This window comes from Patella vulgata, chromosome 8 (assembly GCF_932274485.2).
Source record: "Patella vulgata chromosome 8, xgPatVulg1.2, whole genome shotgun sequence".
NCBI classification, from domain to species: domain Eukaryota; kingdom Metazoa; phylum Mollusca; class Gastropoda; family Patellidae; genus Patella; species Patella vulgata.
The window spans coordinates 13,313,101-13,385,189 of record NC_065886.2 but is presented as its reverse complement, the minus strand read 5'-3'; the positions used below and the strand labels follow the sequence as shown (position 1 = coordinate 13,385,189).

Here is a 72,089-nt window from a genome sequence, read left to right as displayed (position 1 = left end):
AAAGTAAAGTAAAAATCACAGTCCAACATATTAATCAGAGGCAATTGAAGCCACTGTCACATATAAAAGATTTGATCAATGAAAACTGACATCACGTTGATTAAATTGTTACCAGAGAATCAGACAAATTTACACTTCTTTTAAATCTCTTTCTCTCCGGGGAAATTTATCTTTCATATGCCTGGATCCAGTTTAAATTACCACCCATTTATCAACGTGTATAGTTCAGGGGGTTCACATCTATTTTTTTATATGGACGGTATACTACCATCTAGATTGACAATAACCACATCTTCAAATACATCGAAGAGACGTGCAGCTGAAAAATTGTTTTTATTTGTACAAAATGAGCTAACAAAATATATACCTGTATAATTTATTTTGATTATTCCATTTTAAAGGAGCTAAGTCTCTAACTCAATATTTTTCATAATATTCGAAATGAAGAACAGGAATGAGAATTCAATATTGATCAATTTCAATCAATATTGATGTTGTTATCTTGCCGTGAAACTATATAGGATCCTAATATCCAATATTTAAGACACAATTAACATTTTATAATCAGTACACGATTCGGGTGCCATTTTGTAATGAACAAATATTACATATCCCACAACACAATATGGAAGTAATTAATAAAGGCTGATTTACAAACGACAAAATAACAATTTAATAAAACGTGTAGAATGCGGGCGCTTGCGATGTGGCCTTCAGCTCATAAACGTTAAAGTTAGGCAGTACATTACAACTTTATTCAATACGAAATAATTACAAGTGACGTATAGACGGATTACAATAAGCACACCGTCTGGATGAGCAAGGCGTTAAATTAAAAAAAAGTTCATAAGATTACAATGCAGTGTTGAAGTCAAAAATAACCGAAACGAAATTCTAATAAATTTTGAATTAAGTTGGTGTAAAACAAACTGATGCTCTTGGCTTGTCGTGATCGGCGATGGGGGGGGGGGGGGCACTTGGATATGATTGCATCAGTAGGCTTAGTAATTTGTAAGGAGTGATTTTGTCGTTTATTAAATAATGCAATATATATGACAAACCAATTTTTTAATCGGTCTACTAGCCAACCGATCAATGTGCAATTTTCCTATTTCCTCTTTAATAAACGTGATTTTCGGTGATTCGTCTCTTTAAAATTATTAGATGACCTATGTCATAATTGTTACATGTTATACAGCAATTCAGACACAGCTTCACATAACAGTAAATCATGTTTCTTTCATACATATGACGATTACCATCTCAAGTCCACAAATCTATTTAAATTCTTAAATAAGCGTTTTGTATGGCACTAATAGCTGACCTGTGCGGAAAATTCGATTTTTTTTTACAGAAATGTTGAGCGGTTATTACGTAAAGTTGTACAACACTCTTCAAATCACCAATTAAAATCAGGAATCGTCATTATAAAAATAGATTTACTGCGGTTATTACGACACCATTTTAGAAATGTCCATCAACATTTATTGACAGGCTTCAAGAAATAATTACTACTTTCGATTTCCTTTTTTTTTTTCATTAAGAATTTTTTTCCCTTGATAATGTGGAATCGAAAACTTTTAAAAGCTGAGGTGGTAACAATGTAATGAAATGAAATAGGATTTAACGTTCTACTGTTCTGCACCGACTGGGCAAATGAAGACGGGCATACACCATACAGGGTGCTGCGAGGGGAAATTTTGCCCGGACAGCGGTGCTGTGGCCTACTCTTATATCGAATTCCAACTGCAAAGGGATCTTTCACGTGTAATGTGTACACGGGACCTCGTTTTTTTTGTCCCATCCGAACGACTAGACAGCTGTCCTTGTCGGGCCCCTCCCTGGACAAGGGAAAACTACGCCGACTGTGGTGGTAACAGAATTGTTAGATGTTCAAATAGAACTTACATTGGCAACGTTAGCAAATTTTATTAGTTTATTTATATAGAAATGAAATGGGGGTTTAAGGTTAAAGTTCTAATTTTCTGTACCAATTGGGTTAATGCAGTGGTGTGCTATAGGAATAATTCTGCCCGGGCAGCGGTGCTTTCGGCCTACTCCTGACAATTGTTTTGTTATAGACTAGGCATTAGAATCTGTCCAACACACCGATTAGCAGAAAATGTGAACTTTCGGGTAAAGTGTAAGAATAAGATAAAAGATCACAAGCAGGTTTTATCAGCCGCCTAACCAATGATAAGTTAATGAGGCTAACATATAAGCACGACGTGACTGCACCTACATATTCCATCATACCTCGATCCAAACAATTGATTGGAGAACGAGACTAAAATAACCCTAGATTTAACTCACGCATTTTGATCCCAATAAACCACGATGCGTCCCTGCCCACGATTATTAATATTATAGAAAGCTCTACAATTTATCGTGGAGTTATTGTCCCTAGTGTCGAAACCTAGTGTAGATTCTACAGGACAGACTGTTAAATCTTGTTGGGGTTGTTTAAATGACGTCCACTTATTAAATAGTGTTAACAGTGTTTATGTCACTAGTTTAGGGGCGTAAAACTCGATTTGGTATAGAAACCTAATGTACATCCTACAAAAGAAAATTCTAAATCTCGATGGATTGGCTAAACGAAGCAAAATTTATAAACAGGTTTAGAGAGGACTAAGAAGACAAAGATGTGGGCTAGATTTATTGTTAACTGGCAACCTAATCTTTTTTCATAAGAAATTGAAAGGAAATACTAAACCATTAAATAAACAACGATTACATGTTGAAATCGACCGATTGAAGAGAACAAAAAAACCTACTCGTTTTACGTCTCTAACACCACTTCTCGGTAAATTGTTTTCTCGACAAATCAAAAATGGAAGACAGATTGTTAGAAAAACTGTGTAAAACGTTTTAGAGATTACATTAAATGGAAAGCATTTGCGAACGATTATATCCTTCATACCTCTTGCTATATCGTATTTCACGGTAACTCTAAACCTTTTGCCTGAGTTTATTTTGTTAACTTAATCGACAGAAGAGGAAACGTCATTAGTGTGGAGTATCTTATTTAGTGGTTTTAGACACTTTTCTTTGAAATGAAATAACTTTTCTGCACCCAGCTGGCTAATGAAGATGGACGTGTCATGCAGTGCCATAGAAGGGACATTTTGCCCGGACAGCGGCGCATCCACCTACTCTTCATTTATCGAATTCCAACAACTAAGGGTTCTTTTACGTGCACACTAAGGAGTACTCGACTAGACCCGTCCGAACGACTATATGCTTTTCGATGCCAGACTCTCCGCCCTGCACCACTGACATTGATAACCGGGTTGGAACCTTCTTGGATAACACATCCCTTTTGTTATTAAGCCCGCGACATACACATTTCGTTTTTTAGAGAGAGAGAGAGAAATGGCGTTTAACGTCCACTCGACACAAATTAGTTTATTTCGGGACTAACATAATATGGTAAATTTTATTTCAATAAGTCACATGCGCATAGGGATAATTGGCAATGGGAGGACCCACGAGGTTGGCCAGGCGACCATACTCCTTGTCGCTTAGGATCGAAACAACCCACTTAACGCAATGTCAAACCACTTCTTCCTCCATCATTTTCTTTTTAACTCGTGGAGCCACGGTGCCTGAGTGAGTAAGACGCTGGCTCGCTAGCCATGATGTTGCGGGTTTGATCCGTGAATTTCCGGCGTGGTTGCCCTTGTCAGTGGTACAGGACGGAGGGGTTTACAAGGACTTGCACATAAAGAATTCGATATAAGAGTAGGCCGTTACTTCAGTGGGAAGTAACGCCATCATCTTTTCTAATGTCAATGAACTCCACTTCTACTTCAGACAGCAATTTTTACAATATCACCCAAAGAAATACATTTTTTTTATGTCCAGACCCAATCCTATTACTATTTATTGTCAGTCATTTTTAATATTTGATATAGTTGATGGCCAACTGAATTTCTGATTTCAAAGAGTTGATTGTTTTAAAGAAAGGTTTTAATTTACAAAAGAACGTGATAAACAATGGTTACAAAACGATGTAATAAAAGTACGACTGTTCTCGGTATTTAGAAAATAGTCGATTATTCTAATGTTGAGTTCTGTTAATGGATAAAAACGGGTGTTCTAATAAATATGGATTTGGTTTTAGGAAGGAACCACGGGGGCTCAAAGAGTAGCTATATACTCGTGCTCATTAACAAGTGGGTGTCTGAGGTTTGCTTTGACAGTCGTGCAGAACGTAGAACCTGGCAAGGAACAGCGTTTAGTCGTTCGGAAGGTACAGAAATACCTAGGTTAATAGGATGTCATTGAACAACTGATTTTTTTGCGGGGGGTTCTGTTGTATAAGTCACGCCCATGAAAATTGGCCAGGTACTTTCTCTACCTGATTGGTCACCTGAACAAAAACTACCCTAATATGGGAACTAAGGAGGGGGAAGGGTATCCAATTTCAAGCTTGGGAGGCCATATTTGGATTACCAGACCATGAGGTCATTGGCCGATTTTAATCTCCAAGGTACGTAATTAGCCCAAATCTAGCTATCTTCCCATTTGTAGGTAACGACCTCAATACATTAAGCAGAACACCATTCAGAGAACTTAAATATTATAAAGTCTATAGACATATAGTATTGCCATTGAATCTTTTGTACCCAGGCGATAGATTTACCAATCCAATGATTTCCAGGCATCAATTGGTCCGGCAGGTTATCGGTTACCTCATCCTTCGATATTAATGCAAACAAACACTCTTAAGACATAGTCGGTCGAATATGGAGGCTAAACCACAAGCTTCCCAAATCCGACACAATCTCTGTTACACATACATTGTTTTGACCACTGATCGTCTAGGATCGAGTTCCACTATAATATCACAGCACTCATATCTTGGACTTCACGTTTGGCAACCAAAATGTATCAGGAACACGAGGATTTCTTCAAATACTTTTATATCAAGCAGGATACAAAATATACAAGCATAAATCTACATAAAACTAAAAAAGATAAAAGGTCTTTCATTATGTCACCCCCACACAGCTTGCTATTAGCCAGAGCAGCTACTGCTGGAAAACGTTACATTGTGTTTCTCCTATGAATTGAAATGAACCTAAGATGCAAATGATCAAACCCGGTCTTTTATATCATCTGATACCTCATATTAATTAGTTGATTAGTTAATTATGCCCAGAGATGCAAAGATTAAGCCAAATATGCTTTATGTCAACAAGATTGACATGTTGTGGTTGAAATTCGGGATAGGCCCTACGTCTACGTAGCATACCAATCCTGATGTTTTCATAATTGGGAAAACAAATTAATTGCGTTTTAAGATATTTTATCTTATACCTGAATTGCAAACATTTTCACCCGTTTTAAGCCAGCCCGGACAGCAGTAATACGAACATCTAGAAATTATTCTTTGTAAATGTACTGACAAGTTAACATAAATAAAATGAAATGAAATGGGGTTTAACGTCCTACTGTTCTGCTCGGACTGGGCTAATGAAGACGGGCATACGCCATACAGTGTGCTATGAGGGAAATGGGAAATTTTGCCCGGGCAGCGGCACTATGGCCTACTCTTATATCGAATTCCAACTGCCAAGGGATCTTTTACATGCATGCCAATGTATATACGGGGCCTCGGTTTTTCGTCCCATCCGAACGACTAGACAAATGTCCTTGTCAGCCCTCCGGGCTAGCGAGCCAGCGCCTTACCCACTTAGCCACCGTGGCTCCCTCTTTCATACCGCACTCAATGATGTATGCCCGTCTTCATTAGTCCAGTGGGAGCAGAACAGTTGGACGTGAAAATAATAGAGGCATACATCCCTCATAGCACACTGAATGATGTATGCCTCTATTATTTTACCCGGCTGGTGCTGAAAAGCAGAAGGTTTAAACCTCATTTGATTTCATTTAAATCGTTTCCATTAAAACATCTAGTCTCTATTGCTTCATCCCAAATTGTATCCACATCGATGACAACGAATAATGGCCTGGACCAAATAGCGTGAATTGTGTTCGTGGCAGTTGACTGTCCTGTCTCGATCAATCAGTGATGGTTAGCTTTCTTCATAATCAATCATTATTTAATTCACTTTATATTGTCCAGACCAATATTCGTTTAGTCGAAGCGGAAAAGAAAAATTTGTTTGGTTGAATTCTATGCGTATACTCATTGAATGAACAACTGTCCGAATTTGAGATGTTTGAAACGAGAAAGCGGGCGATCTTCATAGGCATTTGTCAAACAATATCTAATTTTCACGTTTAAATCCACGCTAGAACGAACTTAAATTCACTATTTAACATTTAATGAAGAACATAATTATTTTTTCTAGTAATCATAAACGGACAATTCGTGTACCATGCTGTGCTGTTCTGACTAAAGAACGTGTACTATGTTTTGGCGAATTTATTAATTATCTATCCTGAGCCACTTCCTTTGCGGCTGACAAAGATACCGTTTGTTAAACAAGGCGAAATAACCTTTTATCTCAGATGTCCTGTAGGATGTAACACAGAATCAGATAAAGGGAAGCGAGTAACAAAGGATCGTGTTATGCCCACATTTTTTACATTTTAAAATGTTCAGTTGTCTACAATTTTGACCTAAGTGCGTTTTAAGGTATATTTCTTTTGGTGTATATTAAAATCTCTGAACCTCAATATGTTGTATGGCGAATCTCTAAACGAGAAGTCCAAAATGATGAGTTGAACATTTGTCAACATTTGTTTGTTTTTATTTGTTTTTATTTCTTAAAGTCATATTCCAAACATGTTAAAATGTTAGTTAATTAGTCACATTGGGAATTATGAAAGTGTAAATTCTTATCATAACAATCTATAACTCCATTGTTACATTTTTAATCCATTTTAATCCCTGAAAGCTGGATTCCCACGAAGGCGTCGAAAAAGACCTCCTTTAATCCGTTACGGTCAATAACTGCGCCTTCGTGGGAATAAACCGGATTATGCCGTGGACAATTTGATATTTTCTGAAACATGTAAATGACGCACAGATACTTTATGTAATATGCTTCAGATTTTTTTTTACCTTCTTGTTTCTTGTGTTTTCACAAAATTGGCTTCGTGTTTTATCGTCACTTGCTCCGTTGTTGCAGTGACATAAAAAGTGGTTTCTACTGATAAAAGGAAGTGTGTGAAAGAAGAAAAACGAAATTGTAAAAAAGTTCGAAAAACTTATCAAAGAATGCAACGTTCTCAAAGTAATTAACACAACGTGAGGAACGGGCTGTTTTCAGTTTGTATTCATTATCTTCAAATAGTCTTTTCGTCACTTATTTCCTTATGTCAGATCAGGACAGAATGATTCGTAACTTAGATTAATTCGGTTCCTTTGTACTTCAGAGTTCCGTATTTTGATGTTGGATTTAGGATCACCGGTATTGTTTTCTCTTATTTCCGGTAAACTGATCTACCATTCCAAATAATATATTGCAGCCATTTGGGAATTTATTTTAATCAATTGCTACACAAACATTATTCTAGAACCAATTGTGACAAAATAGATTTATTTGGTTTAGATAAAGACAAACCCCAATATATCTTAACAGAAGATATAATTCTGTCATTCTAGAGAAGAAGATAGTAATTTATTGTGGCTTCGGGCTTTGAATAAAATTAACCATAAAACGTATGGACCCAAATGACAAATATTACAATCTGTGCACGCTTCGATTCATACGTGATGCTCTGAAATTGGTTTAAGTTGTTGGTGTAAGACGTTGTATTGGTACTTCTAGGGATTTATCTAAACTATATTTAGCTGAACATCAATGTTAACACTATGTCTGTAATGTAATTAACTATTGATACAGACTGTAATAAAGCCGGTTTTAAAAACGCCAAAATGGCCGCTTATTGTAACCTTTAAATGTGTAATGGCGTCTTACTGACCACCACTGTATAATCGATAATCGATTACCTATATTAATTACAAGAGAAAACAGATGTTGTGTCAACTTATAGATTAACTGTTGATGAATGTCTGATGGTGAGATAAAACATCCTCCAATGGTCGTCTTTAGGCCAAAACAAATCGAATTTGATTTATTCGGGAATTGATATCAAGATGGGGGAGGGGGGACTAGTGGTTTAACGCGTGCGCCTGAAATCACAAGGTTTATCATTGAGTCAAGTGGCGTGGATTCGATTCCCCGCGTGAACGTGACAAGGAGTAGGGTCACCTATCCAACCTCGTAGGTTTATTCCGGGTCCTCCGGTTTCCTTCCACTGTTAAAGACCCGTACGCGCAAGAGGATTACTGAACTGAACCATATATTAGTCCCGAAATGACCTAATTTGTGTCGAGTGGACATTAACCTCCCTCTATCTATTACATAATTTAGCCTATCAAGTTTCATGAGAAAAGCAACCAACTACTTTTTGTTGTTAAAGATGCATTTTGTAAGAGCTAAATCTGCCTATTGCAGTTCTTTATGTTATCTTCAAATGTTATATAAATTATATTTTAGACATTTATCAACATGACAACATAACATGCTTTAAATGGATTTAAACATCCGCGATAATGAAAGATCTACGATATATCGTCAAACAGTCATCTCTTCGTTCTGAATAAAGTAATTTTAATGAAATTTTCATTATGTGCATTATCAATAATCTATTTTTTTTAACTATTATAGCTCTAAATCTTACATAATGCATCTTTAAGTTAAGTTAGTAATATTGACAAATTAATGAGGAAGTAAAATAATTAATAGGTTTTCCCGTAGAACAAAAATTAAAATAGATGTGGCCTTACTACTGGATCACAGCTACGAATCAATTCGGAATTAGCTTCAGAAATACAAGTCTTAGCTAAATATCATCATTTAAATGAAGCCGTTTATGAGACAGGACCAATTTACAATAGATGTTGACAAATGTTTGGTTGAATAAAAACAGATAATTTAATAAAGGCTAGGATAGGATGATTTCAAGCTTCTCATCAATCCTGTCTTCATAACCAACATCAATATTCACTAACTACTGATTGAGATCGATTGTGTTCGATTTTTATTAGACATGATCTGCTTAATTGAATTAATGGCTTATAGACATACCACTTTACAACATCAGTTATTCTAAAGTTACAGAAAAAATTTATCTTGTTTCGAATCATGTACCATCTTCATTAGCCCAGTCGGCGCAGAAAGGAAGGACGTTATGTCCCATTTCATTTCATTTTGAATTCTTTGATGGTTCGTTGAACATCTGCAACGGTTGCATTTTCTTTTTTTTAATTAATAGCCCTATTTTATTATATTTAATTAGGTACCATTCAGTGAAAATATATAATGGAATGGAGAAATAAATCAACATTGATCGTGTTTTAACATATTTTAGCTTATACTTGAATTGCAAACAATTTCACCCGTTTTAAACGAGCCCGGAGAGCAGTAATACGTGGATCTAGAAACTATTCTTTGTACATGTATACTGAAACGAAATGAAATGAAATGGGGTTTAGCATCCTACTGTTCTGCTCGGACTGGGCTAATGAAGACAGGCATACGGCATACAGAGTGCTATGAGGGCAATTTTGCCCGGACAACGGCGCTATGCCCTACTCTTATATCGAAATCCAACTGGCAAGGGATCTTTTATGTACACTCCAATGTGTACACCGGACGTCGGTTTTTCGTCACATCCGAACGACTAGACAGTTTTCCTTGTCAGGCCCTCCGTCCTGCACCACTGACAGGAGGAAACCACACCGGAAAATCCCGAGGAACTTTCTCGCCCAACATCGGGAGCGAGTCAGCGTCTTACTCACTCAGAGAAAAGCTAGCACTGGCCGTTTTATTTCAGATCTGTGTCAAGGAAGGTAATTGAGTGTAAGAATAACACGAAGCGTATCTTCCACGATAATTACATTCTTAGATGTGCACTTTATTCTGTACAAGATGACTCTTCTGACATCGTCATAATATTATCCCACATAAAGACAAGCATACTTCAATATAAATTTTATTTGATTATTCCAGGACTTTCTCAACTGAAGACCATTTTTACCATAATGAAATCTATTACACATCAAATTTGTAAGAGTAAAATAAATACAAAGTGCGACATGGAGGCGGCGAACGAATACGGGAAATCGTTGAGGTATCATATAAAGACTCTCTGATTTAATGAATACAAATTTAAAGAAGTCATTTTTAATTAATTTCAGATTAAATCACCCCCGTACTCGTGGTAACAATATTATTGATTTCCCACGTAGAAATACAGCCATTTAAAAGTGTTGTCGAAAAAAGACTCTTCTTAATCTGATACCGTAGGCGAGAGAGAGAGAGAGAGAGGGGGAGAGAGAGAGGGAGAGAGAGAGACTGGGAGGTTAATTTGAGGCAAACATATGGTTTAATTTTATTTCAACAAATCGCGTTGGCGTCGGGGAAATAGGGTGACCAGGAGAAAACCCACGAGGATTGAAAGGCGATACTATTCCTTGTCACGTACAAGCGGGGAATCGAAACCAAACCACATGACTCAATAACAAACACTGTGATCTAACGCGTACGTGTTGAACCATTCGGCAACCAGACCCCCATATGTAGAAATAACATTTATGTTTTACTCATGGATATAATATAAATGAAAGGTTGTTATTCATCATTGATCCTTGCCTGATAAAGTTACCTGTAAGAGTATTAAAACGTTGCATGTAATAAACTAAGAAGTAGTAAATCCATAAAATTGTGTTATTATGAATAGTATACCTCTACTTCTAAATGTCATTTAACATTTATGAAGTTGGACGTGTTCAGTGTAGGGGTGGATGGAAGTGACGAATATACGTATAAATGGATTCAAATGAAATACTTACATGAAGCTCTATACGGATTCAAATGAAATACTTACATGAAGCTCTATATTTGCTCAAATTTAAAGATATATTATAAAGTTAAATCTGCAGGGGTTTTTTGGCTTCGAATGTTATATAAATTATTAATTGAGGTAGCTATTCACACCAACGCTCTAGCACATTGGGGGCCGCGATATTGAATAGATTTAACAGTATCGCCATTTGTAGAATTCAAAAATAGCCAATCGAGGTTTTGTTAGTAATTGTAACAATGGTACTTGACAAACGAGACCATAATGTCAAAACTTTTCAAAAAATTCATTTTTCATTTACTATTGTATCGGGTTTTGTTTTATGGCGGGGGGGGGGGGTATATTTATTTATTTTTATTTACATAAGATTCCACGTTTATTTCCAAATCACATCCATTGCTTCAGAAATGATTCCTAAATGCATATGTAAACACTGCTAAGCCTCACAAATTTGACTTTCTGTTCCTTGGGGTCTTGGTAAAAAAATAGCCGCTTGAATCGCGTGAAAGATATTTTGTTTAAAATTCCAAAACTTAAAAATTTGGTCTTTAAAGTGTCCGAAAGGCACATCCAAGTACTTTGGGTTTTTTTTTTTTTAAATTAGTCACTTTCCGAAAGAAAGAATAAATAATTTTGTTACAGGTTTTCCTGATGTTCTGAAAATAAGTTTGGCATGTTTAGTCAGTTTTTTAAGGTTTGCTCGGGTTATTTTAAACTAAAAATACAATTTACTTTAGAATGATGTTTTCCTAAAATTCATCAAAATGTTATCTCTGACAGTTTTATATCAATTTAAAAACACATCAGTTTTCATCATTTCATCATAGTTTTAAAAAATGTTGAAGTTTGGTGATAGATATTATCGGAATTTCCCCACACTTCTTCCCAGAATGTCTTTTTTTCTATAAATCTTTCTGATCAATATGGCCTACTGTAACATCTTTTATTTGGTTCGAGAAAATAAACAGTACTTTTCCCCTAAGGTTTGACTTTGATAGAAAGTTTTCTATCCCCAAGACACCATTGTTATTCCAAGCTCTCTATCAACAGTATGGTGGCTAATCGATGAAATATCGATAAGTTTTAAGACCACATGTTCCTAATAAAATAGCCAACCTATAAACACTGTTTGTCATTTAGTATTAACCTGTCTACAACTCGTCTCAATAGATATTAGAATAAAGTCGAATTACAGTCTTCCAATCAACTAAATCACCCTTTTAACAACTACATATAGCCGCTAGACGGCTTTACAACATGATTTATCCCCCTTTAAGAACTCTTCTCTTTGTTTTCATCCTGTCTATCAAACAGCACCTTGGGTGATCCTTTCTTTACACAGAGTAAGATTGGAATTGTTGGTAACTGAAGAGATCTTAAGGCCATAGTTCGTTTTCCCTAAAGGAAGTCTGGACATTCAGCTATACAGAATATTGGTCTAATATTTTGTTGATAGATTGATGGGCAATGCCGAGATTTGGTAACAATTATGGTTGATCCGTCTGATCTTAAGCACTATGCCCGTGTTGCTTTATTTGCAATTGGTTTCCTTTTGATATAAGATAACAATTACAAGACATCGTTGTGTATGACTCAATCTTAAAATGTGCTTCACAAATTATCGTCTGAAATTATTAAACAAAAGGAAGAGATCGTTATTGTTGCTTCTAAAGATTCGAAACACTAATTGCGTTCGAATCTAATTGGGTTGCCTAGACCAAAGTGTCTAACTCTATTGCCTGTTTGTTGAAGGGGTTGTGGTGGCTCAGTGAGTAAGACGTGGGCTCGCTAACCTGGAGGTCCAGTATTCGATCCCGATGTTCCTCAAGATTTTCCGGTGTAGTTTCCCTCTTCTTGTCAGTGGTGCAGGAATAACGGACTGGCAAAGGAAACGTATAGTCATTCGGCTGAGACACACAAAGCGAGGTCTTGTGTAAACATTGATGTGCACGTAAAAGAACCCGTGACAGTTGGAATTCGGTATAAGAGTCGGCCGTAGTCCCGCTATCCGAGCAAAATTTTCCCCATAGAAATCTTTTTGGCGTGTGACCGTCTTCATTAGCACAGTCGTGCAGAACAGTAAGACGTTAAATCCCATTTAGATCATGTAATTCGTGATGGCTGTCACGCAAGGGGCGAGATATGCTTATTCTTTATAGAACATCTTATGATGAGAAAGTAGCTTAGCCTATGTTTTGCATGCACACTAAAATGTGGGATATGGATAATTAAACATTCATTATGCAAGAGCTAATCTGCCCATTGCAGGTCTTTCTTAAAACCCGACATGTTATATAAACTATTATAAACCCGTAACGGTAAATCTCTTTGATCTTTGGGGTATATTCTATGCCCGGAATAACTTACGGCCTGAAAGGCGGGGGCGGCTTTGGATATATACAGGGAAATTTGGGGTTATTCTTCTGAAAGTTTTCTTTAAACCTGTACCGGGTTATTCTTGCAGGGTAGGGTTTTTTCCCATAAGAAAACATGATATAAGGTTTTTCTTACGGGAATTCTGGGATATTCTCATCTTGCGTACATGTATGTAAACAGACGGTTTATAAGCAAGATAAAGTCCTCGACTTCGGTTATGCTGGGGAAGAAAGACTTCAGAAAAAAACCCTCGACAGAAAAACCTCGGCCTACCGGCTTCGGTTTTTCGTTTTCTCGGGTTATTTTCTTCAGTCTTTCTTTCCCCAGCATAACCTCAGTCTCGTGCTTTATCCTACACTTAATTAGACTTTTATTAACATGACAAGATCATAATTAACTCTAGATGCCATCGGGTATATCCGATATTAAGTAGATTAGAACGGTTCAGCCATATTTTGACTTAATCTAAAAATGGTGAAGCGAAGCTAAGCTTCGAACAACCAGTGCGGTGGTTGAAATTATTGCATGCATCTTGTAAAACCTTCAACAGCTAATAATAGAGCAATTTGAGAGAAATTGTCAATAAATTCGTTTTGCATTATCTATTTTTGAGCTATTAAATGGCAAGAATGGCCAGCTCCTTATCCAAATCTTACATAATGTATCGTTAAGTATGTACAGTATTATGATTTTATGTTTTATGGTTATTGATTAATTAAAATCAATCTCGCACAAGATAAACCTACTATTCATTGGCTAGACGATAGGTCAGATCAAAAGTCGTTAGATCTATCGTTTTATCGTAGGACCTATCGTCGTATACATGCGGGGTCTAAATTTTATTGAACTGGATATGGGAAGCAAGAGTTGTTCCCCATTAACCAAGGACTTTCAAAAGAGAGTGAGAGGGAGAGAGTTTAACGCCCACTTGACCAAAACTAGGTCATTTCCGGACTAACTCGTGTTTCAATTTTATTTTAATAATTCGCTTGCGCGTGGGAGGAAACCGCGGGACCCACGAGGTTGGACGGGCGATCCTACTCCTTGTCACGTACAACCGGGGAATCGAAAGCACGCCAGCTGACTAAATGACTGACCTTATGATACCCCCCCCCCTCCCTAACCAGGACTTTCAAAGTCGTATACTTTTCGAGTACAGTGATAATAGATTATCATTAGATTTAGCTTTTATTTACGGCATTCATCTTATTTACACTTTAAATATAGATTAACTAATTAGATTTCCCCAGATTATAAATTTGGTTCTTGTTTCAGCGGACTCATCAATGTGAAAGTCGGGTAGTGTGTTTATTGGTCTCCACGGTAATGGTTTGTTGTTCTGGTAATGATAAACATGGATTGGGTGGACTGTCTTCTTCTTTGTTGTAAGGTTCTATACCAAAGCTGGATTTAGCAGTCAAATAAATATCAGATTTATTCGAAACGTTGCTAACTGTAAATAAAAGTAAGCTTATTACAATCCTCTGTCAACGTCGGAAACCTCAGCAATACAACGTCCAAATTGAAAAAAAGAGATTTCAAATGTTAATGTAATAGCAGGGCCACTTTTGCGTATTCTACCGGCACTGTCAAAGGATAGATGTCAGAAAGCAATGCAATATCACGAGCAACAATAACTAGTAAACACATCCGAGGCATCAGTACAGACATTTTTAACTTTAGATTGAAGACTTCTTGATTTCGAACGACGACGCGTGGCATGCCGCGTTGTCTTGATTTTGCATCATCGGAAGAATGATGGTGATCTTCTATAGACCATACCTAATTTATATCACCAAACGAAGACCTGCAATGTATTCAACATTTGTGCAACACGTTGGGTACAAACATTGACTCATGTGTAACTAACGAACGGAAGCTTTCATTTTAAGTGTGATAGTTATTTACACAATAAATATCACAGGACATCCTGTTAATGTGCTCGGAGATTTTGAACTCTGTGTGCCCTAGTTTAGTTTCGTATAATGAGTTTTGTTTATTTACCTTTATTTTTGACGGAACTGTGAATGTTTATGACATCCATGTATTCGCATTCTCTCTGTATCATGTGACGTATTCTATAACACAGTATGACTATAACCAGAAAACACAGCAATAACAGACAGCCAAATCCTATTAACGTATAAACCATCCAGGTGGTTGATCCTGTAGCTTTTTCGTCCGGTTCTCTGAAAAAAAAACCCTCATAAATTTATCAAATTTACAACAAAATAAAAATGCTTCTAGGAGTTAGAAAAGAAATGGGGGTTGGTGTCCTACTGCTCTGGACCAATCGGGTTATGAAAACGGGCTTACAACATTAATTGTGTAATGAGGGAAATTTGTCCCGACATCCATGTTTCCGCCTATATTAAACAGTCGTTATTTTGCGCGTGAACCTCTGTGGTTTGTTCCAGCCGAACTACGAGGCGCTATTTTCAGACCTGGCCCCTCGTCCTGCACCACTGAGAAGCAGGATAGCAGGAAGACCTCGATCTTCCGTCCCAACCGAACGACTATTCGGTTAATTTTTGTTAAAAGCTTTGTCCTGTGCCACATACAAGGAGAAACAAGCTGGAGAAGCGGGGTACTCAATCAGCCACCATGGCTGCGCTTAGACCAACAACAAGATTTCCTTAAATGAACATAGCGTGTGTTGACCAGTGTCATGCACAAATAGTATATTCTTAACAATGCTACTGTATAGTATAAACTATATGAACTCAATAATAAATGTGTCACTGTCACCCACGTACATGTCACTCGCCAGACGAAAATGAGTAATTAATCATTTAGCTTCATGGTTTGGAAGCAATAGCCAATATGACGGTGGTTGTGAAAGATTTTTTACTTACTTTGATCTGATACATTTACTGCATTCATAATCCGTCAGACAAAGTGACTTATACTTCTTTAATGGAAAATGTAGATATCCTTTGTTGAATTCCATTCCTTGTATTTTGGACCATGATCCAATCTTTAAAAAAATATCCAACCAAACATAATAATGTGCACATACAAAAGGGGTTCTGATATGTATTCCATACAATTGTCACCCTTATATAGTTTTGATGTTTAGATAAATACACTGTTAAAATTATATTAATGTTTACAGTTATAAGTATAGTATTTGTCAGATCACATGGTTTGTTAAATGTGTTTGGAATATATGTTTTCTTGTGACTAGTACATTTAAAATATGGGGTAATTACTATAGACATCACAAGGACAGCTGTCTAGTCCTTCGGATGAGACGAAAACCGAGGTCCCGTGTATACATTGGAATGCACGTAAAAGATCCCTTGGCAGTTGGAATTCGATATAAGAGTAGGCGATAGTGCCGCTGCCCGGGCAAAATTTCCCTCATAGCACACTGTATGGCGTATGCCCGTCTTCATTAGCCCAGGTTAGGAGCAGAACAGTAGGACGTTAAACCCCATTTCATTTCATTTCATTTCACTATAGACATCTGACTGACCTGTGTATACTGTGTCCTTCCAGACGAACTATCGGTGGTTATATGTAATATCTGATATTCCACAACCCCATCACCAGTATCATCAAAAACACGAGTTTTTGTCCCGTTACCATATAAATCTAATTTCACCTCCTATAAAAACACACATTACAGGTTTGTCAATTTTGTTTAAATATTATGCCGCTTTAATAATATGGGGAAGACGACACGCCTAAACAGTTGTAAGCGTGGTGCTTTTTTTGCACCAGTAGCAAAGTATTTACAATAAAAGAACGTTACTTCGTGTGTCCTGGAACGAGTAAGCAGACTCTGTATGAATAGGTTAAAAAGTCATATATTGATATACTTGTCAGGGACCTTGGGTGGTCGAGATCTCTAACGCTTATTCTTTAGAAAAAATCCGTCCCTGTACTAGGTGAGATGCAAGAGACCTTCGGCTATCTATAGGACGCCAGAGTCCAGAACATGATTTCAGAAGGCGCAGCTACCTGGTAGGTAGAGAAAAAATATGGGGTCAAATGATCAAGAGAACAAACGCCAAAAAAGGACAAATGCTGATTATTCAATGTTATTCATATTTGAGGTGAAATACAAAGAAATGACACTAACCGTTTTCATGTTTTTAGCTAGGAGGTGGGGATTTCTTGCAGCACAAGTTGTCTTGGAACTATTACAAATCTTCGATAATATAACTTGTTTTACTCCACTGACCAGGGCCTTTGTAGCAGCAACAGCAAATGGTATCCATGGATCATGTGGAGGTTGTGCAAGAATCGTTAGGTTGCATTCCCTTGTTTTTTCATTATTATCAAAATTTCCGGATCTTTGGAAACTTCCCGGAAATATACAATTCCCTCTTTTCTCCCAAAAATAGCGATGCCAGGGATTTGAAAGATCATTAATATTTTGTTCTGATAAGTAAGAGGTAAACTGTCGTACAGGTGGTAAGTCTAGTGAAATAGTTAAAGATCCGTGGAGTTTGGCTCTGTTCCGTTCCAGAAACATGGATTCCCGACCTCCCCATGTTTCTGATCCTATAAATATGAACTCATTTGTTTTCATTTTCTGAATCACTGATGCTATAACGGGCTGAATTAGATGAGATCTCACAAATGTTACTACTAGCTTGGCTTGAGGGATTTGTCTTAGATTTGCTAATAGTCCATTAAAGACAGTGTAGTCCTCAGTGACAGCAATTTCGTTAGGTATAATACAAACACCTTTAGTTTTACCAAGTTTTTGCAATGCTGAAAGACCCCCTTCCCCATATGACCCGTTCGTATAAAGAACCTGAATTATGGTTGATCCAAGGGAGGTAACTATATCCATTATTACTTGAGCTTGTTGGTCGTCTGCTGTGGGTATTCGCAGGAAGTACGGATATAACGTTTTGTCGCTGAGAAATGGGCTGGTCGAGGCGTAGGAGACTTGAACGTAACCAAGTTTAGTTAGAACTTCAGCTATAGCTGTACTCATACTGCTGCTCAACCCTCCAACATAGCCTAGTATTCTGTTATTAATCTCTGAGCTAGGGAACCCTGGCCTTAGTTTGTAAGTTCCTTTGTGAAGGCTAAACATTTTATCTTTAATTACTAATTCGGATTCACACCCATTTATCACTATTAAACCAACTGAACTGTTTTTACCAGTCAAAGAACTCAGCTCAATATTAATCTTATCAATGGCGAACTTAATACTTTCAGCGATATCGTTTCCTAAAGAATCTCTTATTTCTTTGCTACACGTAAATTGATTATCGTCTTTTCTTTGATAGATCGGCACAACCGCTACAACATACCAGTCACCTTTTACAAACAGAACACGATCCGGTAGATTCGAGGGAACACAAACTGAACAGATTGGATCTTCAGGACATCGAGCAGCTGAAGCTACATCATAAGGATTTGCATTTCCATCTAAAGGATAGCTGTGTACAGCGCTTCTGTTTAATTGCAACTTTTGGTCTTTGAAGCTGCCAACCTAAAATGGAAATATTATAAGTTTAATCTGGGCCGGTAGTAGAAAATGCGACTCCCAATCTGGGATGCCCAAAGTTACAGTATATGAATACAGTGCTGGATATGAATAACCTTAACTAGGCCTATATTCATTCATATTTAAGGACTGCTATGGTTTACTTGACAATTAGCAATTAATTAATATCTGGAAATGATCACACCTGGCAGAGCTGCTGCCCGATTGCATGGAAAATATTTAAGTTAGTGAACAGCTGGTCCCCTTTCTATTGCGGGGCCCAATTTGCGGAAATTAGTCAAATTGCCAAAAACGGACCTTGCATAAATGAGTGCAAAGTGATCTTTTTTTTATACCCCTTAGGACCATCAAAAGGATAAGATGTAGTAGGCTTCCGTTTAATTTCAACTTTTCGTCTTTGAAACTAAAATAGGAACCAGTCAAATTAATATGTGCACAAAGTGATCTTGTTTTGTACCTATCAGGATCATCATCAATATTTATTGAAGCCAGTGTCCAATTTAACTATACATTCACATGCCATATAATGCATTTCATCAAAGATAGGAGATGTGGTGGAGGGGTGCATTGGGGTAAAGCACCAATTTCTAACGTCAAAAATGGGTGATGTGGTGGAGGAATGCATATGATGAGCTGCATTGGGGTAAAGCACCAAGTACTAACGTCAAAGATGGATTATGTGGAGGAGGGATGCATGCTGATGAGCTGAATTGGAAGATAAAGCACCAATTACTAATGTCAATGTTAGGATAGTTCTTACCTTTATGAATCGGCAGTCTGCCAGTCCGTTGCATTGTTGATAATTATATACTTCGTATATTGTATCACTGGGTTCAGAGTTGTAGTCAATTTCTCGGTTGGATGTGAAAGTTATCTTCTTTGATGAGATGTTTTGGAACATTTGGAGCGTAAAGGGAAACGTTTCGGTAAGATTCATGTCCAATTCATCCATTTCATCGATATATCTCTGTTTGGGTAATTCTCGAAGCTGGGAACAAATTGTGTCGTTTGTACAAATTTCTGTGTGCAGTTTCTTATATAAATTAGCTAAAACTAAAACGGCTTTAATGGCGTAGCTCACATATACAGATTGTTCAAGATTCTCAAAATCCGATTTTTGGGTAATATTAAGCCATGAATGTGCGAACCCCGACGCTTGAATACCTTTCCAATAGTCATCGAATTCTTGTATGTGTATTTTGGGGATACTGGTAACTAGCGCCCCTTTCGCAATGGGAAAAGACTGTTTTTTTAATCTATGAAAATAAGTTGGAAGTAATTTGTTGGACCCAGAGACAATGAATTCTATATCTTGAACTATATCTACATCGTCAGGTCTTGTGAATTCTTCAAATAATTTCTTTATAAATTTGCCACTCCCAATGTATACAATGCCACCTATTTTGAAATCCAGAATTTCTTTAATAAAACTTGTGAAATTTTTAGTATAATGAACTTGAGTGAAGGGGTGAGAAACCGGAATGCAGACGCCTTTCTCATTGGCCATAGTTCTAAGAATTCGTGCCGTATCTCCACCATAATCGCCATCTTCATAAATTATTCCTACATAATTCCATTTCAATTCCAACATCAATTGTAGCATTACCTAAAAAAACCCATATTATCAATATTTTTGAGGGAATTTATAAGACACAATCACCCAGATTTGATACACGTGTAGAGCATAATGAGCTTTTGAGATGGACTGTACACATTCGTAATGTCACTGTTATTGCTAGTTTTAAATATAAAGAGATATTTATTTCAGTCGGAGCAGAACAGTAGGCCGTTAAACCCCGTTTTATTTCATTTCATATACATGTATATTTAAAGGTCATAGGATTGTTTATTGACGGAAAGTTACGACTACTCACGGAGAACGGCAGACATTACTAACGTTGAAATTTACCTGTTGCAGGTAATATTGACATTCGGGTTCGTGTTATGCATATGGAAAGAATATGTTGACATAATTACTTGCATTATTTAATAAAAAATTGAAGCTTTTCCGGTGACCTATAAAAATACTTTTACCCAGTGATCCTTTCATAAAGATTATACAGAGCTATTTTAATTTCTAATTACATGCGATTTTATTTAAATAACAATTTTTTATTTATATATCCTATCAAGTATGCATGCTTTGTTATCTCGTTTCATTATATAAATGTAACATTGTCTTGCTCTATTTATCTGTTTGTAAAGCTGACATGCGCATAATTTTGTGGCAGTTTAGCTCTATAGAAACCTGTAATAATGATAATAGTCATGACTTTTGCATTTTATTATGTGTAAAATGTATGGGAAATAAATATTGAATGAGGCAGCTTAACATGCAGCTTGGCGTGCTATTTCATTGTGATAGCCATGATGGTATAGATAAGTTAATAATAAAACGTCCTTGAATCTCCATGTGGTATATTAAGATCTAACAATGTGTATTCAATTGAATGTTATTTCTGGAAAAGATCTTAATGCAGTTATGTATGTGTTTACTTAAGTAGGTCAATGCGTTACAGTTCAACACTCTATATAATATCTGAATAATCATAACGCTCACAGCTGTATACCTATCTATACAGATAGTCACTCAAAGCATGAAAATACACCCACATAACAGCTATATCTGAAAGAAAATAACTATAGACAGCAGCCTATCCTCTACAAACCCAAATGGTTCACACCAAATTTGAAAATCGATAGGGTTCCCCTAATGCTTCACACCAAATTTGAAAATCGATAGGGTTCCCCTAATGCTTCATAGTATATTTGAAGATCGATAGAACCCATTGTTTTACAAAAAATGTGAAAAACTCCGTTAAAAACAGTATTTTATATTGCATTCACAAGATTTTGATTTTCAGAAAGGGGTGGGGTGAAAATTGACAGGGTTCGTGCCCTTATGATATACGAGTATTAATTCAAACGTGACGGAAATTACCGGATTTAATCAATAAATGCCTGTTGTTGGGTAATGGGCTCCAGTTTTGAAGTCTGCATATAAACACATTTAAATTATTATGAATATCTATTAAACTTGCCTCATGAGCATGATAGTTTCAGATGATTTTTTTAAAAAAAGAATTACCTGAACTTGAATGTCATCAGGTGGGATAATTCTGTAGACGTTTTTATAAATGGACTGGTCGGCAAGTTTAGATGATGTAGCACCGTAGCTCAACATTAATAGACGATCTTTCTCAGGAATAGAACTGAATACACGGGATATAGCCTTAGTTTCCGAGGAGTCTGTCGGACTTAACATTGCTAAAAAAATAAAATCAGTTTTCCTTTGATTTCATAATTACGCGAAATAATTCGGAAAGGGCGAAAAACATAGATCATGTGTTTGCATTGGTGTGTACCTAAAATATCTCTTGGCCGATGGAATTCGATATAAGAGTAGGTCGTAGTGCGGGTGTGCAAACACAATTTCCCTCGTAGTATGGCGTATCCCTGTCACATGAAAACGATACCCGTTTTGTAAAGTTGGATACTGGGTATGTTGCAGGGACGTAAAGGTGGCTTGAAGAACAAGCTGGTGGGTTTGTTTTTAGAAAACGAAAAACCAATAGGCTGTCTGTTCAGTAAAGTTGGATACTGGGTATGTTGCAGGGACGTAAAAGTGGCTTGAAGAACAAGCTGGTGGATTTGTTTTTAGAAAACGAAAAACCAATAGGCTGTCTGTTCAAGTCATTTCAAACATTACCGTTCATAAAACCCGACATAAAACCCATATCGGAGAAAGTATTCCATAACATGAAAGACAACTCTAAGCGACCACCACCACTGCCAGAGGCGCGTTTGTCCCTGCATAACGCCACTGTCAAATGCAATAGATTGTATTCTAAATCTAACATCACTACATACCAAACACCAGTGGGATCTGTGAAGTGTGTGAGTATTTCTGGGATAACTCTAAAGCCTTGGAGACGGCTATTTCCGGTATTCCGCATGTTTTAAAGGCATGGATACCTAAAAATGAGAGAATGGTCAATTTAGTGTTACAATTAAGCTTTCTTATTTATCAAACGTAATTGATATGTAAACATATATTCGTTGTGTCATATAATTCGACTTACCTATTTTGTGACCGCCATTAAGAAATGAGTTGTTATTCAGTTTTTGAATAATCCATCTCACGGCTTCAAATTCCTGTACAGAATATGGATCAACAATAGTGGAACAGCCATTGGATCCAGGAGGATAAACACTAAAAAATCCACCAATATATACACTAGCATCATCAGGATATCGGATCTCATCCAAAGACGTTACTTCCAGACACTGTAGAACCACTGTCAAAATTAATGTTATTTTCGCCATCTTTGACTACCAGGCATGTAACGTGTTCAAGGCTAAATAATAATGACACAATATTATAAGTTTATTCTGTAATACAAAGTGTGCACAAGAATACCCACAGGCCCGAAAGGAAATGAAATGAAATGGGGTTTAACGTCCCATTGTTCTCCCCCGACTGGGAAATGAAGACGGGCATACACGATGTAGTGTGCTATAAGGGAAATTTTGCCCGGGCAGCGGCACTATGGCCTACTCTTATATCAAATTCCAATGCCAATGTGTACAAAGGACCTCGGGTTTTCGTACCATACTAACGACTAGACAGCTGATCTTGTCAGACCCGCCGTCTGGAACCACGTCGGAAAATCCCGATAAACTTTCTCGGCCAATGTAGGGATCGAACACGCGACCTCCAGGCAATTAGCCACCGTGCCCCCCCCCCCACAGACCGGTGGATTACACAATATGTGTGGGAATGAAATGGTGGCACTCATTTTAATTGGTAACAAAATTAAAACAATGGATTTTAATTGTCTTCTTGCATTTTGGTTTTGATTCCATTTCCACTGATCATTTTTTTTTCTTTGCCTATTTGATTCGATTTCCATTCCTACTTAAATTGATCCTATTTTGATTCCATTCCAATTTGATCACATTTATTCCATTACCATTGAATTTTTGTCCCATTTGAATCCATTCCTATTTAATCCTGTTCTGATGCCAATCCAGTTTGATTTTGTCATTATTTTGATTCCATTCCTATTTGATTCTATTTTGATTCCATTCCTATTTGATCCTATTTTGATTCCATTCCTATTTGATCCTATTTTGATGCCATTCCTATTTGATCCTATTTTGATGCCATTCCTATTTGATCCTATTTTGATGCCATTCCTATTTGATCCTATTTTGATGCCATTCCTATTTGATCCTATTTTGATGTCATTCCTATTTGATCCTATTTTGATTCCATTCCTATTTGATCCTATTTTGATTCCATTCCTATTTGATCCTATTTTGATTCCATTCCTATTTGATCCTATTTTGATTCCATTCCTATTTGATCCTATTTTGATTCCATTCCTATTTGATGTGATCCTATTTTGATGTCATTCCTATTTGATCCTATTTTGATTCCATTCCTATTTGATCCTATTTTGATTCCATTCCTATTTGATCCTATTTTAATTCCATTCCTATTTGATCCTATTTTAATTCTAATCCTATTTGATGCCATTCCTATTTGATCCTATTTTGATTCCATTCCATTCATATTTGATGGCCGAATGGTTAGCGTGCGTTGTATCATGAGGTCTATCATTGAGTCAACTGGCGAGGTTTCGATTCCTCGGTTACAAGTGACAAGGAGTAGGATCGCCTGTCCAACCTCGTGGGTTTTCTCCGCGTAAGTGAATTATTTAAATAAAATTGAACCATGTGTTAGTCCCAAAATGGCCTAGTTTTATCGAGTGAACATTAAATCCCACCCCTCTCTCTCTCTCTCTCTCTCTCTCTCTTATTCATATTTAGTTTCTTCAGTGGGAAAGTCACCTTATGCACACATCCGTTCTAAAGCAATGTCCTGTAGCATTACTGTTAAAATAGAAATTAGAAGAAAATTGTTCACCTTTCTTCATGTAGCCTACTGAGGTTGAGAGAAAGGAAACTGTTTTATTTAAAATATATATCATGCACGCAATCGATAGTATGTTTTTATCAAACGAGGAAAATGTTTGAACTTTCAAATAGAACAGGTTAATATGATATATAAATAGTTTAAAGATACATTATGGGAGATTAGTTAAAGAGCTGGCAGTTCGCACTATAATAGTTAAAAACTAGATAACGTAAAGGGAATTTGTTGAAAATTTCAGTTAAATTGATAAATTGACCCACTCTGTACCGAGATTTTAGCGATTGAATGTTCGGTCTATAGCCTCGATTATCATTACTAAAGTGGGTACAATAACAAAAACATAGTCTCGATTATCCAATTCATGAATGGAAGTCGAACAGAAAATCGCAACCTAAACCAATAAACATCCCAGGCTAGCGATGGCATCGAGAGTTTATTATGGTCTGGATAAGTTAATTAATGTCTAATTAATAGTTTATATAACATTTCAGGCCTAAAGAAAGACCTGCAATAGACATATTTAACCCTTGTATAATGTATGTTTAATAATTCTCAGGTGATTTAAGTTGATTTAACTATGATAAAGGGAGAAGAAGACACACCCTCTCTTCTCACGATATCGCATTTAACATCGTGTGTCAATGTGACATTAATGTGACCTATATTTTTTTTTTTTATTACCCCTTCATATATGTAAATAACTTAATTAAATCAACATGTCCATAATATAATGTATTATGTATTGGACGTTAAATTTGCAATAAAAAACAACAACATTTTGTGATTTACTGATGTGCGTTGCTTTTTGGCAGGTTTGGTCTAGTGCATTGAAAGAAAACAGTTGACAGGTTTCAGGTGAAAACTTATGCACCTACCTGGACTACGTAATGCTTGATTAACATATTATGTTAAATGTCACTTGAGAATAATAGATTATTCCCCCCTATCAATTCCAATACAAGGATTCTTCACTTGCATAGTAACACATATTACCTTCAACGACTGGGTGTTTCATGGGCTGGGTGTATGCTAGTTTCCTGAGACACTGTTTCTTTGGGGAAGGGGGGGCCGGGGGCCCGGGAATTAGAATTTTTGAAAAAATACATGGTCTCTATCGTCATTTTGGCGTATATCTGTGGTAACCAGAGGTCATTTTGCCAAAACAAAAAAACTGGGATTTACATAAAAAAAAACATACTAAATACACGTAGCTACTACGATACGTTAGTTTATTTGATATGCAATAAAACCAATTTTACACGATTTTAACAGGAAACTTTAAGGAACAAAAACCGACCGCGACTTATATCAAGAAACTTCATCACATAAACTATGCTATTGTTTTTTTGTCAATACGCCGGGGCACAGATAACTTGGTGACAGCCTAAAAAAGAGTTTTGCACAAATATAATGGGGAGAATAAGCGGCGTGGGTGTTTTTTGATGAATGCAAAGCATTATTATGTCTAAATCATTATATCTCGCGCTTTAATTACGCTCCCCGTCCCATCATCTGATGATAAAGGATAATGCACACAACCGTGACACATTTCTCATAAAAAGTGTTGTTTTATGTAGCTCACTTTAGCGATTTTAGAATATTTCCACCTAAAAGTTGGGTTATTTTATCGGATACATACATATGAAAAGCCCAAGGTAAGAACGATCTAAGTCACCTTTTAAATAAACCCCGGTTAATGTCGCCATCTGGTAGCAAATTGTATAAGTTTTTTGTTGAACAATCAATTTTAGGTCAAAAGCATTGGAGTCACATCGAACCAGGGCCCTTCTAAAATGGCCTCCCGTTCGAGAACGATCTAACTCCACAGCATCTGCTCCAGACCCTGCATTGGCTTAAAGGACAATATTGGTGTCAGTCATTATCACATATGTGATAGAACTGGTCAAACACTGTCAGATATCCTCTCACAGTCTCACACAACAACTTTTGGTCTTCGAAGGAATTATTAGTGAGCAGAAATTCGCCAATGTATCTGTTATCACTCGTCACTTCAGTCAGTTATATAGAGTGATAACTTCTGTTTTCCTTTTGCGTTCGTCACTTCCGATAGTAGAAACCTTCGTTTACGCGTCTGTCGTAGCAATGATCTCTATGTTATAAAATTATATTTGGAACATATTTAACCAGTTCTATCACATATGTGATAATGACTGACACCAATATTGTCCTTTAATCCGGTCCGGTTGATACTATTTCAAGTTCAGGAATAATTAATCCCGCATTAGAAGTCCATTTACTTTTTACTCGAATTTTCCATTCGTCCTTGCTGTTGATTGTCTATTACGTACAATGTTTGAGGCATTTAGTAATTGGATAGAGTCATACTTATGGAAGAACAATTACTGATTTATCTGGGCGACCTTTTCTCTCAACTTTTTCAAGACTATGTACAGTTTTCATTATCTCATAAATTTTAAGAACTTCCCATTTGTATTTCGAACTTACTAGTAGGTTTTTTGCCAACTATAACACCACAGTTAATTCTGGTCAAATGAGGTACACACACTCACTGTAAATATTTTTCCCTTCATGTACATAGTTTATCTATTAAATGCAGGGAGAGTGATTTAATATAGGCTATAATATATATTTGTTTTCGACAATGTTTTATTCAGATTTAGGCTACATCTGGATAAAATATTGTCGAAATCAAATATAATTCATTTAAATAAATAAAGGAACAAAATATGTACGCAAACAAAAAGCTGTTAATAAGACGCCATTACCTGTATCTACTTGTTCTTCATATTTTCCTTCTTTCAAGAAGAGATAGTGACGGGTGCCCACACTTAATACATATGGTACAAGGAAAGAGATTTAAATCAAGTATTTTAGCATAGACGTTATTGTTATAAGTGGGGGCTATATTGTACAAAACTGTGGCTAAATCAACAAACGCCAACGTCTAATTTCAATGGATCTGTTGGCACACTGATCAGCAGTGAATATTCGCTAGGCCGCGACAATTACTGATAAGGATGACATCGATGCGACTTAATGAGCCACAAATATTAACTTTCTCCCCCGAAAAATTAAATTCTAAAAGATTTTTTTTATGTATTAGAAAAATAAATAAAAACGTTTGACGTATTTGTAGGTAAAAATTATTTCCTATTTAGTGTAAATGGGTATTAAAATGAGTAAAAGGCTCCATTCCGCCCGAACCAGTCAGGTTTTATGTAAACAATGCACCGGCCATTAAGCCAATGATTGACGTCGCGTGATGAGACGTCACGTGTTGAAGGTAGTCATCTTTTACAGAGATATTAGAAGACTTTCGTAATCCTCTGTGAAACAGATTGATCTGTTGGTTGTGAGGAACGTGATTATAATAATCGGCGGTTATTTTGAAATGATTTTATTTATTGTATTCATCTTAAATCGATAATTGGAAAGTTAAATCTATCTTAAAATGACTTTTGTTTGTATTATCATCAAAACAACTGACCCGATGGCTAGTCTGGAAGTCATTTGAACACATGACCTCAAAGCTATTTAACGTTGTAATTTGCTTACTCCTACTTTTATATGACAAGGAGTAGGGTCGCCCGTCCAACCTCGTGGGTTTCCCCCGGGTCCTCCGGTTTCCTCCCACTGCTAAAGACCCCTACGCGCAAGCGAATTATTGAAATGAAATTAAACCATATGTTAGTCCCGAAATGACCTAGTTTGTGACGAGTGGACGTTAAACCCATTTTTCTCTCTCTCTCTCTCTCTCTCTCTCTCTCTCTCTCTCTCTCTCTCCTACTGTTATATGGCAAGCCGGTATGTCAGCTAACACGGGACAGTGATATTTTCGTTTATCTGTTTTAAATCCTCACTAAACTTACAACTGACTCCGCCTGAGAGCAAACACTAAACTAGTTGACCAACATTTTAATTCCTAAATCAGCTGCCACGGGAAAGTGATATTCTGGCACCTTAAATCCATAACTAAACATTTTAATTCCAAAATCGACGACTTTAGTCGAAAACACTCGGTATATTTTGATAATTTTGAGAAGTAATTATTCCGCTTTCATTTAATAAAATAGAAGAGTTTTTTTTAAGTCTTTGAGTCTATGCAAGATTTGAAATAGAGTAGAAACGCGTTATAGAAGAGTATTTTGGATATGGCGGCCAATCAGGCCAGGGAGCTATTCGCGAAGCAGATAGTCCTCTGCATGCAAAATGTTTTAATTCTTCGACTCGTAATGCTAGGTTCCTGCAATCACGATTTGTGCTGCGATTGAAATCGTAATTTTAATCGTGGTGATTCTATATATCAGGTCATATATTGGGGCCGGTCGTAGCATTCGTGTTGATCGTATCGAAACGTATCGTCGACTCAATAGGGAAAAATTATATATGTAGTAACGCATCGCACGACAATGAGAACCTAGCATTAGATAAGACAGAACATGACATCAATACGTCCTAAAGATAACGAGAATAAAATGCTGATGCAGTATTTACAAAAGACGTGTAAATAATATCTATTTAAATTATTATGTCTGCTTATATTTCAACATATTTGACGTTTAGCCGTCTATTTACACAATCATCGCTGGAAGACCAAACCCTATAACTACGATGGAAAACTACACGTCATAATATATTGCTGGGGGGTGGCTTAACGCGTGTGCGTTGAATCACAAGGCCTGCCTTTGAGTCCAGTGGCGTAATTTCGATTCACCGATTATTCGTGACAAGAAGCAGGATCGCCTGTCCAACCTCGTGGGTTTCCTCTCGCAGCTAAGGATCCTATGTACAAGTGAATATATTAGATAAAATTCAACCATGTGTTAGTCTTGAAATTAAAGAGTGTGTGTCAAGTGGACATTAAACCCCATTTCTCTCTCTTATAAAATGTTAGGGGCCTCGGTGGCTAAGTGGGTAGGACTCTGGCTCACATGATTATTTACACATGTTATAATGCTAATTTATATTACTGAATAAATATATATATATTTTTGAAAATTGTATTTTAAGTTTGATTTTCAGCAGTGAAATCAATGCCAGGATGTTTGATTTGCAAATCACGACCATTTAAAAAAAAAAAACTTTTGTATGGCAGATCCTTACAATTATAGACGTAAATGAAATAGGGTTTAACGTCCTACTGTTCTGCTCCTATACTGGGCTAATGAAGACGGGCATACGCCATACAGTGTGCTATGAGGGAAATTTTGCCCGGGCAGCGACACTACCGCCCAATCTTATCGAATTCCAACTGACAAGGGATCTTTTACGTGCACGCCAATGTGTACACGGGACCTCGGTTTTTCGTCCCATCCGAACGACTAGACAGCTGTTCTTGTCAGGCCCTCCGTACTGCATCATTGACAAGTGGAAACCACGATGGAAAATCTGGATGAACTTTCTCGGCCAATGCAGGTGTCGAACACCCGACCTCCAGGCTAGTGAGCCAGCGTCTTACCCACTTAGTCACGTGATCCCCAATTATAAACGTAGGTCATAAATTTAGTGGTTAGATTCGGTATGGGACTCACAGGAAATCGTCTCATTTCATACGGAACCTAATTTATAACCGCAGATCATCGATTTATCATGTTGTTTCGCTTTTGCTTCATTGTCTGTATAGAGCCACGGTTGCTATGTGAGTAAGACATTGGCTAGCCTACCCGGCCGGAGGTCCCTTATTAGGATCCGATTTGCTGCTTAACTTTCATTCATGATTAAATCATGAAATTGATGATCGGGACTATGTTTTTTTTATCGTACCGACTTTAGTAATGATGACCGAGGCTAGGCCGAAAATTCAATCGCTAAATTCTCGGTTCAGAGAGGATCAATTTGACTGAAATTTTCAGCGAATTTCCTTTACATTATCTAGGTTTTAACTATTATAGCGAGAACCGCCAGCACTTTATCTAATCTTCCATAATGCCTCTTTAAGTTAAACAAAAATACAATTTACAAATCTGATATGACAAATGACTGATTTGTAAAACATTGATTTTAGGATACACGTATTAATTTTAGTGTACAAATGACGGAATACGACAAAAAATGAAGAAATAAGATTTAAGGACTATGAATTAAGAACTAAGAATTAAGAACACTGATTAAAGAACTGTTTGGTCTTCCATAGTAATATGTATACCTATCCAACCTACGTAACTAACGTACGAAAATTAATTGGTGGCTAGCTTTTTTTTTCGCACGTATACAGTGAATGGCCATTTTGCACAGTAATCCCAGCCAGAATTTGTCTATTTTCTAAATTTGCGTTACAGTTTAAAATATTTGTTTTAGAACTGAATTAAATTAACTATTAGTCAATCCCAACGCTAAAAACATCAACAGAATTGATTGTGTATATCTGAAATAGACACGACCGACGCACAAAATAGTGCCACGATGGAAGCCTCTATGAACAACCATTCGCAGACGTTGTCAATTCTATGAGTTGTAGATGTTATTTTTGTGAAAAATCATTGGAAGTAGAGAGAACATGTTGGGACTGGACGAATTATATAGTCTTTATGGGTGCAAAGGAAACAATGCTGAAGATAAACCTATTGTTTACAATGTAACGTGTTGTTGACCTCATGACCCATTGACGTCAATGTCATGACCTGTGATGTGTAGATCACGTGATATGGATATCATGGCTATTGACTGTGTATGAGATACTTCTCCGCAGGTAGCGTGTCTCAGATGTTCAGAATGCCCATCCAATTGCTTGCAGTATTGTTACGGCTACGGTCTCATTATTATGAAGGTTACACATGTCATTGGATCAAATTAACAGTTAACCTATATTTATAGCATGTTATGCGGTGAAAGGTTGTGGCTAAATGGAAGCGCCCTAGATGGAGGCGGACGTTAAACTTAAACCATTCACCAACCCACACAGCAAAGTCTGCTACTTCACCCTAGATGGAAGCGGACGTTAAACTTTACCCAGTTTGCCACCCATACAGCCCAGTCGTCTACGTCATCCTAGATGGAAGGGATGTTATATAAACTTGACCCATTTATAGGGTGACCCATGTACTCACAGAAATACAGTCCACCGCTGATAGTTCGAGACTACCACTGAAGCGTGCACATTCGCCGTGCCGAGACCAACTTTCTGGCAGTATGATACTATAAATAGCCATGGCACGTGCAATTCTCTACAAATCTATCAACTATTACAGCCGTAAAAAATTTATTGTTGACTATTTTGAATAGCAGTAAAATTAAGCTTCTTGGTTATTACAGCAGATTTAGAAATTACGTTCGTTTCATTTTTTAAATCGCTTTATCATTAACTGTACCGTTAAGAGCGGCATGTTTTGGTTTGGTACAAATGATATCTCTGAATCACTCGGGTTAGGGGGGATTGGATGGCTGAATGGTTAGCGTGCACGCGCTGTATCATAAAGTCTGTCATTGAGTCGACTGGCGTGCTTTCGAATCCCCGGTTGTACGTGACAAGGAGTAGGGTCGCCTGTCCAACCTCGTGGGTTTTCTCCGGGTCCTCCGGTTTCCCCCCACTGCTAAAGACCCCTATGCGCAAGCGAATTACTGAAATAAAATTAAACCATATGTTAGTCCCGAAATGACCTAGTTGTGTCGAGTGGACGTTAAACCCCATTTCTCTCTCTCTCTCTCACTCGGGTTAGACAGGAACATGATACTAGCAGTAGTTTCATTTTACTTTTACAAGCTTCTTAAAACGATTGTTGAGCTACCTAACGTGCTTATTTCTAAATTCAATTTCTTGTTTTAGCTTTCTGTTATGTTTCGTAAAAAAGTAGTCTTGATTATCCCGACCTGTCAATCAGACAGACTGGTCGATAGACTGGTTAAGCCAAACTAATTTCAAAACAAGGGCACGTAACCTATCTTTTACTCAAAAGTGTCTGGATGTTATGGACGACTCTTGGAACCAGTTTTCAGTCTATTATTTATAGATGATTAATGGTCATAGCTTATTAACTACAACATGATCGTTTATTTAGTGACGATAATTGTGTGAAACTGATTTGAGGCTTGGCATATATATAAATATTGTGGCGTTATTGTCGAGATATATGGAGATATTTATTTATGGTGGGTCACCCTACGGCATTTAGCCAATTATACTACACAAATTACCTCATCGCCCCAGATGGGTGTAGGTGGATGCCAGGATATTGGTGTACTAGTATACTAGTGTACAGCAGTTTTCTTTAGTTAAAAGGCTATGTTAAAAATGTTTACATGCCCCATATCGTTCAAGTGGGAGAGATCTACATTCTTTGTCGCTTTATAATACTGTGCAATCATGCACATCGTCTAAATATAACCCAGTAAACAACCAAGCTACACGAGATCAGACGTCGTGAAAGAATTCACGGAATATGTTTTATTTATCTTATATCTACAATGATCATGAAGAACCCGATAAGTGGTCTGTAATAGGATTAAAAGAAATTTAAAACCCTGTTGAGATTTTGTTTTGGAAAATCCTATATCTGCAAATCAAACACCTTTAAAAAGCCAATATTTAGTTGGATGTTTATTGTAGCTGAGTACACATGTAAGGTAAGGACTTCCTATTTCAACGTCACGGCCGAAAGCTAGATCGTTAAACCTATTTCATTTCAATCAATGTTTGATGCATTTTGTACAAATCTAGATACGACTTTATTGAATGGTTTAGCTCTAATCCTACAAACAGAAACAATTTGGAATAAATCTCAAAGTCGTGACCAAATCATCTGTAAGATACCTATAATATCAAGCTATGGAATAAATATCATAGTTTTTAATGAATTCTTAACCAAATCATAAGTAAGATACTCATAACATCAAGCCTTGACTCAGACCAGGCTTGAAATTTCAAAAACATTGATCCAGAGAGTCTGTACATAGATGAAAAGAGGAGGAATTGGCATCTACTCCTTCAATTGACTTAAAATAATAAAGAAAACAAACTAAATCTTTTACTTTGTTTATGTTTTTTCCATTCTGTTTTGAAATTTTTAAACAAAATCAGTCGGAGAATTCTATTGCAAATTTTCTCTATTATATGATATATAACTAAGACTATAAAAATTAATATTTCTGTACACGCGAACCGCGCATCATGAAAAGCCCCGTCAACATCACAGTCCACGCATGGCGTCTGACATCCGGGTGTGATACACGAAGCAGGATATTTTCTAAATCATAAAACATTTTTGTTGTATCTTTTGTTCTTTATTTGGGCAAAAAATGCGATCGATGATTAATATAAATGCTTACTGAATAAATCATCTGATCTTGGGATAATCCAATAATTAATGTCAGTACATAATTAAATATATACATAGAAAAATAAAGTAACTTCCAGTTAAAAAAAACCAATCACTTTTACTTCTTCATTGTGATACATACATCAAATAGTCTGCTCTTTAATTGAGCGTCTTCTGATGTTATAATTTATATAAATAATTAAACATTAACCATACAGCAAACGTAGAAATATAGATTAACTTGACAATAGATTATATATAAAAATATCAGATTTATTAGAGCCTTCGTAACATTGCCCTCGACCATAAGTTGAGTATTATGTATATAAAAATAAGTTGTATCGAGGTATTATTATGGGTCAACGATCAACACTCATAATATAGTTATACTGTGTAAAATTATATTGTATTATTATTATTATTATTATATATATATATATATATATATATATATATATATAGACAACACGGTACACTATAGATCCTTAAGCCTAATACATAAGGGATTTTTAATTGCCCCCATATTGCTGGAAACGATCGCCCGTGAGCTCGGCAATGTCACGGGAACGGATATCGACTTAGGGTGCGCTTGCGGGGGTGGGGATTGGGGTGCGTTACTGTTAATTGAATTAATGTAATTATTTCTTTCTTTGATTCGTCTCTATATTAAATACTATAAAAGAAATGGATCCGGTTCTGATTGCTTGATCGACCTTGAACCTGGGATATACTAAGAATACTGCACCCATTTCAAATGGCCTATAAAATCAATGAAGCGGTGAAATTGTCTATTCATACTCAATTCGGTTTTCCCGAATATATATCCGTGTGCCGTGTGTCAATATATGGGGTGTTCCCACTTAGCCGGCAGACTTTGATGTCAAATTTTGCCGCTAATCCAGAGTTAATCCTAGAACAATGGTGTTATAAACTATAGTCCATATCTTTTTTAAGATCAAAACTGTATTGATTTTAACAAATTTAACTTTTATTAAATAACATTAAATAGCTTACACATATAAAAATATATTGATTTTAACAAATTTAATATTTGTTAAATAACATTAAATGATTTACACATATAAAAATGCATTACAATTTACACATTTAACTTTTATTAAATAGCATTATATGATTTATAAATAAATGCCTTACAACATAACAATCATTTTACAGCCCCACTAAATAGGAAATGTTTGTTCCATACCGATTTACACTTAAAGAGCCATTTAATAACTGTGTTTTCAAATGTTCAATTCTTGTATCAAGTTGTCGATATTTCTTAACTCGAGGCCTTTTGGTACCACCAAATAATATCTGTGAAATGGTGATTTCGACATAGGATTGTTCTTGTTTTATTAAGTTAATGAACTTGTAAATATTAGGATGGCATGCTGTCATTTTATTCAACTTATATTAACCTGAACGTTTGCCATTTTAAAATAAATATAATTTCGACACAGATCGACCATCTATTTATATTAATATAGTGAATTTAATTCATGTTTGAAATCATAACGCCGGCATGAACTGTGTTCAAAATGTCATTAATTAGTTGGTTAATAAATTTTATTAAGAGGGATTAAGAGCTCATTAACGCTGAACACTAGTGAACAGCTCTTGAGTGACTACTTTTAAACAGACTATAGTTTTAAGATCAATCAAAGGATTAACAGTCTGCCGGCTAAGTGGGAACACACCGTTTTACTGGACCTTAGGCTTTAATTCAGTATTGGCTATGCATGACATGATTTAATCCGGTCGAAATATTAATTTTAGTTTCGTGCAAAAAAAAAAAAAAAAAAAAAATAATGTTTGAAAATCTTTCTGTGTTAAAAGAACATCGGTGAATCAGTTGGTATGGCACTGGTTCATTGACCAGGTGTCGATGTTACTAGGGAAAATTTCTCCTTGTCAGTGGCGCAGGACGGGTGGCCTGGCTAAGACGTTGGCCTGGAACGGTACTCTTCGGGCTAAATTTTCCCCATAGCGCATTACATGAAGTGTCTACTCCCTCAATGTTCCAACCCTACAATATTTCAACTATTAGTGATGGGTGTCTTGCAAGAAGCAGGGATTGCTTACTTGTTCTGTATTCGTTCACATAACTAAAAACATAATAATGTATATACATTTTTGTATTCCCAATAGTCTTATAAAGTATAGGCTACTTTTAGACCCAGGACGTCTACACAACAAGCACAAAATCAACTCTGCAGACCCACGGATGGCTTGGATTTAGCTTGGATTTAAACGGGATTTCGTTGACTGATTTAATTTTAAATGGCGTCGTGAGCGGAGATTAACCGTTACGTTGACGTCATACTCCCGGATCGAGGCTAAATGATAGAGTGTGCGAAGCGAGGCCGCGGTTGAGCGATGCCTTAACAAATGACATCTAAACTATTTAAAGTGCAATAAACTAAACACAGATAATGACAAATTATACAAATCCTGAGAGACCGTGTGATGACTACTACAGACGGACAGGTCTTCTGTCTTAATAATATCAATAAAAATATTTTTATTTCCCCAATACTGCAATAGGCACGACGCCACTGGTGTATACCTATATATTTATCATAATTGTATTATAATATTATGTCCTACATTCAATTGATTTAATGCATGCCCAAATCAAGTAAGAATGAAAATTTACCCTCTCACTCATTTTGTCCAATTGTTATAAAAATCCCAAAAGGTAAAACAAAAATTCGGATATGATGACAGCAGACAAAAGACAGCAGAGATTATGTAGGTGGAGTTAACGCCTGTCAATCAAACGATCGGTCATACTAAGAATCGGTGAAGATGGAATTCAATCCCATTTCTAGTCAAAAATTACACTGGTGATAACTATGTTCAGAATAAAGTAATTTGACTGAAATTTTCAATATATTCTTCTCCTTATAAAAATCTCCCATATTGTATCTTTAAGCATTACTGTACGCTCTGATAGTATATTTCCAAGTATTTAAAGAAAAATTTTAAAATAGAATTCTTTTTTTTTTTTGGCACTTACGTTTACTCAGATTACAGCATACACATTATTTTTTCGCTGCACCCCTGCTTTATCTTAAATAAAATTCATTTTCACGTTTATCCGTTTTTCAAAATAAAGAAAATTAGTATTTTAAATCGAATTCTTTTTTGTCAGGCATAATACGTTTTGAATATTAATTGTGTGTTAAGCGCCGCGAACATGCATACGCTGGCCATGACATTATAATCTTGACCAATCAGATTGCAGGGAAGTAAGTACATGTATACTGATACTGTTTAATTGCTGGGGCTAAGGTGCGTTCTCATATATCTTCAGCTCTATCTTTCGTAAATCTCTGTACCCCTTTTGAAAATCTTTGCCCTTAAAACTCAAGTCTGCTGATGTATTAAGCTAATTTAATTAAAGATACTTTCTCACAATAGTATTTATCGGGTGGTTATTTCCAATAAAAGTATGACAATGTTAGTATATATGGAAAGCAGAGACATCCAACCTTACTAGAAAGGTACTGGGTTCCTTGAAAAACACCCATGGAGAGGCGTCACTAATAGGCAGCCAGGGCGACCTTCGGATGTAGACTTTATTGAATGGTTTAGCTCTAATCCTACAAACAGAAACAATTTGGAATAAATCTCAAAGTCGTGACCAAATCATCTTTAAGATACCTATAATATCAAGCTATGGAATAAATATCATAGTTTTTAATGAATTCTTAACCAAATCATAAGTAAGATACTCATAACAACAAGCCTTGACTCAGACCAGGCTTGAAATTTCAAAAACATTGATCCAGAGAGTCTGTACATAGATGAAAAGAGGAGGAATTGGCATCTACTCCTTCAATTGACTTAAAATAATAAAGAAAACAAACTAAATCTTTTACTTTGTTTATGTTTATTCCATTCTGTTTTGAAATTTTAAAACAAAATCAGTCGGAGAATTTTATTGCAAATTTTCTCTATTATATGATATATAACTAAGACTATAAAAATTAATATTTCTGTACACGCGAACGGCGCATCATGAAAAGCCCCGTCAACATCACAGTCCACGCATGGCGTCTGACATCCGTGTGTGATACACGAAGCAGGATATTTTCTAAATCATAAAACATTTTTGTTGTATCTTTTGTTTTTTATTTGAGCAAAAAATGCGTTGGATGATTAATATAAATGCTTACTGAATAAATCATCTGATCCTGGGATAATCCAATAATTAATGTCAGTTCATAATTAAATATATACATAGAAAAATAAAGTAACTTCCAGTTAAAAAAAACCAATCACTTTTACTTCTTCATTGTGATACATCCATCAAATAGTCTGCTCTTTAATTGAGCGTCTTCTGATGTTATAATTTATATAAATAATTAAACATTAACCATACAGCAAACGTAGAATTATAGATTAACTTGACAATAGATTATATATAAAAATATCAGATTTATTAGAGCCTTCGTAACATTGCCGTCGACCACAAGTTGAGTATTATGTATATAAAAATAAGTTGTATCGAGGTATTATTATGGATCAACGATCAACACTCAAAATATAGTTAGTTATACTGTGTAAAATTATATTGTATTATTATTATTATTATTATTATATATAGACAACACGGTACACTATAGATCCTTAAGCCTAATACATAAGCGATTTTTAATTGCCCCCATATTGCTGGAAACGATCGCCCGTGAGCTCGGCAATGTGACGGGAACGGATATCGACTTAGGGTGCGCTTGCGGGTGTGGGGATTGGGGTGCGTTACTGTTAATTGAATTAATGTAATTATTTCTTTCTTTGATTCGTCTCTATATTAAATACTATAAAAGAAATGGATCCGGTTCTGATTGCTTGATCGACCTTGAACCTGGCATATACTAAGAATACTGCACCCATTTCAAATGGCCTATAAAATCAATGAAGCGGTGAAATTGTCTATTCATACTCAATTCGGTTTTCCCGAATATATAACCGTGTGTCGTGTGTCGTGTGTCAATATATACATACAGCACCAAGTACAAATTGTCCCGCCATTAATAAACAAATCAACACATCCCATATCATCAGAACTGTGAATAAAAAACCCTGCAGAACCTATCCACTCCCATCTCCCTTCCGCCGTCTCGTTTGTTCGTCCCCACAAGCTTTACCCTAGAACAAGTGAACTTTCCAGTTTTTTTTTTGCTTTTTTTTAATCAAATACGTTCCAAAAAAAAAATAATTCATTATTTAAAGGAACTATTTGGCTATGATTATTATAAAACTTGTATCTTGTATCGACTTTACGGCTGCTTATCTTGTATAGTATTTACGATTGCATATCTTGTATATTCTTTAAGACTGCATATCTTGTATATTCGTTAAAACTCTATATCTTGTGTAGGCTTTAAACTCTATATCTTGTATAGACTTAAAACTGCGTATTTTGTATAGTCTTTAAAACTCTATATCTTGTATAGTCTTTAAAACTCTATATCTTGTATAGACTTTTAAAACTGCGTATTTTGTATAGTCTTTAAAACTGCATGTCGTGTATAGGTTTTACAACTCTATATCTTGTATAGATTTTACAACTCTATATCTTGTCAAGAGTTGAAATAAGAAAAAACAACAAAAATAATCGAAACATAAAGGCCGAAGCGTACTTCATAATTAATTATGAAATAAGTATTCAATAAATGAGATTTTAATTTGGAAAAATCCGGTCCCGGAAGGATGGTGGGGTGTTCCCACTTAGCCGGCAGGCTTTGATGTCAAATTTTGCCGCTAATCCAGAGTTAATCCTAGAACAGTGGTGTTATAAACTATAGTCCATATCTTTTTTAAGACTAAAGCTGTATTGATTTTAACAAATTTAACTTTTATTAAATAACATTAAATAGCTTACACATATAAAAATATATTGATTTTAACAAATTTAATATTTGTTAAATAACATTAAATGATTTACACATATAAAAATGCATTACAATTTACACATTTAACTTTTATTAAATAGCATTATATGATTTATAAATAAATGCCTTACAACATAACAATCATTTTACAGCCCCACTAAATAGGAAATATTTGTTCTATACCGATTTACACTTAAAGAGCCATTTAATAACTGTGTTTTCAAATGTTCAATTCTTGTATCAAATTGTCGATATTTCTTAACTCGAGGCCTTTTGGTACCACCAAATAATATCTGTGAAATGGTGATTTCGACATAGGATTGTTCTTGTTTTATTAAGTTAATGAACTTGTAAATATTAGGATGGCATGCTGTCATTTTATTCAATTTATATTAACCTGAACGTTTGCCATTTTAAAATAAATATAATTTCGACACAGATCGACCATCTATTTATATTAATATAGTGAATTTAATTCATGTTTGAAATCATAACGCCGGCATGAACTGTGTTCAAAATGTCATTAATTAGTTGGTTAATAAATTTTATTAAGAGGGATTAAGAGCTCAGTATTTATCGGGTGGTTATTTCCAATAAAAGTACGGTAATGTTAGTATATATGGAAAGCAGAGACATCCAACCTTACTAGAAAGGTACTGGGTTCCTTGAAAAACACCCATGGAGAGGCGTCACTAATAGGCAGCCAGGGTGACCTTCGGATGTAGACTATGGTCGCGACTACAGTCTGAACCAGCACCCAAACGCAAATGGCCCTAGCCATTGACTATTCAATATGGTGGCGACCATGTCAGTTGTTTCGCCTGCTATATTTTCTTCTATTTACTCATGTATTTTTAAAAACTGATTAATTTTCCATACTGCGTTGTGAAAGCAAGCTTAAAATAGGTTACAAATAGGATTAGTCAATATCAGAATATTTTTCATTGGATTTATGTCACCCAACCAAGATCATTTCACACGTACAGTTTTTTGTCGTGTGCCTATATATATTCGAATAAGAAGATCCTAATCTGTCAAATTCATCAAAAAAAGACGAAAAAAAAAATCAAATTTAACATCTTACTACAATGCCCATTCACTAACTTTCGGGTGTTACCATGGGCCCTATAATACCGACCAAGGTGTAAATAACGCAACGGCAATCGGCAATTTTATTATATTTTTCAGAAAATCTTCTCAAGTGTCAGTTTTGTCAGCCATCTTTGAACTATCCCGACCGTGCTTTATCGCATGGTACGGCTGATCACGACCACTGGTTAAACTAAATGCCATTCGCATGCAGATGGTTCGACTATAGTACGAAAATCTGTGCAACCGAAGGTCGCCCTGGCGATTAAGGACTGTCTGCTCTAGTGACGCAAAAGGTTGTACGCAGAGATTGTCCGACCACTTGGCGCAAGTAAGCGCCTGGTGTATATGTTGATAAACTTGATAGTGAGAGCACGTGGAAAAAGTGAGAGATTGAAACGTACAACAGTTCCTGAGATAAAACTCAGGGAAAAAGAGATGGATAGAGGATAATCCGAGAATTTACTTAGGCTTCGATATTTATATGAAATTAATTCTCCTCCGTCTTTGCACCCGTTGCTAAGTACCGCGGCAACGAAATCACGTGACAAAAACATGACTTCTTTAATAGATTTTTGTATAGCTTTGGGTATTTCCTGGTGAATACAATGTTTTGAGAGGGATTTGAAGCAAACTTTTGATAGATTAATTAGTTTGAATATGTGTTTAGTCCAAATATATCACCAAATCACACAGTTTGTACACGGGAAGGTATCTTTAAATTTAACAGCAAGCACCTGTTTTTTCGAGGGATGGTGTTTAACGTCCACTCGACACAAACTAAGGCATTTCGGGACTAACATAAATATTGTGTAATTTTATTTCATTAATTCACTTGCGCGTAGGGGTCTTTAGCACTGTGAGGAAACCATATCGTATATATATATATCATAAATTGAACCCATATACTACATATTAACACACATGTGTACATGTTTTCTATTAGTTAACGATATACTATGTAACCATAGACAATGGTAACTATAACCAATTAAAACCACAGTGTTACTATGTAAATATGTATAATTATACTATATACTGTCCATCTTTATACAATGACATTATTTATGAATAGTCCCAAGACGGACGAAAAGTACTTTAAAATGTTAAAATGTTATTAAACCAGTGTTGAAATCAGTTTGTCTCGGCATACCTTTTATCTTTTCATCGTTTACCGAGAAACAAAGTAGTGCAGCTTTACGGTTGTGCTAATATTTCTGGATATATATATATATTATCTGAAGACGCCCATAGAAGGCAGAGTATACATTATTAATATCTGAAGACGCCCATAGAAGGCAGACAGCTAGCTTATAGGATTTAATGTATGTCAGAATGAAGTTAAGTGGAGAATTTTTTATCTGGACGGATTTTTTTATTTATTTATGCATTTATCTACTTTATTTACTTTAATATATATATTATATATATATATTGTGTGGGTTCAGTGCATAGAGAATTGTTGTATATTTCTTGCAATGTCTAGGTAACTTGTCTTGTCCGCAGGTTTGTCCTGTCGGGTTTATTTTGCGTGTAGTGCGGCCCTGCTGCACTTAATATTGGGATCCTTATTATTCACTGTAAAATATCTATTGTTATACAATTTTATACAAATCATGACCATGAAAAGTAAAAATAAATTATTCATAGATTTCGTATCCGGTTTATATATATATGCCATATGATCATCTTCACTGACCAATTAACATATTCACGTGAAGATCATATTGATATAATTTCACAAATGTTCACTTTAAAAGTCCATTAAAAGCAATTTTGTTTTATTCATGAGTAGGGACTTTTTAATTTTGAAACTCCCTTTCAAATTTACATCCTGTAATGTTTGAAAAGAATGTGAAGCAAAGTAATAACAGATTTTTTATATAGCGCAAGATTACACTAAAGTTTCTAAATTAACTAACACTATGAAGGAACTAATTGTTGAATAGGTGTGTTTTCAACTCGTGTTTAAATTGGTCAACAGATTTAACCCTTCGAAATTCTTTGGGAAGATTATTCCACAGGTAGGGGAATGAGAATGAGAAAGCTCGTTTTCCTAGTTCTAATTTCACAGTTTTAGTTATATCTTTTAAAGTCTACGCACGGATAGTGTACTGTTATTTTTATTGAATGATTTTATTATTTATATCATGGACCGTGTATAGATGGACAGGTAACGACCACGAAGCCTTTAGAATTCTGTGCCGCGGCAAAAAGTACACCTGACAACCGTGACTAAAATACAATGACCTCCCTTCGCGCAGTTACCAGTATTAAGTTTAAAAGCAAAGAAGAAGAAATCAATTCATAATAGTTTTATTACTCTTGTTACTCTTTTTTTCAAAACATACAGAGATAGACTACTGATGATTGGGGTGTAAATGTATCAAACCATCGTCTTTGTTTACTTCGGATGCGCCCATGTGAATCCGAAAAAAAAACATGTCGAGTTTTCGTTAAAAATTAAACCTACTAAAACACTCTTTTAATTTTTAATTCTGCACAATTAATCATCATTCCGGATATTATGGTACCTGAACTTTATTTTCATAATTTTAAAATCCTTCACACATACGGGAATTTGTATTATTAAGAAAAACTAAAGTGCTTACAAAAACTACGAAAATATTGAAATCGATCATTTCAAAATTATCATCTGCTGCATTTGGAAATTTCAAAGTACTAAACTGGATAAATTCGTCCTTACTGGATAGAAATATTTATCGGGTTGAACAATTACCGTGTAATTATAAGAATCCAACCAAAGGAACTCGTTGCCCGCCCATCTATATACGGTCCATAATGGTTGTATCATTAAAGGCCTGCGCATGGATAATATATTATCATGCTGTCTTTATTCAACTCCGTACATCTTATCAAGACCTTCATGTAATACCCTACATACAGCCAAAAATATTTCTTTCACTATTTCATGGATTTCACTTCCATGCAACATGAGACATCATTCTATATATTTAAACCAAGATATTTCACCAGAATGATACTTGATGTGACCCTTGACTAACGCTGACAAAATTTAAATAAAGCTGAAGTCGTCTAAATTATAAAAGCAATAGAACTATATTTCCCATATTTCAGGTAATTTACATCCGGACAATATGAGAACAATATTACTAGTACTCTGTTTCTATGGATGTCTACCTGGAACATACTCACAGGACCAGATCCGATATCCTGAAGATGCCAGTGTATATATTGGTGGATTCTTTAATGTTTATGTCTCAGGAGGACCCAGTGGTTGTTCCAATACTGTTGATCCATATTCTATACAGGAATTTGAAGCTGTGAGATGGATCATAGATAAACTGAATAACAACGCATTTTTACCCGGAGGGCATAAAATAGGTAATTAGTGTTATTTTCTATTTATTAATATATGTCCAGCTTAATACAAATTGACTCTAATATTGTTTATTGAAGTTAGGGGAGTGGGTGGTGTAGGGTGGTGTGGGGTGGGGGGTTTCACCGGCTACAGTTTGACGGAGTAACGTATTATTTATATGTTTACTAGCAGGATACCCGGCTTCGCTCGGGGGTCATAACTCCGAAACCGGAAGTGGTAGACTAACGCCACCTGGCCTATGTTACTCCCCGGTCCGAGCTACCCCTATACCCCAAATTTCAGACTCGGGGCAGACCTAGTGTAGCCGCCAACCCCGAACAGACCGGCTTCGCTCGGGGGTCATAACTCCGGAAGTGGTAGACTAACGCCACCTGGCCTATGTTACTCCCCGGTCCGAGCTACCCCTATACCCAAAATTTCAACTTGGGGCAGACCTAGTTAAGCCGCCAACCCCGAACAGACCGGCTTCGCTCGGGGGTCATAACTCCGAAACCGGAAATGGTAGACTAACGTCACCTGGCCTATGTTACTCCCCGGTCCGAGCTACCCCTATACCCCAAATTTCGGACTCGGGGCAGACCTAGTGTAGTCGCCAACCCCGAACAGATAGACAGGCAGACAGACAAACGACAGTCACAAATATATATATATAATATACTAGCAGGATACCCGGCTTCGCTCGGGGTCATAACTCCAAAACCGGAAGTGGTAGACTAACGCCACCTGGCCTATGTTACTCCATACTAAACCATGTACATTGTCCCCTAAACTCAGATTTTTTCATTTACTAGCAGGATACCCGGCTTCGATCGGGGGTCATAACTCCGAAACCGGAAGTGGTAGACTAACGCCACCTGGCCTATGTTACTCCCCGGTCCGAGCTACCCCTATACCCCAAATTTCAGAATCGGGGCAGACCTTGTGTAGCCGCCAACCCCGAACAGACCGGCTTCGCTCGGGGGTCACAACTCCGAAACCGGAAGTGGTAGACTAACGCCACATGGCCTATGTTACTCCTCGGTCCGAGCTACCCCTATACCCCAAATTTCAGACTCGGGGCAGACCTAGTGTAGCCACCAACCCCGAACAGACCGGCTTCGCTCGGGGGTCATAACTCTGAAACCGGAAGTGGTAGACTAACGCCACCTGGCCTATGTTACTCCCTGGTCCGAGCTACCCCTATACCCCAGATTTCAGACTCGGGACAGACCTAGTGTAGCCGCCAACCACGAACAGACAGACAGACAGACAGACAAACGACAGTCGCAAATACATGTATATATATATATATAGATAATATAGAAGATAGATATTTGTTAACACTTATATTCGAGAGTTTATCATTCCTTAATTAGACACACCGCTACCCGTAGAATTGAAGGGTTCTGTGTCTTTTATAATCTCATTATGAAAAGCTGATGCATGAAATAATATGAAAAGTGATACTGTATTATTAAAACAGTTTGACATGCGATTAATAAATTACAAGCTGATATTTGGTCTAATTCACAATATTTTACTAAGATATATTCGTGTAAACTTTAGCCTTTCATATTTTCTGGACCGTTCCAATTTAGTGAATCCTTTTTATTAGAATGATTCATTTACTTTATGAATATTTATCTATTTTTATAAATTTGAATTTATCGTTATGTTTTCTTCCTTTCAATATCCTAATACAAATAGCAAGCCAATCCAAACTATATATTTTATTACACAATCCTGTGGCAACATCGATTATGTATTCTGTTTTTGTATAATCACCACTGGCTGGGGGTCGACACGATTATGTATTCTTATTGTATTTTTATCATTGTACTATATATTTACAGGTATACACGCTTTTGAAACATGTGGAATGCCAGAAAGAGCTGTGTCTAGTGCAATTCAGTTATCACAGACTTATAATAATGATAACCAATCCGCTGTTCTGTTTTGTAAGTAATTTGTTTATTTTGGCGGTTTGCATTTAGGTGTTAACATTTTATCACCTGTCCTTGTTGGCAAACCAATACACCAAGATATATCAGTAGTCTGACAAACCAAAACTTCGATAGCTTCTAATCTTTCAGCCCAAACAGATTTTAGTTTCCTAAATTCACTATATATATATATATATATATATATATATATATTGTAATGGGTGTTAAAGATGCATTATGTAATATTTGGACAGAGATCAGTTCCTTCTTGCTATAATAATTCAAGTTCTAAACTGGATAAATTCGTCACTACTGGATAGAAATATTTATCGGGTTGAGAAATTAATCTGTATAAAATCCCGCAGTGCATTGAGATGTCGTCGTGTGGCGCGCGAGCGGCAGAGAATCCAACCAAAGGAACTCGTTGCCCGTCCATCTATATACGGTCCATAATGGCTGTATCATTAAAGGCCTGCGCATGGATAATATATTATCATGCTGTCTTTATTCAACTCCGTACATCTTATCAAGACCTTCATGTAATACCCTACATACAGCCAAAAATATTTCTTTCACTATTTCATGGATTTCACTTCCATGCAACATGAGACATCATTATATTTAAACCAAGATATTTCACCAGAATGATAATTGATGTGACCCTTGACTAACGCTGACAAAATTTAAATAAAGCTGAAGTCGTCTAAATTATAAAAGCAAGAGAACTATATTTCCCATATTTCAGGTAATTTACATCCGGACAATAATAAAAATGAACATATTGAGAATGTCATTCAAATTAATTTATTCTGAACGAAGTTATGGAAGATGTTGCACAGATTGTTTATTATTGCTAGGTACTGGAAACTGAAGACTTAGCCTCCTTTGTCCATTTTATCGTTAAATCGCGGGGGAGGGAGGGTATAATCCATTTAAATCTCTGCCAAAATAAAGACATGCAATTGGCTCTTACATAATGTATCGTTAATTCATTGTTTTATTTCATTCCAGCTATACTTGGTCCAACATTTAGTTCCGAAACTAAAGATATGTCACGTCTGTTTAGTACTTTACCAGAGGCCGATCGCCTGTTGATGTTGAGTTACGGAGCTACTTCATCCAAGCTCGCGGACCAGTCCATTTATAAAAACCTTTATAGAGTTATCCCCCCTGATTCTGTTCAAGTTCAAGTAGGTATTCAGGAACCTACAAACATATATTCATAAGAATCACTATTTAGTTGAAATAGCATATTTCATATTGATTATTATTATTTATTCATAAATTATCGTTTTACAAACATACTATCATAAACAAGCCTGGAAATACGGCACCTGTCACTGACAATGTCAGGCACAGATTCAGGCTTTCTCAGGCACAAAACCTCTGGTGCCTGTCATTTTATCCGGCACTGATATGTCGTTTTTGCTGATATTATTAACACATGTCCGGCACTAAGTTGAAAATGCCAGGTACTATTTCATTAGTGCCTGACATTTTGTCAGGTACATCTAAAAGCGTTATTTCCAGGCCTGATCGTAAGAAACCCTATCTTTGAAATTCACGGTTATAAAAAGTTTATCTTGATTCTATATTCATTAGATCAGATCCTAGCGTTACATGGGAACTGCCATCAGCTGTATATAAAAAGCAGCAGCCGTACTATCATCATAGTATTCGGTCCAACGACTATCTTGGTGTGTGCACATAGTTTTTAATCAAGTGGCTTGGTTTATAAATATATCCTACCAGTTAACTCCATAATGTCACAGTCGGAATCCCAGTTTGTTAATTATAGGCGAACTACTTTGTACAGCGGTTGTTCATTTTGTAAACTGTTATAATACTAGATAATAACAAAAAAATCAAGAATCTGAAACAAGCCAACTTCTCTGTTAATTTACCAGACTCTCCATTTTGTTTTCTATAGGTGATGTTACAGCTTATGTTAGAATTAAAATGGAATTATGTTGGAATAATTTATGAAGACATTGCTTATGGTCATGATGCAGCGCAAGAACTCAGAGTACTGGCAACAGCTAACGGCATCTGTATTCCAGTTTACCATTCTTTCAATAGCGCCAACAGTGAGGAAAGCTTTAAAGCTTTCCTTAAGGATGTTCTGGATCTGAAACTAGGTGGAATAATCTATATCGGGGATGATGGTCTTGTAAAATCATTTCTGGAGCTGTCCACGTCGATAAGTCATGATACTGAAATAATTATGTCCGAATCAAATCGACTAAGCTCATATTACCTCAAAAGAATAGCCAATGACTATTTTCCTATAGCGCGAGGCATGCTTGTAACAAGTACCCCTAAAATTGACATTCATGAATTTGATGACTATTGGAGGAACATCCTTACCAGGAAGTTTAGTCACACTTGGCTAAATGTTATGCCAAATATAGCACAACAGATTCCCCAGCAATCTGTTTATATAAATTATGCGGTAAAAGGAATTTTGATATTAGCCAATCTATTTAAGCAACTTCAACAAGAGACCTGCACGGACGTCAACGATATAATCTGTTCCCAGCTGAGGCGTTTACCCAAGCAGACCTACATCGATGAACTGGGTCGATCCAGAACGAATCTTTCCGAAGCATTTCCCTTTACCGATCAGATGTTCTTGAACACAGTATCACAGGATATAACCTTTGGGGAAAATCGAGAAATCATCTACGGTCCCGAGTATCAAACGTATGAAGTTTATAATTTCCAACAATGTAATAGACTGAATGACTGTGAATTTGTTAAGGTGAGTACCGGTTCTTTCCTCTAAATCATTCACACCAATGTAATTTAAAAGCAGGCTTAATAAGTACGGTATCGACTAACCAACCAGTAGTCCTCGGCTTCGGTAGAGGTACTGGCCGAGAACAGTTAGAATTCCAGGACGAGGAGAAAAACGACTCTGTCTGGAAAAACATTCCACTCTTCGCACGCTGCACAGTGATAGCCCCGCTTTATTAACAAGGTTTGTGCAGGGCTGAAACCCCATTTCATTTCATTTCATTTGTGATTTCAGAGAGTAAAACTGTCATCTTGCATTCACTCTCAATCAATTTATTTTCAATACAGGTCGGTAATTACAAAGACGATATTCTGAAAATAAACAAAAGTGTTATACAAAGTTATCCACTTGGAGAAAACCAAGGACCTTACAATCAGCAACCAACTGCCCAATGTCCTAACGGAACCGACTGTATCAAATGTATTCCGTCTGATATATCTGACCATGTGATATTTGTGGAAGGGGATTGGTACGTTGTGGCGGTTGTCCCTGTGTTTATACCCGATGAAACAAATACATTTCTCTGTACCAGCACCATAAGAGATTCTTTAGGTACTGACCTTGCTGAAAGCATCAAATTTTCTATTGAGGAGATTAACCATCCAAACAACACATTGATATCTTCTAAAAAGAAAGTAGGGTTGATTGTGATAAATGGGTGTGCATCAGAACTTGTAATTAAAGACAAAATTTTACGTTTACACAAAGGAACTTATGAACTCAGACCCGGAATGAAAAGTTCAGAGATTAATCACAGAATTCTTGGTTATGTTGGAGGGATGAGCGGTAGTATGAGTGGGGCCATGGCTGAAGTTCTGGCTAAACTTGGTTACGTCCAAGTATCCTATGCCTCGACTAGCCCACTTCTAAGCGATAGAACTCTGTATCCCTACTTTCTGAGAATACCTACTGCAGACGACCAGCAAGCAAAAGTCGTTATTGATATAGTTACCTCCCTTGGTTCAAACATCATCCAGGTTATTTACACCGAGGGTGCCTATGGAGAAGGTGCTTATTCCACATTGGAGAAACTTGGCAAGGACGCAGAAGTATGCGTTATAGGTCATAAAGTCCCTGTTACCACCGACTATACGTTGTATAATGGTTTGCTGGCTAAGTTAAGAGAAATCCCACAAGCTAAGTTAGTGGTGACTTTTGTAAGGTCTCATGTTATTAAACAAGTAGTAGAATCAATTACTGAAAGAATGGCGGAAAGTGAATTCTTATTTATTGGATCTGAAACATGGGGAAGCAGAGAAAGTGTCATTCCTGAACAGCAACGCAAAGTTTATGGTTCACTGAGTATTGCTTTAGAGTTGCCTCCTATTCCAGCATTCATCTCTTATCTCACCAAGCAAAATATCAATGACCCATCTGATCCATGGCTCCGTCACTTCTTAGAAAAAAGGGGGAAGTGCATATTCACCGGAAGTTTCCAAAGGGCTGGGAAAGACGAAGACATTGGTAAAACCAAAGAGTGTGACATAGAAAGTTTAGTGAAGTCACTTTATGACCAATGGATACCATTTACTGTGGCCTCGACAAGAGCTTTGGTTAAAGGCTTAGAAAATGTTCTCAGTTCAACAGAATGTGGCAAGCCTGGAACGTCGTGCCCTGAACAAAATCCCATGACGCTGGCAGATTATATGAAGAAGGTATTTATCCATTTCTTTGTTACGAAAGTGTATGTGCGTAGCGTTCCATAATTTCGATAGATAATTAGGTCAGGACATATAGCAAAGCCTAACCCTGACGACAAAGCCAACCAAAGTTAAACAGAAAGACATTAAAATGAAACTGAGTAGTAATCATAGAGAGACTGGAGTCGAAACGTAGGACCTTAAACACCATTTCATGCAATCATTCATTCTTAATATCTTTCGTAGAATCGATCAACTTCAGTAAATATTTGGCATCTCTTTATCAAAATACCTAAATTCTCTAAATGTTAGACTGGTAAGTGTAAAAACGTAGTACCTTAAACTCGATTCATCTATTCATTCGTAGAATGGATCATCTTTCATAAATGTTTGGACAAAATAGTTCCCCGGAATATTGGTATACTGATCTTAACGAATGAGCAAATTCATGGCTTGGAGTAAAGACAGTAGTGATATTTGATTGGACTTTAGTATGTTTTTTTTATATTTACAGAACGTAAGGTTAGATTTATATGGCAAAGGTAGCCAGGAAAGAGTTTTTGATGATAATGGCGATGGTGTTGTCAAATACAAAATAATGCATATGACTCCTGACGAGAAACCATATATACAAGTAGGCAATGCTTTATCTTTTTCGGGGGGGGGGGGATGGCTGAATGGTTAGCACGTGCGCGCTGTATCATAAAGTCTGTCATTGAGTCAACTGGCGTGGTTTCGAATTCCCGGTTATACATGACAAGGAGTAGGGTCGCCTGTCCAACTTCGTGGGTTTTCTCCGGGTCCTCCGGTTTCCTCTCACTGCTAAAGACCCCTACGTGCAAGCGAATTATGGAAATAAAATTGAACCATATGTTAGTCCCGAAATGACCTAGTTTGTGTCGAGTGGACGTTAAACCATCCGGTTACAATTTTCCCCTTCATCATTAACCCGGTTATTGCTTAAATGTAGGACGCCCAATCCCATTCCATTCTTTTTCATACCCATTTTATTCTATTTCATATCCATTTAATGCAGTCATACATATTTTAATACTTTTCATGTTACTGTCTTTGATAGATTGGGTCGTGGTCAAAGTCACAAGGTATCATCTTCAACAAAGGAATGTTGACTTATCCGGAAACAGAATATAAATCAGATTGCTTAACACAATATGAATGTAGCAAGTGTTTCCCACCAACATCAGTGTAAGTATATGACAAAATATCAACTCGTGGATATATCCCCAATTCGAGATATCTATATACTGTAAATAAATTCTGGACAATTTTCAGCCAGTTAGAGACTGACTGGGGTCAGTCGGAGACCAATGAACAGCCATTTTTGTAAGTGGTGTTTTCTAGTGTATATCCTCAGTACCAAACCTTAGAGTGTGGCAATGTTACAAATTCATTAAAGACAACGTAAATTCAAGACCAAAATAGGCCAGATGGGAGTGCTTTTTGGACCCCCCGAGCCTAGCACACCCGCAAGTTCCTTCTCAATTCTTCCCTGCAGCCAGATTGAACTAATTCGTTGTCTGTGAATTAGCTAAGCATTTATATGCGGTCAATTAACAGAGGAGTATCTTGGTTCAAAATGTTTGCCATATGTTTCATGTCAATCAAGAGGCTCTCGTGGGTTAGAGTAGTCCGCTTGGTTTTTGATTGCCATGTCAGGAATGACGTATGGACAATTAACAAAGGTATCTGCTTACTGTCGAAATCGCCAGGTCCACGCCATGAATGTACACATGTGCGTTATAGAACCCTTTTAATTGAAAACCAAAGAAAAAGTGTCGAAAACGCCACTACCATGGCAAAATAACCTCTCCGCCTTCTTATCGCACATCACAAGTAATGGTTTTTATTTGCAGGCAACAACAAACATCATCTACAGACTGGTCGATTTATGTAATGGTGATATTAGGTTTGCTGTTATTAGTGACGTTAGTAATTATGGCTGTTTTGATTTATCAAGTAAGAAAATTGAAACGGCACAAACACAACGAAATCTACAACTACCCAGACACCCCTCTTACTGCGAGGAATTTAAAAACTAAAGGTAACTATCGATGCCTGCTAATTTTATCATTAAGGCTGTGTTAAGAAATTTGAGCAAGGGGGTGGCGGGGGGTGGGGGTATACCTCGACACCCTTCTTACTGAATGGAATTTAAAGAGTAAAGATAAACATCGACACCTCTCTTACTGAGACAAAAAAATAATTATCTATACCCCTCTTACTGAATTAAAGAGTAAAAGTAACTATCGACACCCTTCTCACTGAGAGAAATTTAAATAGTGAAAGTAACTATCGACACCCTTCTCACTGAGAGTAATATAAAGAGTAAAAGTAGCTATCGAAACCACTATTACTGATGGAAATTTAAAGAGTCAAAGTAACTATCGACACCCCTCTTACCATAGGCGTACGAGCTGGGGGGGGGGGGGGGCTGGGGGCGGCCGCCCCCCCCCCCCATTTTGGGCACCAAATGCTGGGAAAATTTGGGCACACAATTGTACTTTGTAAAATTTGTATAAAAAAAAATTGTATTCTTGAATGTGTCCAATTTAACAGCGAATTTATTACTATTATGTAACATACTAAGAACCTAACTACATTTTTTGGGCACCAACCCCCCCCCCCCCCCAGTCAAAAATTTCCCCGTACGCCTATGCCTCTTACTGAGAGTAATATAAAGAGTAAAAATAACTATCGACACCACTATTACTGAAAGGAAATTAAAGACTAAAGGTAACTATCGACACGCCTCTTACTAAGAGGACTTTTATAGACCAACGACCGGTTTCAAAAAATGTATATCAGGGTGTCAGTGTAGCAAAATATCCAAAATATTCAAAGAGATATTTCTCATGAAACAGTGTTCCTTTTCAGGACGAGGAACCGCGACGGCTAAGCGGTGACAGTTGTAATTCAAATTAAGAGTAGAATGCAGCGCCGCTATCCGAGCAAATTTTTCCTCATAGCACACTGTATGGCGTACGCCCGTCTTCATTGTCCCAGTCAGTGCAGAGCAGTTGGACGTTTAACCCCATTTCTAGTCGTTCGGATGGGACGAAAAACCAAGGTCCCGTGTACACATTGGCGTGCACGTAAAAGATCCCTTGGCAGTTGGAATTCGATATAAGAGTAGGCCGTAGCGCCACTGCCCGGGCAAAATTTCCCTCATAGCACACTGTATGGCGTATGCCCGTCTTCATTAGCCCAGGTTAGGAGCAGAACAGTAGGACGTTAAACCCCATTTCATTTCATTTCATTTTAGGAAGTAATACATCAAAGGATTATGATAGCTATTTGACCCCAAGTTCTGAAGATGGCACTACATGTGGTTATGAGAACGAGAAACCCCCACTGCCAAAACGGCCAAGATCAACAATATCAACGGATTCGGATATTATTGATCACAGAATATCTTTCTTAAACATGGAAGAGAAGGAGGCGTCTGTTGGAGGACAGAACAATTTAGGATTCGAGAGAAACGTTCATTGTTCGGATCATATTCAACCCGTGTTCGTTCGTGATCGAAACGATTATGTGAGAGAACTCACTCAGTCGCAGTATGGACGTGGAGTTGAAGACAGTTTTTATTTTGAATTCAGCAACATTTAAGTATGGGCATATTATGTCCCCTCTTCTTTTGAGGATTCGGGGTTTTTTTTCAGATTCGGTGTGAAGCATTGGGGTCATACAGGATAGAGCCCTATTGACTTAGCCGATACCGTGGTTAGCATATATATGTTATGTGTCCGGAAAAGCTAGATTTGATTTCTTGAAGGATCCTACAGATCCTTATCAATTTTAATCAACATCTAAGTTTAGACATAGGCACCGTTCGGAGGTAATTCCGCGCTTTGTGCGCTATCCTATTTTGTGCTTCATGTTTAGATACATGAATCCACTGGATACACCGATAGGTGATTAATACAGGGAACGATCGCTATCTTAAACAAGTCTAATTACTTTTTATAGAAGAGTATCACACGATATATTGGCTATATTATATTTATATGTATCTATATGTAAATAGATGGGTAGCTACGTCGTTGGCACCTGAGAATTAACTGAACGTATCTTCTCTGTTGGTCAAACAAGTCTTTCGATGTTGACAGGTTATATGTCCTGCAATGTAACTTTTCGCTATTATAGAGGGTTAACTGGGAGAAATATCCAATAAACACCTAGCAGGTCTGTCATTGAGTCAAGTGGTGTAGTTTCGATTCCCCGCCTGTAATTTGGGTTTTCTCCCTCAGCTAAAACCCCGTACCCGAAAGCGAATTGTTGAAATAAAATTAAAACGCGCGTTAATCCCGCCTACTTTCTGTCGAGTGGACGTTAACCGCAACTTTTTCCTTTCTTCCTTTGTAGAGATTTTCTCATTTCACCTAAATAATTTACCAGATGCACCTTGCGTTTTTTATATTTCTTAACAATAATTCATGACATTTTGAAAACTCTAAATGTTCCCAGATCCTCGACATAAAATCAATGTACCATGGATAATATTGTATAGTATGTTAGCCTTCAATGATAAAACCTTGCTCAAATAAAAATATGTGAAAAAATGTTTGGAAAAGTGAACTATGATGAGAGAAAATTTGATAGCCCGTGTTCTCTTATTGTGTAAAATATGGAGAAAGGCGCAATTAATCCTCAGTCCACGGGAATTTCATGTACCTTTTATAGTTATACAAACAATTAATGTTTAAAGAGAAAGTCGGTTATATTTTTATACTCATAATATGGTTGTGTATACACTATTAATGTTTGAAGAGAAACCCAATTATATTTTTATATTCATAATATGGTTGTATACAATAATATTAATTTTTGAAGAGAAAGCCGAATACATATATATTTTTATACTTATAATATGGTTGTATATAGAATATTAATGTTTAATGTTTGAAGATAGAGCCAGTGACTTTTTATATTCATAACGTGGTTGTACATACAATATTAATGCTTGAAGGGACAGTCGCAAAATTTCAACACGTGTGTCCAGACAAATAATCCGCGGATAGATCTCGACCCAGCCCAGTTTATGATTCAACATTTAATTTGTCATTTTCTATCCGTGTGTCCTTCACCTCACCCACCAAGTACAGCGAGTTATACTTCTGGACGTAAGTGTTGAAATTTTGCAAACAGTAGGACGTTAAACCCCATTTCATTTGAAATTTTGTGATGTTTCCAAATACAGTGACAGTAGAATAATTTGCTTTGATAATTGTTTATTTGTTTTGTTAAAAATAATATATTGTTAATTTTTGTGCACCCTTTTTGTTCATATTCCTGTTGTGCCAATATTAAATATTTCGTAAATATTTTAAATAAATACAATCTTCATCTTTGTTGATTTTTTTACATTTTTATTCGTCAACATTTCGGTATGGTCGAATTACATGTATGTCAACATTTTTTATTTTTTTATTAATGCGATTTCATTTTTTCTTTTCAAATTAGGTGTTTCGTAAAGTACCTTTTTCCCCAAACGTGATGGATACCACAATCTTTAAAGCGAGAATTTCAAATTTTCTAAGAAAGTCAAAACATAATTATTTCTATGTCTTTTGCTCAATAGGTTATCAAATCACTATTTTACGATCATGGGCATTATTTCCCACCCTTAAAAATCTATGACATAGGAAATAACAACACAATTAACTCCCCTGTTTTGCTATTGACAACATGGGGCAGCCATTTTCCAACGATGGAATTTGAAGTTAAAAATGATATTTTTGCCTATTTCTTAGATGGCAATAGCGAATTAAAGGATTAATAGGATTATTCTTTAACAAGGTAGGACTGTTTATGGATACCATCTTTTTTAAGGCTTTATTTTAATACATTTTAAAAATATAACTTGAAAATTTGCAATTGCAACTTTAAGGGATATTTATCACATGTGTTGAGAACCATTGGGGCAGCTAAGCCCCCTTATATGAACCTTGTGAACGTCGCAGAGGTTACAGTTTTTTAGAAGATGTGATTTTCAGAGGGAATTCGAGTGTGTCTGCCACTGACGTTAATTCTTGTATCGTTGCACGGCTCCAACTTTCCTCAAATTTTCGTGAGCTGAAGGCTCTCAACCACAGACAGCGCTACCACTGAACACACACATTATTAATGAGAAAAATAAAATAATCTACCAAAAATGAAACTACATGCTAAATTGATGGTCATCTGTTATAAAAAAAAGGTTCATTCAATCTATGCGAAACCGGGTACCGAGTCAACCCGCACCACCAGGGCTCTCTAAACTTTGTCTTTTCTTGTACGCCCGTAAATATATGTTTTTAGACATAATTAGCAGTTTTACATGATAAAATGAATAAATATAAAACAATTTCTCATAAGGCAGATTACTTTGAATGGAGATAGAATTCGCTAAAAGGGATACAACTCTTATAAATATATGTTTATTTAGATATAATTAGTATTTTTCATGATAAAATTATTAAACATGAAAAACAAAATTATTAAAAAGCAGATAACTTTGAATGGAGATAACATTGGCTGAAAAGGTTTTCCACGAAATAATAAAATCGATAACTATAATGAGAAGGCATACTGCCTTACTTTGGTATTGTCATTAAATAAGATATACATTAATGAATATATGAAAATATCGGGTAAAAATAATAAATTATTATAAGGATAGATTCATAAAATTTATATTCAGGATGTCCTTCTTCATAAAAACAAAAAAAAAGAGACTTCCTTGGAATTCCGTTTTTAAACGAAGTAAACATGGTGTCATCACCGCTATAATACAAGGACAGCTGTCTAGTCATTCGGATGAGACGAAAAAACCGAGGTCCCGTGTACACATTGGCGTGCACGTAAAAGATCCCTTGACAGTTGGAATTCGATATAAGAGTAAGCCGTAGTGCCACTATCCGGGCAAAATTTCCCTCATAGCACACTGTAAGGCGTATGCCTGTCTTCATTAGCCCAGTTCGGAGCAAAATAGTAGGACGTTAAATCCCATTTCATTTCATCACCGCTATCTTGGAATGGTGGCATTATATCAAAAATCGATGCGCAATTTCAAGGGATGTGCATTTGTCTAAGAAACAATCATGCCAAGTTTCAGGTAGATTGTACTTCAATTGACGGTGCCGTTGGGCGTCTTTCAACGAGCCTCGCCCCTAACACAAGAACAGTAAGGAGATCAGCAACGCTCGGGGACAAGTTTCGTTCTTGGTAAAAGAAGCTCAATATTTAATATTCACAGACAGCGTGTTCGTGCAACTGATACTTATAATCAAGTCGTTTTATGGCAGCAACCACGAGTGATTTTGAAATGCAGATGTCCGTGTACCAAAACAATAATAATAATGTCCGTGTGATTGATACTTGGGGTATACCACATTCTATATAGTGAATGTTAGCATGGCTTGTAGCGGGAGCTGATCAAAGACATATTCTTTTGCTTCTTTCCTTGATCATTCCGCCCTAAAATCATGGTTATCGAATCTCTGTCCAACAAATATTACTTAGATCAGAAGGATCAGCCACACTTCTTTTGTTAGACTGGTTAGTGAAATGCCATCTTGACAAATCGCGAAAAACTTTCTCAGCAAACATCTAGTCTACAAAGGCTTCACCAACACAATAAGGCACTACAGATAGGAAAAGTAAACCCCCACAGAAGGTTTTCACATGATTGTTGATCTACTCCATCTTGTTTTTGATTATTAAATACTAGATAACTGTGCTGATGTTGATCGACATGCTTGAGGTGTTAAATAGGTATCATCTGGTTGAGGTGGTTGGGGTGTTAAATACATATCCTCTGCAGAACCAGCGTGCGATCCTGTACCGCTATTGGATGGGGCTGCTAAGTACATACCTGAAGTAATCTGATTGGACGAATTTCTGCCTGTAATAATAACCATAATGAAAGTAAGTAAATTAGATTCATCACCAGAACAGAACAGTGGCGTTCACAGGTTCGCTGATGTTGGGGGTCAACTCCTTGATTGTATGTTAGGGGATCACGTGGCTAAGTGGGTAAGACGCTGGCTCGCTAGCCTGGAGGTCGGGTGTTCGATCCCTGCATTGGCCGAGAAAGTTCATCCAGATTTTCCGGCGTGATTTCTCCCTGTCAGTGATGCAGGACGGAGGGCCTGACAAGGACAGCTGTCTAGTCCTTCGGATGATACGAAAAACCGAGGTCCCGTGTATACATTGGAATGCACGTAAAAGATCCCTTGGCAGTTGGAATTCGATGTAAGAGTAGGCGATAGTGCCGCTGCCCGGGCAAAATTTCCCTCATAGCACACTGTATGGCTTATGCCCGTCTTCATTAGCCCAGTATAGGAGCAGAACAGTAGGACGTTAAACCCCATTTCATTTCATTTTTGTTTGTATGTTAATCATGAGGTCTAGTATTCAGAAATGTGAGACAGGGGCACATTTTAAATATGTAAAAACAGATGAAGTAAACGTTTAATTCAAATTAAGAACATCAGCTTGTGAAACAAATTCGCCCTTTGGTTGGGTACCATCTGCCACCTTTCTGCACGCCAATGAAACATGATATGGCCTGATTGGTCTAACTGTAACTGAAGTATTTTTGCATTTACTATATTCCGTAAATGATATCATAGAATCAATACATATATTTGTTTTAAAATATAAGTAGCTATATAGTTATACCTTTATCATTTCTGTTGTTGAACTCCTTTATGTTTTCCGGTTCAGCATAATGTGGTTCCTGTAATAGTCTATCACGACGTGATCGATGACAATGAATGGCTAGGATGACTACAGAAATACCCAAAAGACACGTTAGCACAGCCAACACAACTATAGCAGGAATCATCCCATCTGTTGACTGCTTAGGACTTTCTTCCCTGGAAATTTTAAATAATATATATGAAATAAAATTGGGGTTTAACGTCCACTAAATATATGAAACGGCCAGATGTAAGGTTTTACTGGCTAAGCACGGTTTCCGGTGTTTGGGGGTTCCGTAAAAATTCCTGAGTTTGACTTCCCATAACATGATATCACGCTGACACTTTTATATCCAAAATGTAACAGAATTAAATTGACAGTGTTCTGCTATGTAATTTTCGTGCTTTGGGAGATGGCGGGAATACGTCAACAATACAAAACTTTTGAAACAGACATCGAAAGTAGTCGATGATTATATAATGATTGCAAACTTTCCCTATACAATTTTGCCAGAATCACAAGGCTACATAGAATTTGTTCAAAACTCGGATTATTTATTCAGAGGCACGCTAAAATAGGCCCTCCACCGAACACTAATCATGTCTTTTCGTTCAGTATAATATTCCAGAGTCACCCTAAATAACTACCATTACTGGTAACTTATGCAGACCGGTAAACCGTCCTGAAACCACCAGTTCAATTCGGGGCACATTCAATAAAAGTGTTAATTTTGTTTAACCGTAAAGTTGATGATGTCCATAGAAAATGATAAAACTTTTATTTTATGCATACTTACTCCATCTTGTCAGGGAAACATTTGTTGCATGTATAATCTGTTAGACATACAGAATTATAATCTTTAACAGGGTAATATAACGAATCTTTATTGAAGATGATGCCTTGTGATTTGGACCATGACCCAACCTGATAAAATATCAAAATATATTCACTATGTTGATTTATAAAAGCAATCAGATTGGAGGAATTCGATATTGGTGTCAGTTTTCTCCCCCAATAACTTCAACCTTAAACCTAATCTCTGGTTTCTTTCAACCCCACAGAAACAAAATCACACATGGACACTGATCAATGTGTAAAACCACTTAGGACTTGTCTTCCAGCACAAACCTGAATGGGATATCCACATAATAAAGTATCAAAGTTAATCATTTGTTCGAGATCCCTAAAGTACAGGTTAAATAGAAAATATCTTTCCATAATTTACCCTTCTTATATACTACCGCATCTAGACTACACCGACATTATTTGGGATAGTTGCACAGATCAATTAGAACACCTTCAACTTAACAACTTACGTACTATTGTGGGGCTGTAAAGGGAACTAACCACCGTTTACTTTATCTAGAAACTGGTATTATTACGTTGAATGAAAGGAGAAAAGGGGAAAAAATACAGACAATATGTAAAATCATTAATAGCACGGTTCCAAATTATTTGTCCAACCACATTAAATTAAAATTATCCTCATACAGTCTGAGAAGTAAACCAGTATTATAATTCATTAATTCCATCAGCTATCCGAATCTGGAACAGCTTACATCAGTCCATAATAATTTCATCACTCATAAAATTTAAAACAAGAAATCTCTAAACATGATCCAAAAATACCTATCTTTTATTTAAAAATCAAATTATACATACTAAACTAAGATTGGGCTGCAGTAATGTAAATTTTCATAAATTTGCAAGACAAATAAATAATCTTAACTGCAAACGTCGCAATACAGTATAGAAGATGCTTAGCACTATGTGTAGTTTAATGGTCAACTGCGACATATTAAGTAATATATTGAAATTGCCCGAGTGCGTTAGCACGTGCATTTCAATGAAATACGTCACGCGGGTCCAATATAAATAATGTACTCTTGACACATTGTCCGTACCACTATTTGAAATAATGGTACGCCAACACCAAAGCATGACATCACAACTTATTTTAAGTCCTGAAATTTCCCTTATATTAAGATGCTCAGCGTCTTGACATTTTAGATCCTAAACAGCAAAGCATTAAAATGCTGCTATAGGGATTCAAAAAGCTAACACATAGAGAAGAAAATATGTCAGTGTTTAACCATGCACATAGGTTTATTCAATTCTAATACATGAGCAGATTTTAAATACCCTAAATTTATGTGTAAATGAATATATTAATATGGGTTATATATTTATATAATTTCATTTTTTATCTATTCATTTTTTGCCCTTAATATTATGTGCTTATTTGAAACCGGAAGAGGGGTTTATATATTTTGCTTGTTCTCCGACCCCCTCCCCTCCGCCAAGTTACTGAATAAATATAGAGCTAGAGCTATGCCATACTTACCTGGAACCGGAATCTGTTCGTTAGTAAACTAGAGCCATGTCATACTCAACACTAAACTGGAACTTCCTGGTCTGTGCGCCACCGTGGCTCCATTAAAGGGATATTAAACCATGTATGCATGACGTTTGAGCAAATCAGCTTGAAAGAAAGTCCGTGCTAAGCTCGAAAGAGCTAAATTTACCGAATTTATTTGTAAGCAAGATATTTATATATTTTTTAAAAGGAAAGCAATGCCTACCTGTTTGTATAGTTTTTCTCCTGAAGTAACATGCATTATTTTATATTTGACAACACCATCACCATTGTCATCAAAAACTCTTTCCTGGCTACCTTTACCATATAAATCTAACTTTACATTCTGTAAATATAAAAATAAAAACGTACTAAATTCCAATCCAATATTACTTATCTTTACTTGAGTCACCAAACTGCGCATGCGCTAAAAAAATTGTAATCGTTGAGATCTATTGGAACATATTCTACGAATATATGAATGATGGAATGAAGCAATGAAGTTTCTTGCACTAACCGGTCTAATGAAGGCAGGATGAAAGTTATGAAGATCATTCAAGTATTTTGATAATTTTAATTTCTTTCTCTCTAACACTGGTGGGATTTGGCTTTAAGTTCTAAGCGTGATATGTTTCTATAACTCTATGGGGTCTATATACTGTGGAGGTTACCTAAGTTATGTAGAGAGGTTCTGGTTAATGTTTCGTCGTCGTTAGCTAGTACCACCGACAACAAGAAATAGGCTAACAACACTGGTGGTCTAAAGTCGGGCAATGCCATCGTAGTCTGATAATCCAAATATGGTAGTCCCATGTGTTAGAAACGTGGTTATAATTAGCCGACATCCGAGGTGCCCATATAAGTATACTGTGTTGAAATCCAGGGTAGCGTCTGTGCAGCTGACCAATCCGATAAAGGAGGTACCTGGTCAATTTCCCGGGGCTCGATATGACTCATGCACGTAACTTCTTTATAACGAACGTGCGCGGTTGAATTTCCTTTCGATATCATTGGGAAGCCCGGAACACCACAGCCTCCTGGGCTGAGAGGCTGGGGAATAAACATCATTCGGATTAGAGTACCTCGTTAAGTCGTAGGAGAGCCATATGATGTTAGGGGGTACGTCAGTAAACATGTTAATCGTAATCCAGTAAACACAAGCTGGGGAGAGAGAACTTATATGTAGCTTATATTTAATGTCATAGATGTGTGTCTAGTTTCCTGTATTCTGGATGTTGTAAAGATATAAAAACATCGTTAACGTAAAAAGTGTCCCAGTCTTAATTTAACATTGGAAATTGTTATCATGATGTGAAGTCAAAGAAAACTTCTAGACGACAGTATCACGGGCTGTATCACTAAGGGGAAGTAGTTCATAATTGATCTATTTAACGACACCGTAGTGTCACATTTCCTGATCTACTTATCTATCGAAATTATGGAAAGCTAAGCTCTTAGAATCTTTTCGTTACAAGAAAGGGATACATACCTTCTTTATGTATTCTGCCAACAGAGTGGGGTTTTGTTCAGGGCACGACGTTGCAGGCTGGCCACATTCTGTTGAACTGAGAACATTTTCTAAGCCTTTTACCAAAGCCTTTGTTGAGGCCACAGCAAATGGTATCCATTGGTCATAAAGTGACATCACTAAACTTTCTAAGTCACATTCTCTGGCTTTACCAATGACTTCGTCTTTTCCCGCTCTTTGGAAACTTCCGGTGAATATGCACTTTCCCATGTTTTCTAAGAAGTGACGGAGCCATGGATCAGACGGGTCATTGATAATTTGCTTGGTGAGATAGGAGATGAATGCCGGAATGGGAGGCAACTCTAAAGCAATACTCAGTGAACCATAAACTTTGCGTTGCTGTTCAGGAATGACGCTTTCTCTGCTTCCCCAGGTTTCAGATCCAATAAATATGAATTCAGTTTCCGCCATTCTCTCAGTCACAGCTTTTACTACTTGCTCAATAACATGTGACCTTACAAAAGTCACCACTAACTTAGCTTGTGGAGTTTCCCTTAACTTAGCCAGCAAACCATTATACAACGTGTAGTCGGTGGCTACAGGAACTTTATGACCTATAACGCATATGCCCGCGTTCTCGCCAAGTTTCTCCAATGTGGAATAAGCACCTTCTCCATAGGCACCCTCGGTGTAAATAACCTGGATGATGTTTGAACCAAGGGAGGTAACTATATCAATAACGACTTTTGCTTGTTGGTCGTCTGCAGTAGGTATTCTCAGAAAGTAAGGATACAGAGTTCTATCGCTAAGAAGTGGGCTGGTCGAGGCGTAGGATACTTGAACGTAACCAAGTTTAGCCAGAACTTCAGCTATGGCCGCACTCATACTTCCGCTCATCCCTCCAACATAACCAAGAATTCTGTGATTAATGTCTGAACTTTTCATTCCGGGTCTGAGTTGATAAGTTCCTTTGTGTAAACGTAACATTTTGTCTTTAATTACAAGTTCAGATGCACAACCATTTATCACAATCAACCCTACTTTCTTTTTAGAAGATATCAATGTGTTGTTTGGGTGGTTAATCTCCTCAATAGCAAATTTGATGCTTTCAGCGATGTCAGTTCCTAAAGAATCTCTTATCGTGTTTGTGCAGAGTAATGTATTTGTTTCATCAGGTACAAACACAGGGACAACGGCCACAACATACCAGTCTCCTTCCACAAATATCACATGGTCAGATATATCAGACGGAATACATTTTATACAGTCGGTTCCGTTAGGACATTGGGCAGTTGGCTGCTGATTGTAAGGTCCTTGGTTTTCTCCAAGTGGATAACTTTGTATAACACTTTTGTTTATTTGCAGAATATCGTCTTTGTAATTACCGACCTGTATTGAAAATAAATAGATTCAGAGTGAATACAAGATCACAGTTTTACTCTCTGAAATCACAAATAAAATAAAATAGGGTTTCAGTCCTACTTTTCTGCACAAATCTTGTAAATAAAGAGGGACCAGTACCACGCCTCCTCATCATGAAATTCTAACTGCCGAGCCAATATGTATACACGTAGACCTTGGTGTTGCGCATACTTGCTATAACCCCCTTTCTTCATCACCGACATGGTGAATCCGTGCTTTGCTCGGCCAGTACCTGGATCTAACCCGGAAACTACTAGTCAGTTACCCGATACCGTACTCACTAAGCCATCGTACCCCTTTGACCAACTCATATTGGTGTTAATGGTTTATAAGAAGAAAGGAAAGAACTGGAACTCACCTTAAGAAATTCACAGTCATTCAACCCATTACATTGTTGGAAATTATAAATTTCATACGTTTGATACTCGGGACCATAGATGATTTCTCGATTTTCCCCAAAGGTTATGTCCTGTGATACTGTGTTCAAGAACATATGATCGGTAAATGGAAATGCTTCGGTTAGGTTCGTTCTGGATTGGCCCAGTTCATCGATGTAGGTCTGCTTGGGCAATTGTCTCAGCTGCGAACAGATTATATCGTTGACGTTCGTGCATGTCTTTTGTTGAAGTTTCTTAAACAAATTGGCTAATATCAGAATTCCTTTCACCGCATAATTCATATAAACGGATTGCTGGGGGATCTCTTGTGCTATATTTGGTATAACATTTACCCAAGTGTGACTAAAATTCATTGTATAGATGTTCCTCCAATATTCATCAAATTCATTAATGTCAATTTTAGGAACACTTGTTACAAGCATACCTCGAGCTATGGAAAAATATTCATTGGCTATTCTTTTGAGGTAATATGAGCTTAATCGATTTGATTCGGACATAATTATTTCAGTATCATGACTTATCGACGTGGACAGCTCCAGTAATGATTTTACAAGACCATCATCCCCGATATAGATTATTCCACCTAGTTTCAGATCCAGAACATCCTTAAGGAAGGTTTTAAAGCTTTCCTGACTGTTGATGCTATTGAAAGAATGGTAAACTGGAATACAGATGCCTTTAGCTGTTGCCAATACTCTGAGCTGTTGCGCTGCATCATTACCGTAATCATTGTCTTCATAAATTATTCCAACATAATTCCATTTTAATTCTAACATAAGCTGTAACATCACCTATAGAAAACAAAAACAAAAGAGATATTGTGGTAAAATAAAGGGGGGAAAATCCAGTCGTTTCAGATTCTTGATATTGTTATCTAGTATGAAAACGATTTACAAAATTAACAACCCAAGTACAAAGAATTTTGCCTAGGATTACAAAATTGGCATTTAGATTGTTACGTTATGTGGTTACTGTCTGGATATAAACCAAACCCACGTTTGTGTGCTATAGTAGCTAAACTTTATTTAACAATATTATATGTGAATACACCAAGATAGTCATTGGACCGAAGACTAACATCATGTGCTAGTTTGTTTGTATACAGCTGATGCTAGTTATTATTATTATTGTTCGATTTATATAGCGCTTCATTACACGTGAAGTGTTTCTAAGCGCATATCACAAACATATACTTCAAACACACAGAAACAATCAAAATCAGGAGAACATAATTAAACACAGCTGCCTGTTAGGCGCTATTATTCAAAGGTTTATATCCAACAAATCAACCGGCTAATCTCAATATTGAACTCAGTCGAGGTATTACCTGATGAACACCTACACCAAGTAGAGTTCAAAAATAAAAACGAAGTTTAAAAGAATCAACTTCATTAACAAAAATTAAACAATCAAAAACTAAACAGATAAATCAAATTCAAACGAAACAAATAAAACAAAGAAAATGAAAAGAGCAGTTCGTTACCATTCTACATTAACAAAATAAAGGAAATCAACTTGTGAAAATTTTTTCAAAAAATAAGAGCAAAGTAACACTAATGTTAATAATTATCAAAAGGAACCAAGATCTTAATGATAAAAACATATATTTAAAGTTTCATCCAAATTGGATAAAAACTGTGGTCTCTAGAGGGTCCACAACCTTGATATACCATATCTATCTATTTCTTTATTAATTACAGGTATGTAAATTATTGTACCGGTAACCTAAATTTTATGAATATTGTTGTGATGTTATGACGATGTGCAATGCATATTGATATTGTGTTTACCTGTTTAAGATGAGTCAATAAAAATCTTTTCTTAAATATTTAGCACCCATGCCATTTAATTGGACGTACGGTATCCGCGACTTTGTTTAATATTATCATAGCAATCCAATAGTACATGTACCTATGCCTATTTAAAGATACATTCCTGTGTACAAACTGGGTGATTTATGGTATTATAATAGGACTAAACACATATTCAAACTAATTAATTTGTCATAATTTTGCTTCAAATCCTTCTCAAAACATTGTAATTTAGGCTAAATAAATCTTGTCAAAACATTCAAACATACGGTAGGCCTATACTGAAATGAAATAAAATGGGGTTTAACGTCCTACTGCTCCGAACTGGGCTAATGAAAACGGGCATTCCATATAGTGTGCTATGAGGGAAATTTTGCCCTGACAGCGGCACTATACGGATTTAATGAGCTTAGGGGTACCTGACTAATCTTTAAATTGACCCTAGGGTTAAAGTGTAGACAACCTATCTATAGTGGTGTAAAATCATCCAAATTGTACCATATTGCATGCCAAAATGGGGGGGGGGGGTCAGCTCAAAACAAATATGGCAGAAAATTGATGCATCGTAACCAATTTTCAGGCAGATTAGCATAACCTATTTTGAGGTTACCATATAAGAGGCTTATTTCATACCCTGCTTTACCAGTCAATATCTTCAAATAATTAATGTATAATGAGTTCACTAGTAGTACCACTCGGCAAACCTTGGCAAACTCTGGTACCCTATAGATATGTATTACCAACCTATGTTTCTTTTTAATATCTGTAAAGTTCCCTTGTAATGCCAAGATCTGATCAAATGAATATAGAATCACGATAAACTTTTTATAACCAAGAATTACACAGATAGGCTTTCTATAGCAGGTATGTTTGTAGAACGATAATTTTTAAATAAATAATAATAATAATAATCAATATGACATCATGCTATCCTATTTAAAACCACGAATTTAAACTAAATTTTCTTATGGTAATATGGTTGTAATTTTAAACATGATAGCCTGTTCTTGAATACCTACTTGAACCTGTACAGAATCAGGTGGAACAACTCTGTAAAGGTTTTTATAAACGGACTGGTCCGCAAGTTTGGATGAAGTAGCGCCGTAACTCAACATCAACAGGCGATCTGCCTCTGGCAAAAAGCTGAACAGATGTGACATATCTTTAGTTTCGGAACTAAATGTTGGACCAAGTATAGCTGAAATGAAATAAAGCAATTGATTAATTCTCAATACCACTGTAATTCGTGCGAAATACAATATTGCAAATCATTTGATGTAAATCAAATAGGGTAGTACAGCTAACCAGTTTAATCCAAAAATCAACTGTTTGGGTGGAAATACTAGAAGCTATTGGACTTTTGGTTTGTCGAACTATTGATATATCTTGGGTTAACGACAAGGACAGGTGATAAAACTGTTGACAGCCGAATGTAAACGTAGAGAATTTCGATTAACTCTTGTTTGACTTTACTACACTCATTCCGCTATTCATGCAAAATTCCATATTCCGGCAAGTGACTTCGTAAAATATTTCCACCAGCCTCAAGAATGATCCGCTTCTCCCACCTTGTTATACATCGCGCACATACTTTTCAAATAATAAAATAAAAACCCTATGTAGCAAATCTGTCATGGTGAACAAATTGAACAAATTACTTACAAAATAAAACAGCAGATTGGTTATCATTATTATAAGTCTGTGATAACTGAATTGCACTAGACACAGCTCTTTCTGATATTCCACATGTTTTAAAGGCGTGTATACCTGTAAATATATAATATAATCATAGATATAATACAGAAATGTGTCATAGCCTCGAGCATTTAGGAGATAAACACCTCTTGTTTCGCATTTAGAGGGGGTTTATTGTCCAATAGACATGTTCTGAGATCATTAGGACCCAAGACGCGTGAGGGTTGCGGGTTTTAATGTAAAACCGCAACCCTAACGCGTCTTGTGTACTAATGCGAAACGGGAGGTGTTTATTGACATTGTAACATGCTATTCTTTTTAGGATTTTCAAAGAACTTATTTTATTGTGTAAACTTCAAACTTCTGAAACTGCAATGGCGACTACACATTCTTCAGAGATCAGCAATCGGTTAACCCACACTGATCCGCAGTGAATATTCGCTAGGCCGAGACAATCAATGATAAGGATGGCAGCGATGGGACTTAATGAGCCACAAATATTAACTTTTTTCCTCCGACAAATTAAATTCTAAAACATTTTTCGTATGTATTAGAAAAATAAATAAAGATGTTTGAAGTATTTGTAGGTAAAAATTATTTCCTATTTTAGTGTAAATGGGTATTAAAATGAGTAAAAGGCTCCTTTCTGCTCGAATCTTAACTTAACGTCTTATGGAAACAATGCTCGCGCCATTGAACCAATAATTGCCGCCGCGTGATATGACGTCATTTGTTAAACGATCTCATCTTTTACAGAGATATTAGAATATTTTCGTAATACTCTGTGAAACAGATTGCGGTTAACCTCGGCGGACTAATGTTTATGCCGAGGTGTGCCGAATTAGTGATTGAATCCATGCGAAGATAAATTCAATTTTAAAATGCTTGCGTCTCGGGTCGCTGGTAAATAAATTATGAAAGAAAATGTTATTCGGATATTTCCAATAATATATTTTTAACGTTTGAAGATTTTTTAAAAGATTAGTAAATTAGTGATAATGCGGTGATTTTTGACCGGTAGGCCTAATGCCAACCGTCATTGAAATAGTTACGGCCTGTTAACCGAGACTACACAAGGGTGACCTTTGGCAACAATGATGGCTACGCTTTGGAAGTTTTTTTAGTAACTTTAGCGAGTTTTTAGCCTTTATTATTTTATTTGCAGACCGTCAACACAATTTTATTGCTAGTTCTTGTTTACATCCCTCGAAATACCCTATAAAACTATGTGATGCCTAGTATTCTAGTGGTTGCTATGTATACCGTTCTGACGTATTGTCAATTTTGGCATAATTTTCCGTTCTCCTAGGTCCATCTTGGCTGCTATTTCGCCTCCCTTACTATATTTTCGAACGATTTCTTGTGACTAATGACTCATTATAAGGCGGATCGTGTTATTCAGAATTTGATCAAACCTTGATTTAAAATTTCCACTTTAAAGTAGGCTAAACATTGCTGAGTGCAAAAAAACAAAAACAAAACAAAATTGTCCACGCTGCTTAGTTACGAATAATTTATGATGCCTAAAAACGGTTTATTTATGAATTTATGACTGATTTTGTACTGTTTTATGTATTTCAGAGATGTGTTTGGATAAAGGATGTGTGATGGTCATTTGAGCAGGAATTTCTTGAAGATATTTATCAATAAAGATTTGAGTTGAGGAAGATGGTTGAGCACAAAATGAAAAAAGTACACTGTAATATTTATACGCAGTTATTCGCCTTGCTAAAGGGGGTGTTATTGTGGAATCGACAGTGACTAATTGACCAATCAAAACGCAAGATTCACCCTTAAGCATGTTACAATACACAATAACAGAATACATACTCGTGTCCGCTTCAGCCAATTTTACCACGGGATTGTATTAGAGTATTGAAAAGAAGAAAATATAACAATCTCACCTGAATACAAATTTATAAAAATAGATAAATAGTCATCACATGAGTAAATCAGTCTAATAAAAGTGTTAAAGATTCACCTAATATATCAATGTCTCAGTAACATTGTGAATTAAACAAAATATCAGTCTATAACTTGATCCGGGCAAATCCATCAAGCGCATGTCATAAAGTTTTCGTAATACCGTATCACTGTTCATATTATTCCATGCGTCAGTTTGTCATAATGAGATTATAAAAGACACTGAACCTTTCAACACTGAACCTTTCAACTCTGCGGATAGCGATGTGTCTCGACAGTCTCCCCTCCCACCACCTCTACACACATCGCCATTACCTATAAACAGAATGTTAGAATCAATTTGTACTTAACCACTAATAAAACTAATTACCTATTTTATGCCCTCCGGGTAAAAATGTATTATTATTTAATTTATCTATGATCCACCTTACAGCTTCAAATTCCTGTATAGAATATGGATCAACAGTACTGGAACAACCATTGGGTCCTGGGGCGTAAACATTAAAGAATCCACCAATATAAACACTGGCATCTTCAGGATATCGAATCTGGTCCTGTGAATTTGTTCTGATTAGACATCCATAGAAAAACAATACCAGTAATATTACTCTCATATTGTACAGATGTAAATTACATGAAATAGGGGAAATATATTATAAACTGTTTCAATGGCATTTAGTAATTGAACTAGACTAGAGAAGTCTAGTCGAAACGTCGCTCAGTAAAAAGCAGTAATTGTATTCCATAGAATTGTGACCTGTATAACTATATTATAGTACTATTGCTTTCATAAGTTTATAGACTTTAGCTCTATTTAAATCTGGTCAGCGTTAGTCAAGAGTCACATCAAGCCCCATTCTGGTTTAACTAGAATGTTTCATGTTGCATGGAAGTAGTATACCTGAAATAATGAAAGATATATTAATCAGGCATTATGAAAGAGCTATATCTGCCTATTACAGGTCTTTCTTTGGGTCTTAAATGTTATATATATAAATATTAATTAGACATTTATTAACATGCCACGACCATGATTAACTTTCGATGTCATCGGGTGCCTCCGTATATAAGTAGATTAAAATGGTGCAAAACTATTAGAGATAACAGAATATCAGTTTCGTAAATATAGAATTTATTTACATCGGTAACAGGAACGTCTAACCAACTATCTTCTACTACCCAAGTCTTTTTTACTACAGAAACCACAGAGTTCGTGTTTTAATGGGTTCGGTGCATTTAAATAAATATTTTTTATGTATAAATATATAATTTTAATATGAAACAAGTTATGGAACACTTTGTCATATTCCTATCACGCCCACAAGTTATTTACGAAATTAAATAACATCAATAACACAATCAAAAATATATATATTATTGTGATATAATTTTACACAGTATAACTAACTATATTATGAGTGTCGATCGTTGACCCATAATAATACCCCTATACTACTTATTCTTATATACATAATACTCAACTAGTGGTCGAAGGTAATGCTGTCCACGCTCTAATAAATATGATATTTTCATATATAATCTATTGAACCTGTTCTACGTATGCTTAAATACTGTATGGCTAATGGTCATAAAAAGTACAGATATATTTATATTTATCAACAATATGATAAGTTTAATAGTTAATATGTCCATGAATATGTCAGTGCTAATATATTAGGTGTTCGATAATAATATATTTATCAACAAATATCAATAAATCATTT

At 36.3% G+C, this 72,089-nt stretch overlaps 3 protein-coding genes across 3 annotated transcripts; 1 reads left to right on the top strand and 2 right to left on the bottom strand.

Annotated features, from left to right (window-relative positions):
* Window positions 1–14,464: 14,464 nt before the first annotated feature.
* Window positions 14,465–19,947, bottom strand: LOC126830549 (metabotropic glutamate receptor 1). Its single transcript, XM_050560942.2, has 6 exons — window positions 19,458–19,947; window positions 17,312–18,682; window positions 16,703–16,834; window positions 16,080–16,201; window positions 15,229–15,413; window positions 14,465–14,677 (listed from the first exon to the last, which is right to left on the bottom strand). Exons 1-6 carry the CDS (start codon window positions 19,647–19,649, stop codon window positions 14,508–14,510), a joined length of 2,172 nt encoding a protein of 723 aa, XP_050416899.2. The 5' UTR covers window positions 19,650–19,947; the 3' UTR covers window positions 14,465–14,507.
* A 12,566-nt stretch (window positions 19,948–32,513) lies between these two features.
* LOC126829910 (uncharacterized) lies at window positions 32,514–55,957 on the top strand. Its single transcript, XM_050560076.2, has 10 exons — window positions 32,514–33,179; window positions 43,963–44,229; window positions 46,060–46,164; window positions 47,161–47,339; window positions 48,080–48,910; window positions 49,234–50,601; window positions 51,101–51,220; window positions 51,665–51,792; window positions 52,461–52,648; window positions 53,870–55,957. Exons 2-10 carry the CDS (start codon window positions 43,983–43,985, stop codon window positions 54,214–54,216), a joined length of 3,513 nt encoding a protein of 1,170 aa, XP_050416033.2. The 5' UTR covers window positions 32,514–33,179; window positions 43,963–43,982; the 3' UTR covers window positions 54,217–55,957.
* Window positions 55,958–57,129: 1,172 nt separating this feature from the next.
* On the bottom strand, window positions 57,130–71,216 carry LOC126830550 (uncharacterized). Its single transcript, XM_056102954.1, has 9 exons — window positions 70,736–71,216; window positions 68,410–68,514; window positions 67,767–67,945; window positions 64,897–65,727; window positions 63,138–64,505; window positions 61,875–61,994; window positions 60,089–60,216; window positions 59,272–59,468; window positions 57,130–58,492 (listed from the first exon to the last, which is right to left on the bottom strand). Exons 1-9 carry the CDS (start codon window positions 70,977–70,979, stop codon window positions 58,308–58,310), a joined length of 3,357 nt encoding a protein of 1,118 aa, XP_055958929.1. The 5' UTR covers window positions 70,980–71,216; the 3' UTR covers window positions 57,130–58,307.
* Between the last annotated feature and the right edge of the window lie 873 nt (window positions 71,217–72,089).

Coding starts and splice junctions, on each gene's coding strand:
- LOC126829910 (XM_050560076.2), top strand. CDS start 43,983: ATGAGAACAATATTACTAGTACTCTGTTTCTATGGATGTCTACCTGGA. Junction 46,165..47,160: donor CCAATCCGCTGTTCTGTTTT/GTAAGTAATTTG, acceptor ATTTCATTCCAG/CTATACTTGGTCCAACATTT. Junction 52,649..53,869: donor GAGGAATTTAAAAACTAAAG/GTAACTATCGAT, acceptor ATTTCATTTTAG/GAAGTAATACATCAAAGGAT.
- LOC126830550 (XM_056102954.1), bottom strand. CDS start 70,979: ATGAGAGTAATATTACTGGTATTGTTTTTCTATGGATGTCTAATCAGA. Junction 65,728..67,766: donor CTGATTCTGTACAGGTTCAA/GTAGGTATTCAA, acceptor TGTTTTCTATAG/GTGATGTTACAGCTTATGTT. Junction 64,506..64,896: donor ATGACTGTGAATTTCTTAAG/GTGAGTTCCAGT, acceptor TTTTCAATACAG/GTCGGTAATTACAAAGACGA.
- LOC126830549 (XM_050560942.2), bottom strand. CDS start 19,649: ATGGATGAATTGGACATGAATCTTACCGAAACGTTTCCCTTTACGCTC. Junction 16,835..17,311: donor TAGCTAAAAACATGAAAACG/GTTAGTGTCATT, acceptor GTGTTTTTATAG/GAGGTGAAATTAGATTTATA. Junction 16,202..16,702: donor GAAGGACACAGTATACACAG/GTCAGTCAGATG, acceptor ATTTTTTTAAAG/ATTGGATCATGGTCCAAAAT.